We start from the raw sequence: 72089 nt of genomic DNA on the forward strand, positions 1-72089 counted from the left end.
TCCTTGGAAGCGTATGAACAAAGAAGAAGAAAGACGAAGGAAGACTACTTTGGCCAAGCACTCCAAGCAAAGACAAATTTCTAGGAGAAAAAGGCGTTTTATACTCAGAAAACTCAAAGCAGAGGAAGAGGTAGGGGAGGTAGAGGAAACGGTCGCAGTGGCCGAGGTCGAGGCAGATAGGAAGTAGAGAGAGAACATACCAACAACCAAAATTGGCGCGGAAGAGGAAGCGGTTCGTGGAGAGGAGGTCGGGTGAGCAACTCAAACGTTGAGTGCTACAAATGTGGCAAGTACGGTCACTATGCAAAGGATTGTAACTCGGATAGATGTTACAATTATGGTAAAGTTGGGCACTTTGCAAAAGAGTGTCGATCTGAAAGTAAGAAGAAAGTGATGATCAATTTTCTCACAGAAGATGTTGAAGAGAAATGAAGGGTTGTTGATGATGTTAATAGCCGAGGATATTCAATTGAACAACTCGACAGGACAACAAAGCAGTTCAACCAACTCGGTGCGGTACCTTGTGTAAGATCCGCATAATTTAATTAATTAAATAAATAAATAATTAATAAATGCGGGTAAGTAGTGTATTTATGGCATTAAATCCTGATGGGTATGACGTGGAAAAGTACTAGCTCAAGTGATTGAGAGTACTTTAATTGTGTGAGAGGACTTGGGTTCATGTTCTATGTATGTCGTTTGTGTGTTATTTAAATTATTATTGTTTTAATAATATGATGGAGCATGTTTCGTATGATACCATACTTGAATTGTGTGAGTTAGCAAGAAACATGAGTTGGCCTGATGGTTTAGCATTAAATTAGCTTTGGCATGGTCATGGGTTCAAACCTTGGTGGCGAAAATTTAATTCTCTTTTTGCTAAAAAATTGGTATGGCATGAATATGAAAAGGTGGAGAGAACCCTAGCAGAATGGGGGAACCTAGGAAGGTTGAAAACAAATACTAAAGGCCTTAAATAACAATAAAACTTACCATTAAAACTTAATTTTCGTTTTAGGCATTAAACCCCTTTAAGGCACCTTTAAAAGGCAATTTTTGAGAGAGAAGAGGGGTTTGGAGAAGCTGTTTTCTGAGGGCTTTGCAAGGGTACGAAAATTGAGAGGGTTTTGGCAAATTGAGAGCATAGTGAAGGGAGGGTGTTAGGCTGCCTTGTGATCAAGGAGGGATTTCCAACATTCTGCATTTTTCTAAGCAAGGGAAAATTCCAGGTTAGGGGAGCCGAACCTGAAATTGTATATTTGGTCATATTGCATGATTGTGATACTGTTTTGCCATGAATTTCGTGTTCTACATGAAGGGAATTTGGGGTTTGCGTAATTGAGCACTGTTCTATTGGTATTCTTAGCTAAATGTGTGATTATGATGGGATAATATACTGAGTATGCGGCTTTTGTGCACATGTGGGTGTTGGGGGTCTGAAATGTATCTAAATTGGGTTTATGGTTGATGAAATTGATGTAAACTGTTTTGGTGTGATTTGAGGTGTTGAATGGGTCATTGATTCTGGTGTGCGTGCGTAAACAGATTTGGGGTCTGCATTTCTCGCTCAGGCGAGCCAGGCTCGCCTAGGCAAGATTAACAAAGACGCAAACCTTGTGGTTACACAAGCAACTCGCTCAGGTGAGTGAGCCTCGCTCAGGCGAGAATTCGAGTATGTTGCAGAGTGTCTTTGGAGGCATCTCGCTCAAGCGAGAGTCCTTCGCCTAAGCGAGGTAAAGAGGAATGATTGCGTTGTTTTGGAGAACTCGTCGCCTGGACGAGGTAATTTTTATCCTAGACGAGCGAGGGTCTCGCCCAAGCGAGAATGAGCTCGCTTAAGCGAGATTACGTAGGCTGCAAAGATTCTGGAGGCTCGCTTAAGCTAGACACTAGCTTAAGCGAGATAAGCTGGAGTGGTTGAATAGAGGCTCTTAGTTTAAGCGAGCGAGGGTGAAGTTGTGCGTTTCAAGGCATGTTTTTCTGTTGTATTAAAGAGATGAGATGGAACTTGCAAGGCGTGGTCTACATGGCTTTTAGAATATCTCATTGGTGGGCTTGCTGGTGTTCCATGGGTTGTGGCCCAGAACGTATCCTTGAGTTGTGGCTCGGGATAGGGGTTAAGCACGTGGCATTCTATGGGTTGTGGCCCGGAATGACTTCCCTTGAATTGTGGCTCGGGATAGCGGATGAACACGAGGAACCTTTGAGTTGTGGCTCAGGTTGGTGAGTGTTGCCGGTGTGAGTGTGCTGGTTGTGGCCAGTACGGATGGGTCCAGATGGATTGCCCTCCTTAGTGATTTGCTGACAAGTTTGGTAGTCTTGGGACGTTACGGACTATGTTCGTATTTGGGAACTCCACCTGGCGTTACAGTGTGTGATCCGTAGCATGGTTCCCGCACGTGCTCTATCGGTTGTGGCTGATAGGTGTGGCAGCAAGGCACCTTAAGATACTTAATAGAAGATGTAGAACACTGCTAACATGGTTGTGGCCGTGTGGAAGAGTTGGAACGAGTTTCCATGATGTACATTAATATACGTGGTTGTGGCCATGTGGAAGGAAGGTAACGAGTCTTCCGCGAGGTGCATCGATATACATGGTTGTGGCTATGTGATAAAAATGGAGTAAGTTTTGTGGGAAATGAAAGGATATCATATATGGTTGTGGCCATGCAGAATAAGGGAAGAGTTTTGTATTATCGATGTATTTTTATCGTTTATATATATATATATATATATATATATATATATATATATATATATATATATATATATATATATATATATGTGTGTGTGTGTGTGTGTGTGTGTGTGTGTGTGTGTGTGTGTGTGTGTGTGTTTGGTATACATTTATGCTTTATCTTTTAGCTCACCCTATTTGCTTGTATTTGGCGATGATCGTGTATGCGGTACACGTAAGCAGATGATGTTGCAAGTGGAGCTGGTGAGGCTTAGCTGCGGAGAGGGGATTATCATGGGATCTTTATGTTTATGCTTTCTTTATTCTATTTAAAATAGGTTGTAAAGGCTCATGGCCTATTTTGACTAAACTCGCAGTTTTGTATTTATGGATGTTTTAGTAAATTAGTAAAGTTTTAATTTCCCGTGTTTTTGGGAAATGAGGTATTATTAAATGCAGTGTAATTAATTACTTTTCTTTATTTTATTAAAATTCGTAATATCTTGACGGGATGTTACATCTTGACACAGGTGCAAACAACCACATGTGCGGAGATGAGCACTTCTTCAAAGACTTAACAACAGTAGAAGCAGGAGATGTGTCTTTTGGAGATGATTCAAAGGTTGAGGTAAAAGGTCAAGGAACGATCTGGTACTTGCAGAAGGATGGTCGAGTTGGGGAAATTCGTGACGTGTACTATGTACCTGATCTCAAAAGTAACATTTTGAGCTTGGGATAGTTGATGGAAAAGGGTTACTCGATTTTAATGAAGGATCGAGTACTAGACTTGAAGGACAAACTTGGACGTTTGATTGCTCGCGTAGAGATGAAGAAAAACCGGATGTATAAGTTGGAATTAAAGATCATACAAGAGAAGTGTTTGAAACTTGATGTTCAAGATGAGACAATGATGTGGCACTTTCGGTTTGGTCACTTACATTTTGATGGGCTGATGGAACTGGTGAAAGGTATGGTGCATGGATTGCCAAGCATGGAGTTCAAAAGTAAATTGTGTGAAGAATATATACTCGACAAACAGTCGAGGACTTCGTTTTCGAAAAATTCCAAGTACCAAGCAAAGGAACAACTGGGCCTAATTCATACCGACGTGTGTGGACCAATTACCCCTGAATCTTTTAGTGGTAAGAGATACTTTATTTCTTTTGTAGATGATTTTTCACGAAAGACATAGGTATACTTCTTGAAGGAAAAGTCTGAGGTGTTCAAGAATTTTAGAGTGATGGTGGAAAAGGAGACAAACAAACACATTAAGGTTGTTCGATCTGATAGGGGAGGCGATTTCACATCAACAAAGTTCATGAAGTACTGTGAGTAGCACGGCATAAGCAAATTTTTGACAGCCTCATACTCACCACAACAGAACGGTGTAGCTGAGAGGAAAAACGGAACCATTCTTGATATGGTTCTGTCCATGATGAAGAGTAAGAATATGCCAAAGGAGTTTGGGCAGAAGTCGTACAGTGTGCCATTTATATACAAAATAGGTGTCCACATGCAAGGTTGAATGAAAAGACACCATAAGAAGTATGGAGTGGACAAAAACTGAGTGTGTCTCATCTCAAGGTGTTTGACAGTGTAGCATATGCCCACGTACCAAGTCAGCAAAGAACGAAACTCAAAGATAGGTGTAAGAAGTATGTGTTTATTGGGTATGATGAGATGATAAAAGCCTACAAATTGTTAGACCCAATAAACCAAAAAGTGATAGTAAGTCGTGATGTCCGAGTAGATGAAGCCAATGAGTGGAGTTGGAACAACTCAGTTGAAGAGATGAGTGGAGATACTAGCTCGTGAATTGCTATACCACCGGCTACAGAAAATTTTGAAACCACTGACGATGAAGATGAACCCCGACGACCCAGAATACGAACCACACAAGAATTGTATGAGTCTACTAAACAGGTACATGTTGTTTGTCTTTTGGCAGGTTCTGAGAACATAACCTTTAAGGAGGCAGCGCAAGATGAGAATTGGAGACTTGCAATGGATGAGGAGATCGATGCATTTGAGCGCAATAACACGTGGGAGTTATCCAATCCCCCAACAGGAGCTCGGCCCATTGGTGTGAAATGGGTATACAAGAAGAAGATGAATGCCCAAGGTGAAATAGAGCGTTACAAAGCCTGACTTGTTTCTAAGGGCTATAAATAAAATGAGGGAATTGACTATGCTGAGGTGTTTGCGCTAGTCACTAGAATGGAGACAGTTCAACTGCTAATTTCAATGGCAGCTTAGCTTAAATGGTCAATCTATCAGATGGACGTGAAGTCAGCGTTTCTAAATGGAATCCTGGAGGAAGAAGTTTATGTTGAACAACCATTGGGATACATGAGAAGAGGAGAAGAGAAGAAAGTACTACGATTGAAGAAAGCGCTTTATGGGTTGAAGCAAGCTCCTCGGGCATGGAATTACCGCATTGACAAGTACTTCAAGAAGAAAGGATATGAGCAATGTCCATATGAACATGCTCTGTACATAAAGAAAAGTAAAGGTGATGTAATGTTTCTTGCTCTTTATGTAGATTACCTTATATTCATGGGGAACAATGTTGAGATGATTCAAGAATTCAAGGACATAATGACAAAGGAGTTTGAGATGACAAACGTGGGGTTGATGGAGTACTTCCTTGGCTTAGAAGTCAAACAAGGTGAGAAAGGCATTTTTGTGTCCCAAGAAAGGTATGCTGAGGAGATCTTGAACAAGTTCAAAAGATGACAAACTAAAACCCGGTTTCGACCCCAATGGAATCGGGTACAAAACTCTCGAAGTTTGATGGAGGAGACCAAGTTGATGCCAGCAAGTACCGAAGCTTGGTTGGAAGCCTTCGCTATCTGACGAGTACTAGGCCAGACTTACTTCTAAGTGTTGGAATAGTAAGTCGGTATATGGAGGAGCCGAGCTATAGTCATTGGAAGGTTTTGAAGCGAATACTAAGGTATATTCGAGGAACAATATCACTCGGACTATACTATACTAAGTTGAACAACTACGAACTAGTAGGGTACTCAGATAGTGATTGGTGCGGAGATGTAGACGACCGGAAAAGCACATCCGGGTATGTATTTTTCATGGGCCACACAGCGTTCACTTGACTTTCAAAGAAGCAACCCATAGTAACATTGTCAACGTGTGAAGTTGAGTATGTTGCAGCATCATGGTGTGTATGTCATGCGGTATGACTTAGAAATCTTCTAAGCAAACTAGAGATGAAAGAAGAAGAAGGTACTGTCATACGAGTGGACAACAAGTCAGCCATTGAGTTGGCAAAGAATCCGGTCAACCATGAAAGGAGCAAGCGCATTGATGTGCGTTTTCATTTTATCCGAGAACAAGTAAAGGAAGGCAATGTGGAGCTGGTGCACGTGGGAAGCCGAGATCAAGTTGCAGATTTGTTTACAAAACCACTACCCATTGTGTTTTTCAATAATTGCAAGAAATTGATCGGGATGGAGGATAAAAGAAACATTTAAGTTTACGGGGGAGTTTTGTTGGGTGTTTTTAATAAACATAAATGTATTAGCCGTTGGCCGCTTAATGTGCTAGCCGTTGGGTGATTAATGTATTAGCCGTTGGGTAATTAATGTACTAGTCGTTTATAGTCGTTAGGAGTACAACGACGAAAATTGTAAGCCTATAAATTGTATTGCTGATGGCATGAATAAACAATGCAAAGTGAATAAGTTTTCCATTCTAGAGCTTCTTTCTCGTAACAGTTTATAAATCCCACAAAAAAGGATGTGTCCCTTCTCTAATAAAAACATTTTCTTTAGCAAAAGGTGCCTGAAGATGAAAACTTTTCCATTTGAAAACTTATTTTTAAAGTAAAAGGCACCTAATTTGACGATCCAACTCGAATTACATGCCTCGAGTGATGAAGAAAATTCAAGGAACATGTGAGATTTGAGTTCTTCCAAGGTAGTCCACTATTCTATTAGAGATACAGTATGCAGTTGATTGGATTGTGATCATGGGATTGACTCCAACTGCAGTTGGAAGCACACTAGCATCACAAACAAACAACCCTTCAGCCTCCCATGTCTCTCCATTCTCATCAATTGCACCTTCTTTTTCATTGACCCCCATTCTGCAGCTCCCCATTTGATGTGCAGAAGTATATATGTTCCATTTCTCACCTGGTGAAAGTGCTCCTTCCATTGGACACACACTGTCCAAGAACTCTTGCATCTCATTTTCACTAATGCCACTACACCTGAGTCTCTGGCCATCACTTCTGTGCGTGCCTACCTCAACTGCTCCTGCAGCTATTAGAATCCTCAGTGCTTGTTGCAAGCCAGCCCTCATGTTTTCTCTGTCAAATTCATTCAACTTGTAGCTGATCCTTCCTTCTGATGTCACCTTTCCACTAGCCATGTCTCTAATAATTGTGATTAAATGTGCAGTTCTTGGGTAATTCAACATTCTTTCTTTGAAGTCTAGTCCTGACTCCCAAGGAAACAGTGCAGCAAATGATGCTGGTCCTAGTGAAGGGGTTTCAATTATGGCTCTTGAATCAGATTTGGAGTCTGTTGATGGCACTTTATGGATTGATGTGATTATACCTCCCTCATAGGATTTCCCCATAAATTCTGAATTATCTGATTCTGGGAAGTATCCCCATGCCATTAGGACAGGGTGGAGATGGAGGTTCCTTCCAATGTTTTTGTTTTTCAGTCCGCTAGAGATTAATAAAGGTGGTGTCAAAAGTGCCCCACCAGAGGAAATTGTAACTTTAGCCTCAATTTGTAGCTTCATCCTGACTCGGTTGTTCAATGCTTTTGCCAGCACTCCCAAGCATTTCTTCTTTCTTCCATTTCCACTCCTGTTGCTTTCCAACAAGAACCTCTCAGCTTTGCATCCTGTTATTATTACTGCACCTTTGTCAACTGCATCTACAAGCCAAGTAGCTTGAGTCCCTTGTTTCTCTCCTTTTGCACAGCCATAACCACATGAGCCACAGTAATGATTCCCTGAAGAGTTTCTCGGCACATAGTTAACTTTGAGGCCAAGATTCTGACACCCTTTTCTCAGCACTTGATTTTGGAATCCCTCTTGTGTGCAGTTTTCTGTGACTCCAATCCTTTCACATACAGATTCCATTGCAGAGAGATATTCTTGGCTTGAAAAGAAGGGAAGTTTGTGGTCCTCAGACCACTCTTTCAGCACCTTGTGTGGTGTTTTAATGCAGGCTGACCAATTAACAGCAGAGCCACCTCCCACTGTTGATCCTGCCAAAACCAGTATTCTGGAGTCTGCGGAAGCAAGAATCCCACCAGTTTCATATTGTTGCTTAATGGAGGGACCTTCTAGTGATGAATAATCCTGAGGAACAAAATAGTTTCCTTTCTCAAGAACAACCACCTTGTGACCAGCTTTCGAAAGAACAGCAGCTGCAACACCTCCGCCACAACCAGACCCAACAACTACTGCATCACATTTGACTTTGAGGATGTTGCTTTTGAAGTCCAGTTCAACATTGAGGCCTTTCTTGGCAAGAGATTGTTGAAGAGTTGAGTCAGATTCATGCATGATTTCTTTAGTCCCCTTTTCAAGGGGCCTATTGTTGGAGACACTGTTCAGTTTCTCATCCTTTGATACCTCGTATCCAATGGCTTTCCATGCTGGGTTATCACCATTTTCATCAACCTGCAAAAATTTGAAGAAATTTTCTATAACTTTGATCTCTTTTAAGAAACTTTCAGGCTACAACATACTTCTTTACACATCATCTTATTTTTCTTTTCTTATTTTAATCCCACAAGCTTAAAATGTTTAACTTTAGTCCATAAGTGTTCTATTCATCTTCTATTAGTTTTTATACTAATTTGGTCAGAGTAAGGTAACTTGAAAAGCTCCGAAACATATCAATCAAAGTAAGTACTTTCAATCAAAAAAATATTGGTGAACTTAGTTTAAAAAACACTAACAAGTCTAAAGAAAACTTACTAAATTTAGGACACCAAATAAGACAAATGAGGCACTAAGTACTTATTAGCGAAATTTTAGTGTGTTATATAATGTTATTAGAAATCATTATGTGCAGATGACTATAGTCACAATTACTAAGAGAACTTTGGGCAGAAGACTGAACAATACCCAAGAGAAAAATGCAAAAAGGCACAAGACTTTGACATAAACAAATGCCAGTCTAATAGGTGTGAGGAACCTATGCTTCATCCACTGCTGCATAACCTTTTCTCTCTTCTCCAAAGACATGTTTGGAAAGTTGTTGATATAGGGCCATTTCTCACCAAGACAGAGGAAACCACAAAGCAGCAAGGTTCCCAACCTTGTAGCCAGCAACCATAAAACCACTCTTACAAGTATTTTTGCTTCTATTAAGCTCCTCTTTGTGAGTAACTCAGCAACCTGTTACCATTGAAAATATGATATGATTATGAGAGATATGAAGAATGTTGACTAAAGATTACTCAAATAATCTAACAAACATTACTTTGCTACTCAATTTAAAGAGTTCTTAAAAACAATATTTTCCCTACCATATACTATAACTGTTTGGTCAACATCAATTTACAAATATCTTCACAATATATAAATATATAATTTCTCATCATATTATGTTTTAAGAGAAAATGACATTACACAAACGATTTCTACCAATCTGGTGGGAGAAAAATCACAATCTAATTTTTCTGAGTTCCACTTACAATAAATTGTAATAAATGGATTTAATAAAATTTCAGAAGTATAGGGCCGAACCTAAACTAAATATTAAATACCCTGGTCCCAGTATCACTATGAGACTCTAAACTTCTGATGCATCATTATGAATTAATTATGACAGCAAGTGGTTTTGAATAATAAAAATAGCGTTAATTGACAGTATACCGAACCAAACGAATCCGTGGATATGGTTCAATCCGTACTGCGATGACATACTAAAACAGGGAATTTATGATCTGTGCACCAGAAAAAGGTGTGGGGAAATATTTCAGCTTCTGTTTCTAAGATGAAATGAGTTATTAAAATTAGAGCAGAAGATAGACCAAATGTTCATCCTTAAATTATAATAGATTATTATTGGAATATATCAAATTGAATCAAAGGGTATGCACCAGTAATCACGATACAAACTCATCCTAACTTTTTTTCTGCTATATTGCACAAAAATGTGAATGCCACATGAAGAAAGTAAAAGTGATGGAAAACAGTGTTCTTTCGAGTGCATGACAGGGACAGACAGAGACAGTAATTAGTAGCTGCCAAGCTACAATAATAGACAATCTCAGTTATTATGAGTTACTTTTTTAAGGTATAAGGTCAAATGATATCCCCAACTCATTTAATGATTTGCATATCCAGTTACATGTATCAATCCTTACACTTCTTCCATCTCATAACAGAGGTGAATTTCAATCTGCATTTTGAAATTACTTTCTTTTCATTGTTATGAGTTCATGTTGGTAGGTACACACCCATTAAGAGCATGCAAAACTGCAACATTTGTGAAATGAACATATGGTAATCATGTGGGTCCCACTTATACACTCAGCTGTTTCTTGTAAGAGCAATTTCTTGCAAATTAGTGAAGGAAAAAAAAGCTTTTTTTTTTTCTTTTCATCACAAATGTTAATTGTTAGTATTTTATTAGTAGAAAATCAAACTCACAACTTCTTTCATCCTCTCTTCTAAATCCATCAAACTAACCTTATAACCGTTAAGTGTCATAGGAGGAATTGAACCCAGAACATCTTTTATCCTCCCTTCCAATTTTACCACTAACTCACCTTATGACTCCGGAAAAGGAAAACAAGTGATGAAAAAACATAGTTCAACACTATACATGCATACGATACCTAAACTCTTTAAACACACACCAAGAGTTCTGTTATTATCAAAAACTGAACAACCAAAATCATCTTTTCATGAAGTTTTGACAGAAAATTACGACAGCAAAAGCATATTTTATCCAGTATATATGTACCTCATGAGGGATAGGATAGCGAGAACCAGAAATGTCACAAAAGGACTGCAGAAACTTGTCATCATCACCAGCTTGGTCTTGTTTTCTGCTCTTCAGAGCATTCACAGGCAAAGGAGGCAACACAACATCACATATACTTGCCAGTGACTCCATTTCAGCTGCAGAAAATCCATGATTATACTTGCTACCTCCTCTTCCTCCTCTTAACAGTGGATGACACTCTCTTCTCATATTTCTCGTTTTTCTCTCAGTGATTACAATCTTAGTATGCCTCAGCACCTTATGCAGGTTCAGTGAACATGCAGACGCACATATGTATACATAAACTCAGAATTAGAAAATATAAGAGAATAGAAACTGTTGTGGGAAGAAAATTCAAAAAAAGGTACATAATATGCAATTGGTCATAAAGTTTTCTTTTTCTTTTTTTTTTTTTTGTTAAGTTACTATCGTTGTGTTAAGTTTCGGGTTGTGGGGCAGGAGGGACATTAACTTCCAAAGTTGTGTGTATCACAACTTCCATCTGTGGAAATGACTAATCTGCACGATTTGATAATTTGGGTGCCATGGAACTAAGTTGGTTACATACCCAACCATTAGATATAGACATTTATTAACTAATGAATTATTTTCATTTACACTTATCATTAAATGCACATGTTGTTGCTATTTAAAGAATTTGTTTTGTATCTTTTCAAGAATAGACATTTATTCTTGAATTAATTAACTAATTAAAGAATGCTTTTATATCTATTAGTAGTTATTAGTTAGTAACTCAAAAGAGGTTCTCAGAAAATGGTAATATTTTTATATTTTGTATATAATATTTTCGCTAATTAAAATTCTAGTCCTTTAATTCTTAATTTCTAACTCTGATCATTAAAATAAAATCTCGTGGTTTTAGTTTCTAAGTTTTAAAATATCTCTTAAATTTTGGTGCATACACTTTTTATTTTTTATATTTAACTAATTAAATTGTTTTTATGAAAATCTAATCTGAATGAAATACAAAAGAGATACTAAACTATAATTTTTTTTGTCGCCATTTGTTAATTAAAAAAATTATCTTTCACCAAATTACAATAACTTTTATTATTTGATAAAATATCTAGTTGCGTATATAGTCTTTCTTTCTGCAAGTAAATAAATAATTCCTAAATTTAAAGGTAATTATATAAGCTCTCAACTTTTATTTTTCCAAAAATATTTTGTTTATAATTTAAATTATGACATTTTTATACCATAGAAATGTGGAGAGAGTGGAACATGTGCTCTTGTTTATTGTAAATAAAATGTTAAGAATGGGATTTATTAAACCAAAATTGAGTTTTTTTTTTTTTTTTTACTTCTCGCTCACACATACTAAGATTTATTAACTAACAATAGATTTAAAGCTAATACTACTTAAAGATAAAATTAATATTAAAGATACGGCAAATACTGTTAAAATTAGAAAAGTCATACTGTTTATATTTGACTCTCTCGTATTAAAGAAATTTATATTATTTTAATATATGAAATTATTAATTATAGATACGTAAAGCTAATAATATATTTATTGAAAAAGTATTTTTATTTGCTTTTTAGTAAAGATTCTAAAAATTTTAAAATGATTATTTTATATCATAAATTATTGTTTAGAAATTTTAATGATATTTTCGTTTTCATAAAATTTGTTATTTTATATTATTTTAATTAATAAAATTATTTATTTAAATTTTCAATATAAAAATTATAAAATGAATACAAATTAATTATTTTTTAATCGATGTCTAATCATTGATTATCACTCTCCTTTTTAACTTCATCTATACCAAGATAATCTGTAACAAGTGGATTGTATTTGATTTTTCAATGGCCTAAAATTGAGGCTAATAAATGAAGTCATAAATTAATTACTGTTTTTAAAACGTGCGTTTTTGGTTTCGCAACTGACACGAATTTGACTTTTCTAATTCAAACAGTATTTAATCATAATTGTTAAAAGAAAAAATTAATCATTAGTATTTTAATATGTTAATAAATTCACTGTTATTTATGTAACTAACCTAATTAGTGTTGTAAAATTTATGACAAATTCTATTCAAATACAAGAGAAGAAATAAAGATTTATAAAAAAATAAATATTGTTTCAAATATATTATTTTTCACTTATAATAAGATTAAGATAACTATTATACCAATTAGAGATAAGTCACACATACTAAGATTTATTAACTAACAATAGATTTAAAGCTAATAATACTTAAAGATAAAATTAATACTAATTTATTTATAATAACAATTTTTTGAAGTAATAATAGATCAAGTTAATATCTCCAAGATTGAGAATGAGTATCATTCATGTCTAACTTGAAACTAAGCAAAGTCTACGACGAGACATAAAAAAGTTCTTTCATAGTTTCCTCAAGCTTAACTTCCAACATTTAACCATCATAATTACTAAAATCACTCTTTTTCTAAAAGTCCATTATATTCCAAAACTAGTTTTATTCAAAGTACTACACCTAATGAAAATTAATTCGCTGCAAGTACCACCCAAAATTTAATCACGGACCAAATCTTAATAATCAAAACTCACAAGCCATCCCATTATCATTTTATACATAAAAATAAGTAAAACACCACAGCAAAATGCCACCTCTAAGCCTCCATTACTTTTAAAATATATATATATATATATATATATATATATATATATATATATATATATATATATATATATATATATATATATATATATATATATATATATATATATATATATAAGCTATAGAATAGAAACAATTCACCCGTAAAACATTTACTAACTTTTCATACTATAATAATAATAAAATAATACTGATACAAAACAAAATAAAACAGTAAAAACATCTGCACCTCCAAACCATAATTTTACTAAAAGAACAATGTTAAAACTATTTATAAATATATAAAGTCCCATAGGAAAATAACCAATTCCCTTTTAACGTTGATACATATCATATATACTTTTATATATAGAATAACAGCAATGCCTAATAACCAAAACCCAAACCCGAAAATTTTCCGTAATTATGTTTGAAAAAAAGTACGAAACTGCAACTTCCACACTAAACTCCACCAATGACAACTCACCTCTGCATTACTAAAGAAAAAGGTAGAACGTAACACTTGTACTGCATTAATTATTCACCTTAACCTAAAATTTATTATAATAAAAATAAGATTACTTTAATATTATATCATCTTTAATGTGACATTCCAGAAAATAGTACCTAAAATTATAAAAACTGATACCATAAGCACACACCTAACTAGGATGTTAACGGGGCGGGTAGGTACGGGTAGTAGCTCCCCCGTATTCTACCCGATGGATAAATATTCATCTCGTACTTGTACCTATATCTTTTGGGTATCCGTTATGCGGGTACCTGTCTATTGTTTTCATATCCGCGAGTATACATAGGTACCCGCGGGTATTTACAAAAATATTTTAAAAAATAAATATTTAACCATAATTAGTGCTTAAATCAACAAGTCCCCTTTCTCCGATTGATTATTGAAAAACAAACAAATAAAAAATCACTATCAATTTATATTGTAGTTTATTTTTGAATAAAATATTAAAAAAATTACTAACTTCATCAATGTCTACCTCTTGCAACATTTTTCATGGTTGTCCAATTTTAATCTAGAAGAGCCTTAAAACATAAGAAGTTCAGTAAAAATTTCTAACAATCACTTAATTAAAATATGTAAGTAAAAGTGTTAATTTCTTTACCTTCCATGTTGGTCCATAACCAGTCTTAGAGACACATCAATGCCTCCACAGTATATGGAAGTAATTTACTCATTTGTGGGATAAGAATCTGACCACCATTATTAAATGAAGACAATCTATATATATATATATATATATATGTATATATATATATATATATATATATATATATATACATATATATACATATATACATATATACATATATACATATATATATATATATATACATATATACATATATATGTATATATATATATATATACATATATATATACATATATATATGTATATATATATATATATATATGTATATATATATATATATATATATATATATGTATATATATATATATATATATATAAATAAGGGTAAAGTTTAGCGGGCACGGGTATCCACGGGTACGGATACTATGATACCCGTACCCGTCCCGTTAACATGCGGGTATCAAAAATACCCATACCCGCGGGTAGCGGGTATCCATTTTTAATATCTATTTCCTACCCGTTGCGGGTTTTATCCGCGAATACCCGCGGGTACGGATTTTTTTGACATCCCTACACCTAACTAAACCTTAAACCCTATACTTAATCCTATTATTCGTTTTCTGCATACTTAAAATCAAGTATAATATGATATAATATAAACCTAGCATAAATTAATCTAAACAAATACTACGCAAAAATATCTATCATAAAAAAAAAAAAATTACAACAGGTTAGATCCGTTACCTTTGTCGATAATTAATTCTTCTTTCTCACTTGGTTCCAATCACCACTTCTCTTTACTTTATTATCCACGTTTCTAAGCTTGGTTCAAAACAAAATTATATTCTTATTGAGTGTCTAAAACCCAATACCATAATACAAAATGTTTTTTGATCGGTGGAGACACTTACCCAAATCATGAAGAGTACTCCTTTTCCCTATCACTACTGCACTTCAATTTTCGCTTCGGAGAAAAATAAGTTGCACTTCTCAAAACACCCCAGGTCAGCCTTAACTATCTTTTATCCCCTCAGAAAAGTGTCTCCTTTCTCTTAATAAGCTAAACTACTAAACCCTAAAAAATAATGTCCAGATTCATCTCTTAATCAAAATAATTACCCATCAATTCCGAATAAAATCAGAATAAACCCAATTGAATTCTGGTGGATCCAAATTTATTTTTCATAATGAGCTCATTATTCCTTGTCTGTTGTCCATATATATACACTAAATACTAATAACTATGCACAATATTTGACCGGGTTGCTTTCCTTTAGGTCAGCCTACAATTCACGTTCAAATTTCTAGCTCTTTCAAAAATCCATTTAATTGCAAAAATAATATAAATGCACTAAGCAAAAGTTGGACCCATGAATTCCCCTCCAAAACATGCACTCTGATCATTTGAGTTATAAAACCACTTGATCATAAGTCTATCTTAATAATACTTTTACTCATATTGCATGCTAACTCATCAAAAAATAAAAAATAAAAAATCTAAGTGTGCTAGGTGAAAGTTGAACTCAAGATTTCCCTTGCTAATAAGCTGTAGCCAATCTACCACATCATTTTGTCTTATCACCAACAAAATAATTTAAATATAATCATTCATCCTATTTAATTTACTTTACCACTTAAAAAAATATTTCTTTTTTTTTTTGGATATTACATACTCTCCGACATACAAAATTTTCATCCTAAAAAACTGCGTCCTAAGTCTTTTCATCCCATAGCACTTTTATTGTACAAATGCTCTTCGCAGTTGTTTGGACCGATAATCCAATACTTGTACAATTTAGTGTTTAAAGATAGATCTTCTTTGACTCGAACTTTGTCCAACTAAACGATGATTAGGATCTCGTATATGCTTCCACAATTGTCGACTGCGGAGGTAATGCTCTCTTACACTATTGAATTGATCCTCATGAGAATTTGATATGATATAAGGAACTCCGAACACAACTTCTTCCATTTGATAACTCTTACAATACTAGTCCACAAAAAGGATTTCTTGTGTTAAGATAACTTTTATGTCCCTCCTCTATAATCATGTCTCAACTTTTTCTTTGTCATCTACTCTTAAAATGAAGAATACCATTAGCTCTGTCATAAAGTCCTTGGCTTGTCGTCTTCAATAAGATTAGCAATTTTATTCAAACCAACTTCTCTCCTTTTACCTTCAAGAAGTCATTACTTATAATCAGTAACTATAACTAATGTGGTCCGAGTCCCGAACCATACACAAATTCATATCCTTGAGTTTCTCAATCAACTATAACTTTTTCACCATTATAGAAGACATCTGCACTATCTTTTTTCATAGGACATCTAATACCATTTGACCTTTTCAAGTTGATAGTGTAACTCAAAATCATAATCTTTGAGAAAGTACATCCACCTTTTCTATATGATGATAACCTAAGAATTCTTCTATACCATTGGTATTCCCACGATCAACTCTTCAACGTGTTGCTTCTTCTCTTGAGTCATAATCGGGTAGCATACTGCTTCTTCTTTCATATCTTTCATAGTTGTTTGTGCTGAAACAACTTTATTTCATCAAAGTTTTGGAATACAATCTTTTGTTGATCGCAACCAACAAGGATGTTATCGATAGTTAGCCAATCTAACCCTTGAAGAGGCAATTAAAACAAAAACAAGTTGAACTTGCATCATGCAACTACAATCAGACATCAACACAAACCAAATTGGTTGAAACCTATCCAAAAGTTGGTGTTCAAACTACCGGTTCATGACTACAATTCACTGACTTACTAGCTATGATACACATATCTAGTTAAATCCAAAACAATGACATACACTAATGTTAATTATGCAACTTTAGTTGTTTATAAAAGATCGACTACTTGTTATTGCACCTTCCTTGTTGGAAACTTGGTAACTTGGAAGAGTAAAAAGTAAAGTGTGGTAGCCAGATCCAATGTTGATTTTTTAGTAATGGCTTAAAGGATATGTGAGCTATTATGGCTAAAAAAATATACTAAAAGATTTGAAGATAAAATAGGATGGAGCTAAGAAGCTATATTGTGATAATAAATATGCAATTACCGTAGCCTATAATCTAGTATATGATAGAACCAAACATGTTCAAGTGGACATACATTTTATTAAAGAAAAGCTTGATAATGACATGATATGCACATCATACGTTTCATCTCAAGCAGTGGCGGATCTTGATCAACATTGTTGGGGGAGCCCAAATAATACATCCAAAATTTATACATTTCGTTATTGTCACTAACATAATAAAAATGAATACATAACTTAGTATAACGATAACTAAAAAAGAAATCACAAATAATGCTTCAGAATTATCTATAATTTTTTGAACCTTAAAAGGGGCTCCTCTCATTGAACAATTGGAACATTAGTATCATGCTTCAAAATATCTGGAGGAGTTGAATTTGTCCTGTTTTCATCTTCACGGGTAGCTTTCCTTTTATCACTTTTAAAAAATGAATCTATTCTTTTATTCTTCATCAATATACCTATTTAAAAGAAATACTAAAAAATGGTTTATCATAATCTAATAAAAAATTGAGAGACATAAATACCAAAAGAAAATTCGATGATAATCAAACCACACTTAAAATTCAATTATAAAAAACACACAGTACAATCATTTTTTTCTTCTATGTTGATAAAGTAAAAAATTAATATAAAAGAGGCTCATTAAATAAATTATTAAACTAATATTTCACTATCAAGTGAGACAAAAGATAATTACTTTCTTCTTTATTTCTTCGAGGATGGAAGAGAATAGTTGAGAGATGAAAGCAAAAATAATTGATCTTTTTCTCTTCAGAAACAAAAGAAAATAGGTAAGAATGAAAGATGAGAATAATTTGTAAGAAATTCAAGGCATAGACATACAAAAGAGGCTCATTAAATAAATTATTGAATTATTATTTCACTATCAAGTGAGACGAAAGAATTACCTTCTTCGTTTCTTCCTCGAGGATGGAAGAGAATAAAGGAGAAATAAGATAAAAAATAATAGATCTTTTTCTTTTCAGAACAAAAGAAAACATATGAGAATGAGATATGAGAACAATTTATGAAAAACACAATCTATAATGAAAACAAATAATAAAAAATATTTTGATAAATCTTTTTAATCTTTATTCTTTATTATATTTGATTTTATATTTTATTAGTATTAATTATTATGTTTATAAAAGAAATAAAATATTTGATTTAATATTTATAACAAAATAAAATAAAAAATACCTAATATCTATAATAAAAAAAATCAAAATATTTATTGTAAAAAAAATTTCAAAATTTGGGGGCACTCATAATACTCCCGCCACCACTCTCAAGGACAATTTGCATATATACTTACCAAAGGGGTGAACGTCAATATTTTTTAAAGTATTATATCCCAGATAGAAATGGAAAACATTTATTCACTGGTTTAAGAGGGGAGTGTTGAGATTTTTTAAGAAATTTCTAACACTATTTTTATTGATTATTTACATTCAATGTGTACAATGAGAAAAAATAGGTGAGAATCATTTTATTCTTTTTCATTTTTTGAGAATTTTATAGAATTTCTATATTTGATACCTTAAAATATTTTTATTAGCATTCGTTATCATAAGTCATATGCATTCATTACAAGAAAATGTCTCATTAGCAATTAATTTTAGTGACCAAAAGTTGTTTGTCATACCAATTTAGATACCAATTTATAAAATAAAAAATTATTGATTACTAAAATAATCACTATTATAAATAAAAAATTATAATTTGTCTCTAAATTAATTTCTTAATTGGTTTCTAAAATTTAGCTACCAAAGAAAATTTGTCACTAAACATTAGCTACCAAAGTTTTTTCTACCAAAGAAATTGATTTCAAAATTAGTCTTTAATTAATTAGGAAATAATTTAACGACCAATTATAATTTTTTATTTATAATAGTGACTATTTTAATAATCAATAAATTTTTATTTTATAAACTAGGATCTAAATTGATCACTACAATAACTAACAACTTCATTAATTACAATAAAATCAGTTATTAATGAAATATTTTTTTATAGTGATTTATTTGGTTTTAATTATGTATATTTTATTCATTTTTTCAAAATTGTCCGAAAGGATTTATGGATTTATATATAATGTGTATAATGAGAAGAAGTAGGTAAAAATCATTTTATTCTCTTTTATTCACAAAAAAATTATAGAATTTTATTTATTTGCTACCTGAAAATAATTTAAAATATTTTTATTAACATTCATTCTTATAAGTCATACAACATTACCCATACAGACACCTTAAGACAAACATCAAAGAATCCAACATTTTACATCAGGGTCATCACCTCTCCTGTCAATACTATGAACGTTTCATCTCATGATTAGAGAGATAAATGGAAACCACCATGACTAGTGTCCATCTACTAAAGAAAGGATGGAATTTCCTTCAACGCCAACATGAGTGTTGATGTGTTCTTTCCTCCTTTTTGTTGGGTTTAGGTTATCCAGATCCTTCTCAAACCCCCATTGATATCCGCAACTGATCACCTCCATGTGCAAACCTTGAGAATCACCGGCGGTGGTATGCATTTCGATGCCGTTAACATAAAGCGTTCCTTCTATTTGAAAATAAGAAAAAAATTCTTCCCTGGTCAAGAAGAGTAGCCACAAGTGATGCATTCCGACGGTGACCAAATCTGTAAGAAGTACTGGCATTTCGATAGAGGAAAAAAAGGGTTTCGTGTGAAAACCAATGCCTACATAGGATCCTAAATCGAGATCCAAATTAGACTGGTTTTCATATGCCATAAACACCAAGCTGAACGCAATGCCAATCCAGTTATTGTCATGCATAATGGGAGATGGGTCTAAGCTAATTGAAGTACCAAGACTCTGATTGAACCATCTCGGAATCTGATTACCAGGAAGAACAATATCAATCAAATTAATAGGGGTACGCGATTCTTTGCTCAACTGTTACAAGAAACGTATATGCCTCAGTTGGTTATTACTACGCAAATTGAAAAGAGAAAGATAGGGATGCAAGAAAGAACAGATCAGAGAGTACCCGAAGGATTTGTAACAACCATGCAAAAGTCATTCTCTGACAACCTTCAATATCAACTATTTTAGGACAGTTGAAAATAAGTAATCCCCTTTCATAACGACCAAAACTGTAGGTTTCTCTTGTGACAGGCAAAGCAGTAGGTGATGGCATCTCAGGGAAAAATCTTAATTGCTTGCAATGCTCCAAGTTTAAATGTACGAGTTTGGAAAGCTTGTTGATGCTCGAAGGAAGGGTAACAAAGTGGTTTCCCCCCAAATTTAAGGTTTCTAGGGAATGCATGGATCCAATAGCATCAGGGATTTGTGCTAGATTGCAGAAACTTATATTAAGGTCATGCATACAGAAGAAGTTATGCAAGGAATGCAACAAACAGCCACGTGAATTTCTAAACCCTCTGTAGTACGAGAAATTGAAAGGAACAATGAGTTTCTTTATGATGGAAGAGGATGTAGATTGGGATTGCATGGAATTTTCCCTGATATCAAGAATCTTTGAATGGTCATGTATGGCTTTATCTAAAAGGTGGTTACTAAATACTCTTGAACAGCCAGAGATATTCAGATATTCAAGAGATTTCAGACCCAATATATTGCTTGGTAGACTCACTAAATTTATGCAGTTTTGCAAACTCAAGAGAGCAAGCTTTCTTAGAAGTCCAACTGATGGATGGATGCAGACAAGTTTTGTGCATCTGTCAAGAATTATCCACTCAAGATTTGGAAGCCCTGTAAAGTCTGGAATCTTAATAAGATTCTTGCAGTCTCTGAGATCCAAAGCTCTTAGATTTGGCAGATACTGTAAAACATCAGCATAGACAGTCACTTCATCATAACTTTGTTTAATGTATCCTTAACATATGTGGAACAGGCTAAGGTAATAACAGTTTTTCTTTTTTTTATTTTAGATTTAGGATTAAATATGTTTTTAGTCTCTTAAATTTAAGTGAAAATTGTAATTAGTTTTTTTTCCGAAACTTTAGTCTTTAGTCAATTTAGTCACCAAACTTTAGAAATGCATGAATTTATTCATGTTAACCAGATTTTATTGAGTTTATTTGATGTTTCAAACGCATTTCATAATAGCATTTGAGTTGTTTACACTGTTTGATATATTTCCGCTTCAATGTTAACTGAGACACGCATTTGAAACGTCAAATAAATTTAACAAAATTTGGTTAAAAAGACTAAATCTACATATTTCTAAAGATGGTGAACTAAATTGGATCAAAATTTTGAAGAAAGACTAATTCTAATTTTCACCGAAAGTTTAAGGACTAAAAACATATTTAACCCTTTATTTTATACTTGAAAGTAAAATTAAGAAGATTAAAGAATACCTTTGTGCCTTTCCATAATTGTTTGATGTTGCCATGTGGCAAGATCAATTCAACAAGTGAATTCGGTTGAAAACTTGATGGTAAATAGGAGAAAGGATAGTGAGACCACTCAAGAAACTGCAGTTTATTGGACAGAAAACTTAGGTTTCCCATAAACTTCACATCATGGAGTATAAGCAACCTAAGGTTACTCATTTTGGACAACTCTTCAGCATCAGTCGCCAATACTTCTATCTCTCTTAACATGTCCAAAACAATCGCTTCAGTGTTCGCTGTTTCCTATAAAGCATTGCAAAATTATTTATAACTAGGTGTGTCCAAAACTTATAATAAAAGTTTGTATTTACAGTTACTAGTTTATTATTAACAATCATCAAGTTGCCATTTTCTTTCATGATTTGAAATATCACAATTTCCACAACAAAATAAACTTATATAATCAGAATATCTAGATACCTTTGCCTTGGACATACTAAACAAATGTTCATATAACCACAACCTGCTCCACTTTGCTGGCTCCTTGGGTGAATTGCCTTGAACAATTTTCCTGCCCAAAGCTTTCAACAAATCATGCATTTTAATGAATCCATGGAAATTGTTTACGAGTGACTTGTCAAGGAGGACTCTGATTCCAATTTCAGGATGAAATCCACGACAATCAAGAACTTTCTTCACATACAACTCCTCATACCCACTGAAGAAACAAGCAATGTCCAGAAATATTTGCTTTTCCAAGTCATCTAGTCCATCGTAACTGATTTGAAGCACATCCAAAATATCTTTGTTGGGATTCTCTTTCAATCTAACCAAGGCACTTCTCCACTCTGACACACTTCGACCAAACAAAAATGAGCCTAGTACTTTAATTGCTAGTGGTAGGCTCTTAGCATATTGTAACACAGCATGTGTCAAGACTTTGTAACCTCCTACAATTTCATCACTGTTGAAAGCCTTTTTACAAAACAACTTCAGAGAATTAGCATCATTCAAGAGTTGAACATCGTACACTGTTGTCACTCCAAACTCTTTTAAGATATGCTTGTCTCTGGAAATTATGATGACTCTACTTCCTTCTCCTAACCATTCCCGATTCACCACTAATTTCTCTCGTTCTTTAACTTCATCAACATGGTCAAGAACTATAAGAGTCTTTACACAGCGAAACCTTTTTCGCATCAAATTTGCTGCATTATAAAGATTGTGTATCTGAAGGTTTTCTTCATTTAGAGTTTGATGAAGGAGCTGCTTTACTACACCAATTGTTCCACAATCTCTATAAATCGTGTTTACATCATCAATAAAACAACGAGCATTATATTGATGAGAGATTATACCATATAGAACAGTAGCAAGTGTAGTCTTTCCTATTCCACCCATTCCACAAATTCCTACAATGCGTACATCATCAACTGGGTCGCCAAGTAAAAGTTGTTGTAGTTCTTCGAGAGGAGATTCCACCCCAACTAGATCATTTGGAATACTTGAAAAATTGGGACACAATATACTCAATATCTCCTGAACAATTTTTTCAATCACGATATGTTGTGACCTGAAAGTTTAAGGAATACCACCAATTTATGACCTATGAAAACCAAACAAAAAGTACACAAGCATGAGTATGTGGAGTCTCAAAAGTTTATTGAGCCTAACCGATTTATTTGCTCCATGTTTTATAAAAATTCATGTAATTGTAAACTTAATTAATCAATCTGAAAAATAATCTAGTGCAGCCGGTGAACGTAAATTATTTTGACTGAACTGTGTAAATCCTTTGTGTTCTAGTTATTTACTTTTGTCTGTAACTGTTCGTGTACGTGTGTCTCTGTGATCTCCTTATGACATATTCTTTCATATAAAGTCCGAGTAAGAGTTGTCTTTGCTATCCTTCTCATGCCACTGATTCCAACAACTGGAACATCGTTAACTAATCCAAAACGTATAACATTTGTTAATTGTTAATTCTTGAACCTAAACTCTATCCTAACTAGTTCATCCCTGGAAGATTCGAAATTTTCGGTCCCAAAATATTTATTTTATGTTTTGAACAATTTCATCGATCTGTTCATATTGTGGCCTGAACATGTACATGAAATAAAGGCGAAACATCATGCAACAAAACAAAAAAAGAGTGTATACATTTTTTAGGACAAAATAATAACGTAAAAATTTTAACTTTCAAACTATTATTTTAATTAAACTAGCGTACATTTGGACTCAATTTGCATGTTTCCTCCTCAACCTCTGTTTTTAGATAATGGCATGAGATGAAACATGATTACCATAATACATGATGCCGAATACAGTTATATAGGCCCCTGCAGTTGAGTTTTTTGTGAAGCACTTTCAAATATCAATAAAGCTAGATTTGTCATCAAATCAATTGACCTTCTATCATCTCCATATTACAAATATCAAAAATGATTTTTTGACAAATAAATTTTTGATAAAATTGACAAAATTACTAAATAGAGGATGTTGTTGGTCAAAATTTGTGAAATAAAACTTTATCAAAGAATCATTTTCCTACTAATATTTCTGAAGGATACATTACCTTCTATAAGCCATATTTACATTGCTAAATCTCTCTCCCAAACTCATACCAATAACATACAACAGCCACTCCTTCCTACTTTTCCTAAATTCCTAACATCTCTGAACCCTAGTTTAGAAATGATAATAAATTTCAGAAAACAAAAGAACTCAAATAAATTCAGAGGTACATAACTAACTGCATAATAAATATATAATTGTGGTCAATCTTGAAATGAGAGAGGATTACTCACTTATTTCGGACATCCCAACCAGAGAGATTGGCCACTTCTGTGAGAGCTTCTCTCCATTTCTGGGCTTCCTCCATCTTCACTTTATCTCCTCTGAATCTCTTCTCGTGTTCTGCAAATGCTTTGTCATAACATCCACTCTGTTTGCGCACCACCGAAGGATCAACATCATAAAAGATAGGAATAACACGTCTTACTGAAGTTTCAACGCAGTTAAGTATCTCTGCCAGTTCACGTAAGCACCATGTGGAGGAAGCATAGTTCTTTGAGAAGACAACAAGGAAAACTCAAGAGCGTTGAATGGATTGCAGAAGCTTGGGTGCTATGGATTCACCTTTTTTGAGATCTTCGTCATCTTTGAAGGCATCAATGCCTTTTCTATGGAGAGCTTGAAAGAGAAAACCAATGAAGTTGTTTTTCTCAAGAGAAGCTCACAAATACGTCATTTCTGCTAATTGCATGAGATGAAGAAGAGGTGTGGTGGATGATGGCGTTAGAAGGCATCACTGAAAGCAGCACTGTTATTGGAATTGCTGTGAAAGTGGAAAGCAAACACTCAAGAAATATAGATCCACCCAAGTGTTGGGGGAGCCCTGCGTGTGGTGATGGAATTCTAAAGTAAACGCCACTTCTATTTTATATATTATTTTTGGAGTCAATATATAAATTTATTATGACGTTGATGGCGTTTCATTTTTGCAGCCTCTTTGTACGACTGTCATATAAACTTTTAAAATGTTCCCATATATTTTGCGTTTTTTCGTTGAAGCTTCTCACACAGATATTTTCTAAGAATTGTGACTATAATAATAATGTTACGACTTCTTATTTATTTCAGAAATCATAATAATAAGGGTGATTCATTCATTTTGATAAAACCTTTACCTTAAGCATGTTAATTTTCAGACCAAATTAATTGAAACAGGGGTAATGTATGATTTTAGTGTTTGTCGCAAAATTCAAATTTATTTTTATCTGAAACTTTGATACATGATGGTTCCAGACTGGACTAAAAGAACTATATTAATTTATTTTTAAAGTTTGGGGATCGAAATATATTAAAGTTTCGATAACACAAACACACAATGAAACTTTGATACATAATGGTTTCAGATTGGACTAAAAGAACTATATTAATTCATTTTTAAAGTTTGGAGATCAAAATATATTGAAGTTTCAATAAAACACACACACATATATGAATTTGAAAGTGACCAATGGGTGAAGAGATAAAAGTTTCACAAAATTGTAAGTTCTCTTGAATGAAATGCTTCTTGATGGAAATACTCTACCCACTCGAAATTATGACGCTTAGAAAATTCTTTGTCCGATGGGTATAAAATATAAAACGATACATGCATGTCCTAATGATTGCATATTATACAGGAAAAAATTTCAAGATTTGAAAAAAATGTCCAGAGTGTGGGTTACCACAGTACCAATAGAAAAAAAAAATAGTGTAGATATTGGTCAAATAGAAAATGAGGGATCCACTTTAAAAGTAGTGTAGTACTTTCCAATCGTGCCCGAACTTAAGCATTTGTTTGCAAATCCAAACGACATTGAAAACCTTAGATGACATGCAACTAATAGAAGATGTGACAAATTGCTTCATTTTCGTCATCTAGTTGATTCAATGCAATGAAAAAATAATTATCAGGAATTTCCCAAGTTTGGTCAAGAATGTAGAAATGTTCAATTTGGCTTAGTTGCCGATGGAATGAATCCATTTTGTAAGTTAAGTACCAACCATATTCGTTGGCCCGTTATATTATTCATTTACAACTTATCTCCTGAACTGTGCATTAAGAGAAAATACATGATGTTGTCTATGATGATATCTGGTCCAAGGTAGCCTGGAAATGACATAGATTACCTTAGTCCACTAGTTGAAGACTTGAAGTTGTTGTGGGTTAATGGGGTTGAAGTATTTGATGTTGTTGCTTCTAACACTTTCATGATGCATGCAATATTATTTTACACCATTAATGACTTTCTAGCTTACGATAATTTGTCGGGGTACAATGTCAAGGGTCATAAAGCATGTCCTATATGTGAAGAAAACACTGTATCTCATCAATTGAAAATCGGAAGCAAGACTGTATATCAGCGCCATCGAAGGTTTTTACAAGCTAATTATCCTTATCGAAGGTTAAAGAAAACATTCAATGGACAACAAGAGAATTACGAAGCAATAATTCCATTATCTGGCCTTCAAATTCATGAAAAAATGAATAAAATACATCATGTATTTGAGAAGGCATCCAAGAAGTCACTTATATAGAGCCATTACAAGAAAAAATCAATATTCTTTGATCTCCCATAGGGGTCGAAGTTGCAAGTTAGGCATTGCATAGATGTCATGCATGTAAAGAAGAATGTGTGTGATAGTTTGATTGGGACACTACTTAACATTCAGGGAAAGACAAAAGATGGAGTAAATGTTCATTTGGATTTGGTTGAAATGAATATCCGAGAAACCTTGGCACCTAGGCAGGTTAGTAAGCGTACTTATTTGCCTCGTGTGTGTTACATTATATCTATACAAGAGAAGATAAGTGTTTGCTTTTGTTTAAAGAGTATCAAGGTACCTCAAGGATACCTTTCAAATATTCAGAGTATAGCGTACAATCAAGACTTGAAGTTTGTTGCCCTAAAGTCTCACGATTGTCATATTTTAATGCACAATTGTTACCTGTAGCTATTCATGGAATTTTAACCAAAATGTTAGTCAAACTATAACTCGTTTATGTACATTTTTCTCTTCAATTTGTAGCAAAGTCATTAATCCTATAAAGTTAGATGAACTTCAAGGCGAGATTGTTATCATCTTATGTCAACTGGAGATGTTTTTCCCTCCATCATTTTTTGAAATCATGGTACATTTACTTGTTCATTTGGTAAGAGTAATCAAGTTTTGTGGACTAGTATACTTAAGATGGATGTATCCCATTGAACGTTATATGAAGATTTTAAAAGGGTACGTGAAAAATCAATATTTTTTCAAAAGCTTCAATGATTGAAAGATATATTGCTGAAGAAAGTATCGAGTTTTGTTCAAATTACATGACAAAAGAAAAATCGATAGGAGTTCCTCATAGATTATGGCTGAACAAGTGTTTTATAATAAAGATCGTGAACAACATCCAAGGTGTGAATTGTAACATCCCGTCTAGATATTACGAATTTAATTAATAAAATAGGATATTAATATTAAAACCTCATTTATTAAGCTCCATTTTCCAAAACATGGGAAATATAAAAGCTATTTCATAACAAAAACCAGCTCAGAACCAATTATTATAAAATTCAATATATTATCAAAAATCGTCTCATAATAAAACCAATTTCTATAATTCAATTGATTACAAGAGAAACCTTAAAATTCATAAAATAAACTCTATGTAGAAATGTCCCCATGATAGCCCACACTCTGGCTCTATGCCTCACCAGATCCACCTACAACATCATCTGCTCCCGTGTACCGCGTACACGATCATCGCCAAAACACACGCAGATAAGGTGAGCTAACAGTTGAAACCATACACATAATATGAAACAATTATAGCAACACGAACACACCAAAGGAATTTCCATCCTTTGATTCCATAACACATGGCCACTACCATGTTACCCATGTTCTACGTCTTCTAATGAATACCTCAAAATGTCTTGTTGTCACACCTACCAGCCACAACTGGTAGAACACTTGCGGGAAACCATGCTACGGACCACACTCTGTAATGCCAGGTGGATTTCCCAATATGAATATCATTCGTAACGTCCCAAGACTACCAAACTCGTTGGTCTCATACCAAGGAGGACAATCTATCTAAACCCGTCGTACGAGCCATAACTCGCACACTCACACCGGTAACACTTGCCAACCTGAGCCACAACTCAAGATTTTCTCGTGTTCATCCGTCATCTTGAGCCACAACTCGAGGGATGTCATTCCGAGCCACAACTCAAGGAATCCCACGTGCTTAACCCCTATCTCAAGCCACAAATCAAGGGATACGTCACTAACACAAAAAGTGCCTATAACATCTGTTGTTTTTAGCTTTTGACGTTTGTAAAAATACCGACGTCATATATGGTGACATTAAAATTAACGTCTAAAATAAAATTGACGTTAGCTAACGTCTGAAATAGTGTGCCAAACGTCCCTTTACGTCTGTTTAATCAGCACCTAACGTTCAACTAGTGCTAACAGGAAGGAAAAAAAGGCTGAAATTGACGTCTGCCGTGCAAGGACAGACGTCAATTTCAGTAATTTTTTTTTTATTTTGATTGTATTGACATATTCTCACACTTGTAAAACAAAAAATTTCTAGAACAAAGTTGATATAATATTCCATCAACGTGGTAAAGTTGTCTAAACTTTTACAATTACCACAAAACTAAAACTTTCATCAATAGATTGTTCTACAAAGTTTTTAAAATAAAATTCTAATGTTCTAGGTCCTAACTCCATTGTTCCAATAAATATGCTGCCCACTCTTGTCGTAGTGTCATGATAGTGTCTTCCGATAGAGGTGATGAATTTTTGAAGTGCTGAAAAGATAATACAAATTCATTAGGCATGCATATCATTGTTTAAAGTTTGATATGATTTATAATGTCTTAAAGATATATATACATATATTATTACCTCTATCCATTCATCTTTAACTGTAGCTCGAATGATTGTTCTTATCCAAGACATGACATAATACCCACACTCCCATGAATCTTCTTGCTTGTTACAGTAAAGATGATAAAGAAAATAATCACATATCAAGTTCATAAGTTCACATGCGAAAATAATAACTTGGTAAATGAATAAGTTACAACCTTTGGGTATAATACTTTAATCTGTTGTGCTCTGGGCTTACCCACAACTCTAATGAAATTTTGGAAACATGAAATATAGGTTAGTTTTAATAAGTAAATACATATGATATGAAAAAGAAGTAACACTTACTCTTGTAACATGTTTTTCAAAGCATTTTTAATCTTCCAATGCATTGAACAAAATCATACAACCGTGCATTGATTTGGAATAATGACCAATAGTTGCCAATGAGACCTATCATCAATCACAAGTACTTAGTTGAATAATCAACAATAATTCATATAATATTACAAGCAATAACACATACCCATCAATGTACGGCGCAATGTAAATCTCTCTGTTTTACTCAACCATCCATGTTTGCAAATAACTTTTCACGTGATCAGGTGAGTTTCCAGAAGCTTGAATGGTTTGAGGTTCAATGAATCCATACATGGAAGCTCGGCCTTGTTCCACAATTACTTTGTCCATGTACCTACAATAAAATAGTTAGGTATAAATTAAAAAGTACCAATTCCAAGTTCTAAATGTGGAATACAATAAAAAAATTTACATGCACCATAGTTGTAAAATAAAAATATTTAACATCTTGTCTCCCGCAACGATCTCTAGTGCATCATTCAGATTGATGTACAATGGAACATGACAATGTAGGCCAAATACTCTTAACTCCCACTCTAGCACTACCAGTCCTCTCTTCAATTTGTGTAATTTTGTGAGCAGCTCCCCTAGAGGTTCATCTTCTACTTCTACCATGTCATCATCTTCACGTATAACACATTGACGCCTAACATGCTGCTTTTCGGGACGGGTGGACTGAAATAAAGATTTTTGAAAGTATAAGATCAAAAAGTTTTTAAATTGTAAAATTGAACTACTAAGAATATGATGCCATGATACCTTTTGTGGGCCAAAGTATGGTATCATCAATGCTTTAGGCCAAGCTATAAATGTGCCTAAAGCTTCCCCAACGAATTGGATTTCTGAAGTTGGCAAAGGCACTTGAGTATGGGGATCTAGAATTTCATCAATTGTCATACGCGTATATTGAGCAGTAGAGGAACACCATGGATAGTCTCCCCCCTTGAAGTTGTGGTCATATGGCCACTACGCGCAGAGGATCTCCATCAACCAATAGCTCATACTGACTTGTGTAGTCAGTATGATCTGTAGCAGAGCATGAGCCTTTTGTGCTTACACGATGTCCTGTAGGAGCTTGAGTGGGGATCTCCATATTCTGCTACTGCATGGACAAAATCTTTTCTTCAAGTGCTATTTGTATTTGTTGTTGTTGTTGAAGTTGTTCCATGAAGCGTTGCTCCATAATTCCCATGCGTTGGTTCATTTTTTTTCCTCCATTTGTTGCTCCATCTTCCTCAAGGTTTTTTGACTCAGGGATTCGTTACTTCTTAGTGGAGGACCAAACTAATCTCAAAGACCAATGAAACCTCCAACACCACGAACACGTCCTGGGTGCTCTGGCTTTCTAATCGCTGTTCTCAGTATATCGTCCCGACCATGACCACAAACAAACCCTAAGTCTCTTGCTCAACTAACTCATCATGCACCACATAAGAAAATTTAATCATAAAGAGGAAGCATATGAACTATGGGTATCAAATACAGGATGTACTTATTATTCTTGCAGATATCATTTGAGTTGATTGTGATGTCATGATCCCATCGAACTTAGTCCGAGCAGCCTTCCACAGCTCGTACCTAGGAATGGCAAGTACTTCCTTAGGGGGCTCAAGTCCTAAGGCTTGTGCACGAGACTTTTTCATTTTTTTCTCTAATAATGCATAGCCACCTCTAGAGAGTACATGCGGTGTATCATTAAGCCTTTGTCTTTCTTGAGCTGTTTTTCTTTTTTCTTATCACACACATAACATTATTTACTAACTTTAATTCAAAAATGTATGACTAATGTCACTATAAACAAATTTCATAAACAAACCTGCCAATCCTCGAACTCTACATGCACGAAAATACATCCAATCCTCCTCAAAGATCGAGTACTTCACACAAGGAGTATCATGTTGTTTGTCTCCGAACACATATAGACGTGTGAGCCTTTCCTTGAAGTCCCTCCATTGGTGTCTATATGAGACAACACCTTCTTCCTAATTCGGTCGGTGTTCGGAGTAATCTCAAAATTTTATTGTTCAAATCAATAAAAAAGTTATGTGTTAACTAAGATAATAAACAATATAGTTGCTTTAAGTAAACATACCAGAGCATCTTACCATAGGAGGTTCTTGTCGACCTATGCGACGTCATCCCACGAAGCAATCACAATAGTGATTTTAGTTTTGGCCAACATCCCTATATAGCTATGGTAATCTTTTCCCCCTGGGCCACTTGGATCACCCGATTGAGGATCAATCTCGACCAGCAACCTTTGTTTACCAAGTTGTTAGTTTGTGACACTCGGCAACCGAGTCACAGATCTACCTGGTCCACTCTTTCGTGACCCAAAGGTCGTCATACCTGAAAAACACATCATTAGAAAATGTTAATAAGGAAAATATAATCAATTACCTTTACTATACATGAAAAATATAAAATTATAAATGTGAAGATACAAATAAAAACCTAATAAGGTATTATTTTCTCCCATATGTCTTCATTATGATCACTTCGAATAGCATGAATGTCAGCAGTTACATCATCAACCTTGTCTTGAATGGTTGTTGATGAGAAAGACGCCGTCTCAAGTAGATCAAGACAATCTTCATCATGATTTTCGTGCATGCTTATTCCTTCTAATAAAATTGACCATTTCTGATTGGTTGGATCAATGACATAAAAAATTTGTCTTGCTTGACTAGCCATAATAAATGGTTCATCCGTATAACTCATCTTGTTAAGATCCACCAAAGTGAAGCCGAGGTCATCTGTCCCCACACCGGAATTGCTATCAACCCATTTACACTTGAAAACTGGCACTCTAAAAGTTACATAGTCAACTTCCCATATTTCCTGTATTATTCTGAAGTAACTCATGGATGTCGTAATTGGAATTTTGTCTTTAGAATTGGCAAAATGTACAGCTTCAACTTGAAGCGTACCCCACTATTTTGAACTCTACTTTTGTCATCTTCCATCTTCGAATAGAAACAGTAATTGTTTATGTATTACCCACCATATGCGATCACATCAGTGTTCGGTACACAAGCTAGCATCAATAGAGATTGAGAAACATTTGGAATCGCGTAAATTTTTTTCTTAAACCATGATAAGAAAGTTTTGTTATGTTCATTAAGTGTCCATTTTTCACTCATACGTGGGTGTGCAAACTTCATTTCATCAATGTGTTGTGAAATGTAAGGAATCACTTCTATAGTGTTGTTTAAGATGTACAAATGGGCTTGATAAACTTCTTTTCTACTAACACTTTGAATCTTCACTCCTCGAACACCCTTGCCTTCATATTTACCTTCATGTTTACTCTTAGGAACTCCAACTGGTACACAACTTGGCATATAACTTGAACAGAATTCAATGGCGTCTTCTGCAATGTACCGCTTTATAATTGAAGCTTCTGGTCGATACTAATTCTTGACATCTCCCTTTAAGATTTTCATGTATCTCTCAACTAGGTACATCCATCTCAAGAAAACCACCCACATAATCGAATTTCCCTCACTAGATGAACTATCAAATTAACCATGATATCGAAAAATGAGGGTGGAAAATACATTTCCAATTGACACAATAGTCTAATGGCCTCATTTTCCAAATCATCTAACACTCGAGGGTCAATAACTTTCTTGCATATTGCGTTAAAGAACATACACAAACATGTTAGAATACCTCTAACAGAAGGAGGTAAGATGGCTCAAATAACTACTGGTAACAATTGTTGCATCAGCACATGACAATCATGGGACTTTAAGCCAACTAACTTTAAATCTTGCATAGAAACAAGGCTACTAATATTTGAAGAGTAACCTTGGGGAACCTTCACACTTTTTAAACACTAAACAAAAATTTTGCTCCTCTTTTCTAGAAAGAGTGTGACAGGCTGGGGGCAAGTAGGTACGTCTTCTAATTGATTGTGGATGTAACTCAGAACGGATACCCATGTCCACCAAATCTTGTCGTGCTTTTACTCCATCCTTGGTTTTTCCTTTTACATTTAGTAAAGTCCCGATAATGCTATCACATACATTTTTTTCAACGTGCATCACGTCTATACAATGTCGTACCTCAAGTTTACACCAATATGGAAGATTAAAGAGGACTGATCATTTCTTCTAAATGTTTTTCTCTGTGGTCTTCTTCTTTTGATGTTTACTGAACACAATATCAATGTTTTTAACCTGGTTGTATACTTCTTCACCACTGTGAGGTCTTGTCACAACTTCATCCTCAGGATTTCCATTAAATATTTTTTTCATTCTACGATAAGGATGATTTCGAGGAAAGATTTTCTATGTTTTGTATACACAGTTTTCTGACCATGTTTCAATTGAATATAACTCGTGTTTTCTTCACAAATGGGACATGCAAAATGACCTTTAACACTGTAACCGCTCAAGTTTCCATATGCTGGGAAATCATTTATGGTGCAAAACAACATTGCACGCAAACAGAAAGTTTCTTGACAATATGAATTGTACACATCAATGCCTTCTTCCCATAACAGTTTCAAATCATCGATCAACGGCTTTAGGTACACATCAATGTCATTTCCAGGTTGTCTAGGACCCGATATCATCATAGACAACATCATATATTTTCTCTTCATGCACAAACAACAATGGAGATAAATTGTAAATCATCAACAAAACAGGCCATGAACTATGTTTGCTACTTAAGTTCCCATAAGGATCCATACCATCTGTAGCAAGTCCATGTCTTAATTTTCTTGGCTCTACACCAAAGTCTGGAAATGTTTCATCAATCTTTTTCCATTGAGGATAATCAATTGGGTGTCAAAGAAGATTATCACACTTTCTTCCATCAACGTGCATTTTCAGACTCTTTGCATCTTCTTTAATGGAAAACAATCGTTTGAATCTTGGTATTATAGGCAGATATCATATCACTTTAGCAGGTGGACCATCTTTATCTTCATCACCACTTTCATCAATTTTGTTTTTAAACTGTGATAAACCACATGTTGGACACACCTTCAGTAAAGCAAACTCGTCTTTGTATAGAACACAATCATTGGGGCATGCATGTATCTTTTGGTATTCTAAACCAATTGGACATAAAATTTTCTTTGCCTCGTAATTACGGATAGGTAACGTGTTATTTTCTGGAAGCATCTCCTTTAGCAACTCCAACAATTATGTGAAACTTTTATCGGTCCATTCTTTCCTTGCTTTTAAACTGAACAATTTCAAAGTTGCCGACAATCGTGTAAAGTTAGCGCATCCAGGGTACAACTCTTCCTCTGAATCAGACTTAAGAGAATTAAATAAATGAGCTTTTTCAAAATTTTCTTCCCTAACATCATGTACCATTTCTTCTAAATGATCATTCATCCATAGGTCTACATAATTTGTTCCTCGTGATGTCGTAGGCTTGTCTAATACTTCTCCATGTCAAGTCCAAAGTGTATAACTTCTCATTATACCGAAGATGAAAAGATGATCACGTATTGTGCCCAAGTCGTGACGTATTTGATTAAGACAACGAACACAAGGAAAAAAAATATGTCTCACTAACAGAGATTGCGTGTTCTTGAGCATATTGCAAAAAGTCAGAAACCCTTTTTTTCATACTCTTCACTGATGCGACGTTCATTCATCTAGCTTTGATCCATACTATTTTCGTAAAAAACTTCATCAATCTCAAATTTTTAATTCTCACACAGTAAGGACCTACCCATTCGAAAAAATTATTTTTCATAATTTTCTTACACGTATATGAAGAAGTCAAACATCATAAATTTGACAAAATTTCGATAGGATTTCGCATTGGTCTCTGAAGTACACGAAATGAAAGAGATCAATCATGATAACAATCAAGTATGCATCCAGAGAGCAACACAAATTGCCTCAATCGAAATTTTATCATATTTATGCATAAACCTCAATATACAAGTTATAGGCAATTATGAAAAATAACTTTTTCAAAATGTCCGATCGGACAATTCAAGATCTAATACAAACGATTAAAAATTTAATCATTTGTACTAGATCTCAAACGGGAACTAAGGTTCGCTCAAAATTGTGAACTAAAATTATAATAAATTTTCACATATAAAATAACAATGCAATAATAATATTAAAAAATAAAAACAAAATTAAAATTATTTTAACATGCAACAAATCTAATAATAAATAAAAATTTTATTCCAAATTTATCAACTATCATAAAATCAATAAAATACATTAAAATCATTTTAACATGCAACCATCTTATAATAAATGAAAATTTTATTTCAAACATTTAAAAAAAATCATAATTTTCGTAATAAAAAAAGCACAAAAAAAATATACAAAATAAGAGGAAAATTAAAAACTAACCTTTTCTAGCAAGTTCAAGGATGTAGATGAAGGAGGAGGAAGGTGGGCTGCTGGCAAAATTCACAGTGCAAATGGGAAGAAAACCCTACATTAATGTGAAAGGGAGACTAAAACAAAATCCAATCGGTTTAAAATGTCTAAATCAGTGCACAAATCAAAACCCAATAAGATTTCTGGCGAAAAACTCACCGCGGAGGTCATGAGGAAGAGAAACAATGTCGTTTCGCAGCGCTGTTGTGCCCTATAAAAGGGGGGACGTCGGGTCTGTAGATACCTGACGTCGAATGATGTTAGATTAGTGGGATACCCGATGTTGCGTGACGTCGGGTGCGTATTCAACAGACGTCAAGTTCGCGTGACGTTGTGCGTGTGGATAACTGACGTTAAGGGACGTCGGGGCTTATGTGGACAAATGTCAAAATTGACGTTTTATTTACAAAAATGCCACCGGACATTTTCGACGTCTGTGTTCCTTTTAGCAAAAATTAACTGGGTGACGTTATAGGCAGTTTTTGTGTTAGTGCGTTCTGAACCACAACTCAAGGAACACCAACAAGTCGACCTATAAGGTATCATTGAAGCATTGTAGACCACACACATTCATATACACAAGCAATTACTTTGACCATGGACCCATGATATACGATGCTCCCACAAACATGTCCGCTCGTGGTCCAACTCTACGGACCTCACTACCCATAGTCCAACACACGTGATCCACCAACTACAAACCTCCCTGCTCGCAGCCTCTCTCAAGTGTGAGCACGAAACTTACGAACCTCCCCGCTCGTATCCTCACACAAGAGTATCAAGATATGAACCTCCCCGCCCATATCATCATGTGTTCACCACCAGCCATGAACCTCCCCGCTCATGACCCAAGCATCTCCTGGTCTAAGTCCCATAATACATCATACAAACACAATCCACATGAACACATTACGCTTTGTGCTCTCGCTTGGCATTGCCTAAGCGCCGCTAGGCGCAAACCGCCTGGCGGAGCCTTCTCGCCGTCAGGCATAGACCGCCTAGCGGAGCCTTCTTGCCGCCAGGCACCAAACATAAGTAGAGCCTCTAACAAAAGGCTATCGCCTGGCGGGTCACTCCTCATCACCTGGTGATTCACTCCTCATCGCCAGGCGCCACGCGTTCTAGGGACTTCCCTAGTACTCCTATCGCCTGACGGTCATACCTATACCGCCAGGCACTATACCAGTAACGTGCTAGCTACTGGTTTAGCACTCTACCACGGGGTTTTAGCACCCCCCAACAGTTCAAGCATGCATACAAGTTATAAATTTAACTATATATAAGTTACCTATACTTGCACAACTATAATTTCAGCCAACATAACACTTCACTTATTCAACAATCATATCACTCATTCAATCATAATCCTTATAAATGAATAACAGTGCCCATATCCATTTACCAACATTTCATACTTAACATATGCATTTTTACCATACACTTAATCTTTTCCAACATGCAAGTTACTACCACTGTGTTTCTACACGCATCACTAATACCAATAACCACAATAACTAAAACAGTCGCATCATCACATGCCAATCAAATAAACCTTTACTTTTTCATGCAATTGATACCAATCATCATACCTGCACATATATAATTAGAGGTCTTACTTATACACACTCCGTTCATACTACATTTGTCATTTTCCTAGTTTACGCATATCATCACCTGATGACCCCAAATAACGCAAATTCCCAGAATTAGCTCAAAACACCCACAATCTTGATGTGTCGCTTGGAAGCAGTTCATGCGCCACCAGGCGGTGCATACAGAATTTGGAGTCTTGCCCAGATTTCTGCACCTGCACGAACCCCAACCATGCAATTCCTTCATTTTTTTCAGATTATTAACACATTTATATAATTACATGCCATTAGGAGAGTTCATGTTGGTTCCAGTACCATTAATATAATGAAAATAACACATAAAATTATAAAATCTCATATTATGTTCATTCATCCCCCAATCCCAAAATGAACCCTAATTTCCCAATCATAAAAGATTCATAGAATTATAACGAAGACATTACTGGCAGACATTTTCAACATAGGAATAACGCATGCTTAAATCAAATATAAAGCAACAACCCTCTAACAACTTAAGTACATGATTCTATGCACCAATGCAAATTAATATAGCACTTCACACCTCCTATGCAATAATTTAATTTATATTGATACACATGCATTCACCAATAAAACAATTCTCAACATGTGACTAACCCAAAGGAACATTCAAATTCATAGAGACTTATAACATAACCCAATCATGCTTGCAACCCATGCCACATTAGTAGTTACTTGAAATTATAAAGAGTTTATTCATGCATTTTAAAGACTTCCAAACCAGCAATCATGAGTAAAATATATCTCTAGCTACTGACCCCCAAATCAAATCTCCACTGTTCAAAGTGAAGCATTACATGTTATGGACCCACTGTCCAAATTTCACCTAAATCAAACGGTTAACGAACTAGGAAATGCTGTTTTATGAAAACTGTGCAAACTAGAAAACGGTGGCGCCTAACGCCCAAAAATAAAAAACCTGGCACCTGGCGGTACAAAACCAACGCCTGGCGATACTTGCTCCGCGAAAAATACGAAAAATTGCATTTTTCGTGAATAGAACACCACGCGAATCGCTTGGCAGTAGCTCTTCACCGCAAAGCGATTATTAACAAAAAACCCAAAAGACTAGAGCATGCGTCGCCTGACGGGTCTTCAACGCCGCCAGGCGGTTTTTGAAAAATTTCATAAACACGAACAATTTATTATATATTTGGTAGAACTCAAGGTTCACATGCATTCATTCAGTCCATCAACAATACAATTAAAATAAACACGTAGTACAGTTCCCCTAACCTGAATTTCTCGCTTCAAAAGTGCTTTTAGAGTCCTTCCCTGTGATCTACTCATTTCAAGCTTCTAACACTCTCCTCAGTGTTGTTTTTGGGTTTTCCAACTCCCTTTTGGTAGCGACATGAAAATGCCTTCACCAGGACCTTACTCTCACCCCTCTCCTCCATCATTAGTCTCAAGAAAACTTAATTCATATCTACCAAGGTTCGAACCCACAACCATGTCAAAGCCAAGTCAATGCACCACCATCAAGCTAATTTATGTTTCTTGACATTTCATGCGCACCATGCCTTATAATATTTTATCCCACAACCATGCTTGTATGCAAAATAATTAAATAATAAAAATAACCCACAAATGGCATTCACAAGACTCGAACCCAAGTCCTCCTCACACCCTCAACATGCTCTACCACTTGAGCTACCATTGTTCATTGTCTTCTCTCTCCACATTAAATAACTTAGGGATTCTCGATGTCGCATTTATTAAATAAATACTTATTTATTTATTTAATTTTCCCGAGTCTTACATGAATATGGTTAACAAAGATCGCGAAGAGTTATTGCAAGCACACCTATACATATTGAACAACACAAATGAGGTGATCCTTCACTTATCTGCACACAAAGTCATTGTGAAAGAGAACAATCCAAGTCAATCTAAGAAATGACAATTGATAAAGCATAAATGAACATTCATGACTTGGTTTAAATTTAAGGTTTTGAAAGATTCACAATCTTCTGAGACTTTTATGTTGTTAGCGAATGGATTGCAATTTGATGTCATCTATTGTACAAGTTATGAAATTAATAATTGCACATCTAAAGATCAAAATTCTGCATTTGGATCAATGGCATATTATGGTATAATATAAGAGATATAGGAGGTTGATTATACATGTTTTCTATTCCATTGTTCTAATGTAAGTGGGTTGACAATATGAGTGATGTCAAAAAGGATGAATTAGGAATGACTCTAGTTGATTTTCGAAAGGTGGGTTATTGAGACAAGTCATTTATGATGACACAACAAGCATCTCAAGCTTTCTATGTTAAAGATCTTGCGTCTAAACATTGGTTTGTCGCTCTTCATGAAATAAACAAATTGATGTTAATGAAGAGAATCTGAGTAATCTTAATATTGTTGATACCCACTCATTTAAAAGAACGATAAATTTTGATAAAGTCCCTCTAGTTGATGATGTACACGCAATTTGAGAAGATCACGATGAGGGAATATACCTATGACTAATCCATAACTTTATGTATGAATTTCACATTCTTGTAAAAATTTACGTGTTTTGTTAAATAATATTTTACATGTGATTTTATATGTTGGTTATTAATGTTTTATGATGTTTTCTTTTTAGAGATATATTGTTGAACATCATAATCCATCAAAGGATGAAGGACCCACTAAGAGACTTACGAGAGGAGCCACTAGATTGAGACAACTCTTAATTAGAAGAGCTAATTGTGAGAGAACACCTATCGATATTGACGTTGACACTAGAAGAGCTACAGGTCCTTATGCAGACGTCTTCAAAAGTTATTTCAGAATATTAACACAAGACAAAATATCATGTTGACGAAAAGAAGAAGATTGATATCTTCCTTCAATAAGGAGTTTTGATGATGATGATGATGATGACTTATGAAGAAGTATGCAAGACTTAATGATGATGCATGGAAAAATGTTGAAGACTTAAAAGAATGCTTGGATTCAAGAGATACATTGAAAACTTATGGGTTTAGTTGTTTAGGTCTTGTAATTTGTGTATGTTATTTAAAATAGTTAAATTAGTGATAATCGATCATTCTTTGTGATAATCGATTATCTTAGTTAAAACTGATTTTTGAGAAAAACCTTTGTGATAATCGATTATCACTGCTGATAATCAATTATCACTTGATGATAATAGATTATCCTGGCTGATAATAGATTATCACAATGAGAAAAATGTTTTTATAAAAGTTTCTATGATAATGGATTATTTATGATAATCCATTATCTGTGGTAGTTATGACTTAACTTTTTATATTGTTAACCTAATTTCGTAATAGGCTTCTATAAATAATGTGGCAGGCTTTCATTATCAAATACAGAAGTTAGAGAAGTTTGAGTACTTGAGAACTCTTTGTGGAAGGCTTTGAAAAACCTAGTGTGGGTAGAGCGATAACTTTCATTAAGTGGGATCTTGAGTGATTGAGTGTTGATGTTGTTGCTAGGAGAAGCCGCTTTATGTGATTCAAAGAGGTTTTCATTCCTTGTGTGATTAAAGGAAGGTGTTTCTTCATCTCTTGTGTGATTCAAGTGAGGTGTTTATCCCTTGTTGATTTCAAGGGAGGTGTTTTTGAAACCTTAATCTTTCTTATCATTGATTGTAAGTTTGGTTTATTTTAGTGATTGAATTAATCTCGTTTTAAGAGATTAACAACTGGACATAGGGTCTTTTGATCTGAACCAGTATAAATACTTTGTGCAATTTTATCTTCCCTACTTTCTTTATTTTATTGTGTTTATTAAAATAAAGGAAAGAATTTTAATTGAACTTCGATACTAAAAGGGAAAATTTTAAAAGCACAATTTTTATTAAGAACCTAATTCATTGTCCCTCTTGCTTTTTTGTCAATACGCTAATCATTCTGCTGCTTAATTTCAACATATCAATCCTTACTCCATCTTTTGATCATGTGGCTGAAGTTGATGGGAGCATGATATGGCAAGATTTATTGGTAAATAATATTAATGTTATTAAATTTATAGTTTGATTTTACTTGATAATCATTTAAATATTATTGATGTCATTTTCTATATTGTAGATAGCATTTGATATTCCAAATCTGGCGACGCTTAAACATAAATGTTTGTCATCGGTGGTTGAGAAATTTTGTGGATTTAAGACCAAGTTGACATCTAGGTATGTCTTTGGAGCTAAAAAGAATGAAACTTCTTGTGTCAAATACACATCAATTGAGGAAGAGACCTAGCGTCATCGATGTCAACTATATATTTGGGATGGTACAATAAAGACACTAGTGGCTCGTGGAACAACATTTGAGGCAACCACAATTTTTCAAGGTATGGAGTAATCAGAGGATGAGGTTAAGGTCACGGTAGAGGAGGTTCTCGTGTCGTTTGCTTTAGTTATTGTGCCAACAGATGATGTATATACTGTAGCAGAAGCATTCCAATGTTTCCTCGCTTGACCTAGAGATTTGGTTAATTCTAACCCCCCGATATAAACTCTAAAACCCACTATATACTAAATTTTTAAGTTTACATGTTAATTATATTAAACCTTAAATTATATTTCATTTAAAGTCAGTTGCATCGACAAGAAAATCCTCAACCAAAAAGATTTCTCTCTCTTTGGACGATCATCTTAGTACATTACACCAACTTGCTAAAATCATAATTGTTAAGCCGATGCAGGTTCCTTAGGATTCATATATGTTTTGGAGAGACCTTGAGATCCCATTATACTTACATAAATAAGATGTCTTGGAGCTTGCATCGGGACAAGAGGAATTGAATTACCATTACTCAATTATGGATGATGTAAGCTTTCAATTATTACCATTATATGATTTATTTATCTATTTACTTATATCAAATCAATTTTGTGTTTATGTATATGTGTTGTGTCACTAGAAATACGGCTGAATGATGTATATGGGTTTATAGACCCTCAACTCACTCATGAAGGCAACAAGTTTGATGACACCCAAACATGTGAACAAATGCTTTCAACGAGGAAAATAAATTTATTGTATCCCTTATATTGCTGGATAAGTCACCTTTGTTAACTTGTGAATATAATATATCATTTAAACGTATAATAATGAATTTATTTTCTTCTCAGACATCATTGGCAACTAGTTGTGGTTTCCTTGAGGAAGAACCTTGTTGTGTGGCTTTGCAACTTGCACCGCCCTCCCCTCAACCATCTTAGTCAAGTAATAGATTGGTAAAACTCAATGTTAATCTTATGACTATTCTTTGTTATATAAAAGTATCCTAACACATTCCCTTTATCATAGTTCAATTGTTGAACATAACATGTTGTTAGGGAGATCAACGACTAAGGCAAAAAGTCTTGCATGGTTGTCCCTCCAAGTTTTGTATTTTTATCCATATATTTATAGTTGTTTGATTTGGTTTTCTTCCTTAATTATTGGTAATGGTGTTGATCTATTGTAGTGTAATAGACAAACTGACTCTTATGAGTGTGGTTACTGTGTAATGTAAGTTTCGAAATGGTTGAAATGCCAAGAAGGGGGTTTGAATTGGCTAGTTAAAAAGTAGGATGTCTTTTGAAGGTTTAAAACAGTTTTTAATTAAATCAATTCGATCACCAAGTTTAGATACAAACACCTCTAGACAGTACACTTTCAACCGATCAAAAATAGAGTTAGTCGATTGATTTTACTAAACAAAAGTTGTACTAGTATAAACAATCGATTGAATCAGAAAAATAATCGATTGAAATACCGGGAAAAATATAGAAATGCATATTTCTGATTTAAAGCAAGAACAATGTAAATAGAGAAATGCATATCAATCAACACAGGTTCCAATGAGTTATACAAACATTCTAAATGTTGCAGATGTCGTCAAAACACTCAAGAATATAAAAAAGATGGTTTAAATCCAAGTTCTTTAATCTTTAAATGATAATGCCAGAGAGAAGAGTTAGAGAAAAGATTGATGCATAAGATATTTATACTGGTTCACTCAAACTTGAGCTACATCTAGTTTGTCAAGGCAACCTAAGCCTAACATTGCACTATTTCAAAAGATTTACAAAGTTTACACTCTTACACTTTCAAAATAAGCAAAAACACAGACAAAAGACTCTTGAATCACACAAGAATCACAACAGCACAACAAGACACCTCTTGCAGACCTGGAAAACCACCAGGCATACATACAAAGCTTGAGAAAGATCAAACCTCAGTGGTAGCACAACCCTGCCTACCACAAACACCTTCTCCAAGCTTCAAACACAAACAAAATGCTCCAAGAATTGATCCAAGATCAATCTTCACCAGCTGCAAACTGAATGATCACGAAAGAGAAAGAATTTCAAGGTTTCAAGAATGGTTTCGCGCTAAAAAATTGTCTTGCTGTCCTCTTTCGAAAATCACAACACTTATAGTCAAACTGTTACGAAATTCAACAGGTTGATTTTCAAATCAATCGATTGATTTCACTTAACTTAAGTGAAATCAGTCGATTAAAAAATAAATCAACTGATTGAATAAGTCACAATTTAAGACTACTATAGCTAACCTTTTAATCTGTTGATAATTCATTCAACAGATTAAAAGACACATTTTAACCTGTTGAAAAATATTTAAACGGATTAAAAGACATAATAAAGACCAATTACATCACATTAATGCTACAAGGTCTACAATGTGAATTACAAGCATCAAGCATTCTTTTCTAATGATTGATCCATGTGGAGGGCATGCGTTTAAGGCTTGTTCAACATGAATAACACCAAATCTCCATAACTTCATCAATGTAGGCATGAATCCAAAGTAATGGCTTCAAGTTAGTTCAACAAAACTTCATCAAATCTTCATGAAACACAACATCCAGGCTTCACATGTCAACATGGAATGCAATGGATGACAACCATTGTGCATACTTGTATTATAACTAGTTGTGAAATGGTAATATATATTTGAATGGAAACAAATACTTTGCAACATTGCCTTCTATACTAATTAAAGTTAATGTCTTATTTTGCAGACATTCAAGAGTATTGCATCAATTCCCGCAAAGTCCAAAAAGTTTGGTAAGATAGTTTGTGCCAAATTTATAATTCGAATGTACATAATATTAATTAGGATATTCACTTGTTGTAACTAAAAACTTTTAAATGTATTTGGACTGTATATGATGTTGGGTTTCATAAAATGTATTGTCATTTATCTGTTATGTTCTGTTTGAAAAAATGCAGATTAAAAAATGTGGGAATACACAAAAACAAATTTAAAAAAAAAACAAAACAATACATATGACCTCAGTTGCTACACCAACCAAAGCAGAAACTCACCTATGGTCTCGGTTCTAACCATAATCGAGGCCAAAAAGTGTGGCATATGGCTTGATTATACATGAACCGAAGCCAAAAGTCAATCATATTTAGAATTAAATGTTTAATTCTGTACTATATGGCTTTGATTCTTTGACGAATCGAGGCAAAATGTTGAGTTTATACTTCGGTTGCTTCCCGAGGTCAAAAGCTGTCCCTTTTTTGTCTCGTCCTAATATGTTTTGGTTCTAGAATTGGAATAGAATTGCAAAAATAATCGTTGCCAAAAGTCTTTTTTGCATCGGTGCTTATTGAATATATAACGTTAGCTTTTATTATTATTATTATTATTATTATTATTATTATTATTATTATTATTATTATTATTATTATTATTATTATTAGGTTTAATCATGCCTTTGGTCCCCATTTTCGTAGTAAAATCTCAATTTGGTCCCTTTATTTTTTTTTCATCTAAATTTGGTCGCTTCCGTTAGTGGTCCAATAAAATCGTTAAAGGGGTGCCATGTGTCATTTCTTGGATTTTTTTTTTACTTTTTTAATATTTTTTTAAAAAAATAAAAAAATTTGTCACATGTCAAGTTGTCATCGTGCCACGTGGCAATGACAGAGTGATGTGGCAGTGATAATGACACATGTCACCTATATGTCAAGTGTCATTTTCACTTTCTCAATTTGGTCCCTTTATTTTAATTTTGGTCTCAATTTAGTCCCAACTTTTGTAAAAATTGAGCAATTTTGTCTCTCTCCAAATTGAAATCAAATTTAATTTTTATATAAATGTACACAAATATTTCTATTAAAATTGATATTTCAAGTAAATATTTTTAACAAATTGAGATTATTTAATTAATATTTTATTTAAAATTTTTTTAAAGTTGTTAATAGAAAACAATTCATAAATTATATTGATATTTTATTACATCGTACTTTAATATTGTTTTTTATTTGAATTTATATTTCAAATAATTATATATTTTTAAATTGTGTAAAATTCAATAATTTGTACACAAATGTTTGAATTGGTGTAAAAATAACAATTATAAAAATTTTAAAAATAATTTTAACTAGTTTATTTAACAATAAAAAACATATAAATTTAAAATTTGAAAACAATTTTAAGTAAAGTTGAATGTGAAAGACAAACTTAAATAAACTTAAATATATAATAAAAATATCAATTTGAATAAAAATATCAAATTTAATAAAAATATTTGTATAATATTTATATAAAAATTAATTTTTGTTTCAATTTGGAGATGGACGAAATTACACTATCTATTACATATTAAGAAAAGAAGATACCACCAAAATTACTACATTATCCATCTTCTTTTATTGACAAGTGCCATAAAATTTAGTGTTTTTGTCATTTTAAAACTGTGTAACAAAAGGATCCGGGTTCAAATCCTACAAAAACCACTTTGTTTTTATTTTTTCATTTATTTATGATCTCAACTATAAATAATATTATTATTTTTAACATTTTTATAAGTATTATTATTTGTAATTATTAATAATATTATTATTATAAATATTATTTGTAGCGATAGTAATAAAATTATAACCAATATTAATATAATAATAATTATTATTATTATATGTTACTATTATATATTATTATTATTATTATTAATATTATTATTATTATTAATAATAAAAAAAGTAATTAGAAATATTATTAACTATAATATACGAAAATTAATACTTAAATTAGTAGTGAAATTATTAATATTACTATTAGTATTATTACTATTATATTTTGTTATTAGTAGTAATAGTAAAATTATTTTTGTTATTATTATTATTATCAACAATATTAACATATAATATATTAATATTATGATTATATATGATTATTAGAGAATATAATTGTAAAAACAAAATAGGAGACCATGTATCTCTATATATGTAGTTGTGTATTATTATTATTTTTATCAATACAGGATATTATTATTTTAGTTAGACACTCATTTTATTTATATTTACTACATAATCATGTTCCAACTACTTGCACTTTTTTATTCCTTTTGTTTTTTATTTATCATTACATCGGATTAATTAATTCAAAAAAAAATAGTTATTACTATTATTATATATTATTATTTTTATTATTATGAGTAAAGAAGTAATTAGAAAAATTATTAACTATAATATACGAAAATTAATACTTAAATTAGTAGTGAAATTATTAGTATTAGTACCATTATTATTATTTACGGTTATTAGTACTATACTTATCATAAATAATATTAGTACTATTAATATTACTTCAGTTTTGACACAAGATTATATTTTAATTATTTGGATCGTTGTATTTAGATACACATCTTATTTTATATACTACGATATTATATTTTAATTACTTGCATTGTTATTTGCTTTGTTGTTGGTTTGTTTTACATTTGAATAATTAGTTGAATCCAAAAAAGTAGTTACTAAAATTAGTAAAATAATAAAACTAAAATGTAGTTTTTTTATTATAAATAATCATTTAAATTTAAAAAATAATAATTAGCATTAGTATTAATATTAATATAATTATTATTATTTTTTTTTTTAAATAATATTAGTGTTATTATTATCATATTAATATCAATCTTAGTGTTATTATTTGAATTGTAGTATTTAGATACACATTTTACTTTTATCTATTACAGATTATATATTAATTACTTGCATTTTTATTTGTTTTGTTGTTGATTTATCTTTACATCCGAGTAGGGGTGGGCAAAAAATCTAATTTTCTTGATCCAATCCACTTTTGCTCCAATCCAATCCATTTATAATCCATTTTATTAAAAATCCAATCCATTTAATGGATCTGGATTTCAATCTAATCTACATTTTATATATTTTATGGATTGGATATCCATTTTATAAATCAAGATTTTTAAATGTGGATAATCCAAAAAATCCAACCCAAATTTTCAATTTAAATTTTTAGTTGGGTTAGATTAAAGGTTGAGATGGACTATGCTAAATTCAGACTTGGATGAGCCTTGCTCGACGACCTATACGAATCGGGCGGGCCCAACGATCATAAGAGGTTCGACGAGCCTAAAGATATGAACGGGCTAGGCGGGCCCAATGACCTGATGAGCCAGGTGGGCCCGAAGACCTGAACGGGCCAGGCAGGTTCGAAGATCCAAACGGGCCAAGCGGGCTCGAAGACCCGAACAGGCCAAGCAGGCCCGATGACCTGAATGGGTCAAGCGGGCTTGAAGAACCGAACGGGTCAAGCACGCCCAAAGACCCAAACGGGTCAGGCGGACCCAAAGACCCGAAAGGGTCACGCAGACCTGAACGGACCAGGCAAGACCAATGACGAAAACAGGTCAGGCAGCCCAAAGACCCAAACGGGTCAAGCAGGCCCAGAGACCCTGACGGACCCGACGACCCGAACGGGCCTGACGAACCGAATGGGCCCGACGAACCGAATGGGCCCAAAGACTCGAATGGGGCGGACGACCTAGATGGGCCCGGCGACCCGGACGGGCCCGACGATCCGGACGGGTGTTACGACCTACACGGGCCTTACGACTTGGATGGGCACGACGATAGTAACGGGCCGGACGACTCGGATGGGCTCAACGATCCGGACGGACCTGATGACTCAGATGACCCAGACGGGCCCGATGACCCGGACGGCCTGACGACCCTGACGACCCGGATGAGCCTGACGACCTACATGGGCCTTACGACCCGGATGGCACGACGAAACGAACGGGCTCGTCGACCCAGACGAGCATTACGACCCAGACGGGCCCGACGACCTGAACGGGCCTGTCTTGGTCGTTTAGCCTGTCCGGGTGGTCGGGCCCATCCGGGTCATCTGGGCCTTAATGACACAAGTTTTAAAAAATTCAATTTAAATTTCTTTTATAAAAAATGGATTCTGGATTTTGAACTTGATCCAAATATTTGGATTGGATTTAAATATTGATCCAAATATTTGGATCTGGATTTGACCAAACTACTTTTTCTAAAAATATGGATTTGGGTCAAAAATCTAATCCAATTATTTGGATCTAAAATAGATGTGGATTGGATCATTAAAAATCTAATCCATGCCCACCCCTACATCCGAGTAATTAGCCGAATTAAAAAAAGTAGTTACTAAAATTAGTAAAATAATAGAACTAAAGACTAATTTTTTTTATTATTAATAATAATTTAAATTTAAAAAATAATAATTAAGAGAATATAATTGTAAAAACAAAATAGGAGACCATGTATCTTCATATATGTAGTTGTGTATTATTATTATTATTATTTTTATTTTTATCAATACGGGATATTATTATTATAGTTAGACACCCATTTTATTGATATTTACTACATGATCATGTTCCAATTACTTGAATTTTTTTTATTCCTTTTGTTGTTAATTTATCATTACATCGGAGTAATTAATTAAAAAAAATAATAATAATTATTATTATTATTATTATGAGTAAAGAAGTAATTAGAAAAATTATTAACTATAATATACGAAAATTAATACTTAAATTAGGAGTAAAATTATTAATATTACCATTAATATTATTACTATTATATTTTGTTATTATGAAAATTATTAACATTAGTAGTAATAGTAAAATTATTACTATATTATTATTGTTATTATTATTAGTATTATTAATATATAATATATTAATATTATGATTATATATGATTGTTGTTATTATTAAATTTATTGATAATATTAGTAGTAAAAATATTAGTATAATAATACTTTTAAATATTTTTTTAATCAAAATTGATAATATTTATTTTTATTTTATTTAAATATTTCTATTACAATAACCATAAACTATAAATATTATTATTAAATTTATAAAACTATAATATCATATTTTTACGAGATAATTTTATATTATATTTAAATAAAAAAGGTATGTATAGGTTACTATTAAAAAATGTATATTTTTTATTTCTTTTTTTTTTTAAATTTTTATTTAAAAATTAATTACACATTTTCTATAAATAATAAATATAATATCAATTATATTATTAAAAAAAACAAAAAAAACTCGTGTATATGCACGGGTCAAAGACTAGTTTTTAATAAAAATGGACACAAAAATTAGAATATAATGACCAAATTGAGAATGAGAAAATGACATATTGCATAACATTAGCAGGTGGCATGATCATTGCCACATCACTCTATCACTGCCACGTGGCACGACGATAACTTGATATATGCCAATTTTTTTATTTTTTAAAAAAAATCAAAAAAATAAATAAAAAATAAAAAATTCAAAACATTCAAGAATTGACACGTGACACCTCATTTAACATTGTTACTGTACTACTAACGGAAATGACTAAATTGACATCAAATTTTCCAAAACAGATACCAGATTGAGATAAAAAAATAGAGGGATCAAGTTAAAATTTTACATACCAAAAACATGGATATAACTTATTATTAATATCCCCATCTTAATACAAATTACTATAATGAGCTTTAAACCAAAATATGCTATCCTCTTTTCTTCTTTCGTCAGTACTTTTACTCTGAAGATTTATTTTATCTAAGTTTCACCTTTAATAATGGATAAAATCAAAGTAAAGCAAATTCTTAAAATATATTTTTTTCTGTGTATGATGGTCTTGACTCAATTGGTTCAAATATTCATATAAGAATTGGACCTTCGGCCCATTTCTCACACTAGGCTTTCTGTACTTTTTTTCTTGGTTGAGTTGCTTTGTCTCTTTAAGAGCATTACTTTAATGACAGATCCTTCCTGCAGCTATTTATGTGTTTAGTTTTCTATTTTATCCTTTATTTATTGTGTTAGATAATTTCTGAATTACATGGAAGTTATCTCTTATTTATTATATAATCTAAAAGTAAAAATAACTTTTAGAAAAATAATTTCTAAATTAAAATTATTAATTTTTGAATTACACCGTGTGAAAATCATTTTTAATTCTTAAATTATACAATTTAAATTATTTTTTTAAAAACAACTTTCAAACGGTATAATTTGAAAATTATTTTTAACTTTTCAATTACATAATATATAATAGAAAATATAATTTTGATTCAAAATTCTACAATCCACAAATCATTATCCAAAAAAGTATAGAAGGGAAGTTTTATTTACGGGGATGAAGGAAAAATATATAGAGGTACAGGAAAAAAAATACCTACTTTAATATACCTACGAATTTCAATTAGTAAATTTATTAAAACTCAACTATAAACTTTACGGAAAAAGTTGGGTATGATGGATGATGAGCTGATAGCAAGTAAATTAATGTACATAACTAAAGTATAAGTTACTAATTATATAACGGGTAATTAAATATTAAAAAAAATAGAATATTCAGTATTTTCTTATGTTTCATAGTTATTTACTTGTCACATGTTTAGAGGTGTCAATTTGACCTCTAGTCCATGGGTCAGTCCTGGCCCACTCTTCATAAAACTCCATTTTAGGGGGCTCCAAATGATGGGGTCAAAAAAAGCCTCGGCCCCCAAAGCCCCCTCTCTAATGAGTTAGGGTTAGGGCTAAGGTGGGTTCTTCATTGGGCCCGTTCGGGTCGTTGGGCTTGTTTGGATCATCGGGCCTGTTCGAGTCATCGTTCTTGTCGAGGTTGTCGGGCAGGTCCAGGTTGTTCGACCTATTCGGGTCGTCGTGCGTGTCCGGTTCTTTGGGCCTGTCCCACAAATAGTAATATGTTTTAGAAAATAATATATTTTTCATGTGGAAGATGAAAGCCCATGGGTTGGTCCTAGCCCACAGGGCTTTTATAAGATTTTTTGCCCTGTAGACTTTTTTGTTGGGGGCTTTTTTTCAATGTGGACTTTTTTGGTCCTAGCCCACATGGGCCAGAGCCAAACCCTGTGGGCTGGGTCAAATTGACACCTCTACATATGCTATAAATTGTAAATTAGAAACCATTTTCCATCAAATAAAATTATGTCATTTTTAATATTGATGGCGGCCAGGAGACTTTTTAAAAAAATAATTTTGTTGCAATTTAAAAAATTGTAAATTTGAAACCAGTTTCTGTCAAATAAAATTGTGTCATTTTAAATATTGATGGAGGCAAGGAGACTTTTTTAAAAGATAACTCAGTTAAAAAAGTATGGAATAAATTAACATATCTTAGCACATTCTATTTATATTTTTTTAAGCTTGACTATATATCATAAAATATTAACATCGAGAACATTAAAATTTAAGTTTTACTGAAATTTGTTATTAGTTTAGATTAAAATATTTAAGTTATTTTTTGTTGGTTTATTTAAAGAAAAATATTATTTTGAAATTGATTTGAAAATAAAGTATTTTTCCAGTGTTAAAGTTTCTTTATGAGTTACTTTTATATTACAGAGTATAAATCAAATAAAAATTAGAAATGCTAAGGTAAAAATAACTACAATATTATGTGTGTATATTTTTCTATTATATTAGCATAAAAAATGTTGGGATAGTTTTGGGTTTGTTTAATAAGATTTGGAGGCGTGTAAATGAATAAAACACGTCGAACTATGAAGGAGAAGTACTGGAGATTAAATTGTTTGGAAGGTCTATTTAAATACACAGTTAAACATTCAATATATTATGAGAAGAGTTTTCAATTACAATCTAAAAAATAGATTTTTCATTTGGCGTCTCGTACAAAAAATTATCGGAGATATAATAGGGATATAGAGTGATTCTTCTTCTTTTTGAGTCTCTAGTTGCTTTAAAATGGGAAATTTAAACTCATTGTTTGTTTCATAGATTGTGTTTTTTTATAATCATGTGACAAATTGAAAAAAAAAATCGTAAAATTTTCATTGTTGATTGTGTTGGTCATATTATTGGACATCTTCTTGAAAATTTGTTTCACAAGAAAAGAAAGAAGAAGATTAATCTTGACAAGGGATCAATCCTAAAAGTGCAAAATAAATTAGATTTAAAACTTCGATACTACATATCATGTTGAAAATTTGTATTAAGAAGTTCATATAAATTTAATACAAATCGTACGAGAAAAGATTAAACACATGATGTTAAAGTCACATTTAATTGTTATATTTTTAAGTAAAAAAAAAATTTGTATTTTAACTAGCAACTATTTAATCTGGAAATAAGTACTCAGATCTAAGAATTGGTATCATAGTATTGAGATAATGTATCAAGTTTGCATCAAAGCGCTCAAAATTACAACTCCAAAATTTTGGAGAGTGGTTTATGGAGAAAATTTGAGTATCGTTACTACATATATTCATGGCTTTAATATATATTTGGTCCTTATTTTTGTTGTTTTTGTAAATTTAATCTCTATTTTTGTTTCGTGTTTAATTAGGTTCTCATTTTCATCAAATTGTGGTTAATTTGGTTCTTTTCACTAACGGTGTTTAAATAATTAACGTTTTTTAACAATACATGTCATGTGTCAGCTCCTGGTTTTTTTAATTTTTTTTAACTTTTTTTTAAAAAATTTTAAAATTTTTTTAATTTCAAAAAATATGTCCACGTGTCAATTTGTGGTTGTATGATTTCTTTTTATTCAATTTAGTTTCGATATTTATTATTTTTTTGCCATTCAGTCCCTATATTCGTTATTTTTGCTTAATTTAGTCCCAAATTTTATTAAAATAAAACCATTTAATTTTTAAAATTGACATTACTATTAGTTATTTTTTAAATTCAGTTATAAATTATAATATTTAATTATAAATTGAATATAATTCTTAGATTCAATTGTTAAATAAAATATAATTATTTAAATATTATTAAAATATAATTATTAAAAATTTAAAAATATATATTAACATTTGTAAAATTTACATTTAAATTTAAAATATTTAATATTTTTATTTCATTTTAGATATTAAAATCTAAAATATTTTATATTTAAATGTTAATTTTACAAATATTAGTTTACTTTTCTAAAATATTTTGAATATTTTAAATATTTTTATATATCAATTTTAAAAGTATTTTAGAATATAAATATTAGAGAAAACATTTAATAACTATATTCTTATAATATTTTAAATAATTATATTCTATTTAGCAATTAAATATAAGTATTTTATTCGATTTATAATTAAATTTAATATTTATAATTGAATTTAAAAAATAATAAATTCAAATGTCAATTTTGAAAAATATTAATATAATTTGTATAAAAGATATTAATTTAGTATCAATTTAAAAGGGACAAAATTGATTTATTTTAATAAAAATTGGGACTAAATTGAACAAAAATAAGGAATATAGGGACTAAATTGAACAAAAATAATAATACTACTACAAACTAATATGTGGACAAAATTTTTGAAATAAAAAAATTAAAAAAAATTAAAAAAATTAAAAAAATTAAAAACAAAACAAAAAAAAACCATGAACTTACACGTGGATGTACTGTTCAAAAACATTAACTATTTAAACACCATTAGTAAAAATGACCAAATTGACCATAATTTAACGAAAATGAAAATCTAATTAAACACAAAACGAAAATAGAGACGAAATTGAGTAAAAACAAAAAAGATAAGGACCAAATATATATTTACATTAAGCAAATGAAACATTCTTTTTTCCAATGAAGATATTTTAAAACTGAATTTAAAGGAGGTTAAATTACCTTCTTACCTAGTTAATTCCTAAACAACAATTTGGAGCGGTACATTCCACAAAAACCTCATTGTGTTTGGAATGATCTTTAACTAAATCTATAAATCAACAAATATTAACCAAATCCTTATTGGATATAATTATCGATTGTGTTTTTTTTTTTCTCAATCTTATTTCTAATTCAACCTGTTTGTCCATATATAATAGTTATTTGTCCATGGCTTATTTCCATATTATTCAGTATATAACTAATATCTTTTTTAGGGGTGGATAAAGTTAATTGAACTTTACTACATATTAAAAACGGTAGTAAACTAAAAATCAGTTTACTTTAACTGAACTCCAAATTAGTTTTAAACAAATCGAAATGAATTACTTTTATCTACCAAATTGCACCGATCTGAATTGTACTAAATTATTTTTTATTGTACCAATTTTTTTATCAATTTTCCTTTTTCAATTACTTTATATGAAGCACTAGGCGTTGTATAGCTAAAATTATTATAATAAATTCTTTAATGAAAATATTATTACTGTAAAAGTTTTTTACAAAAGCACGTCTACCTACCGATCAATCTAAAATCTACAAAGAAACTGGATTCTACTAATCAATCTAAAATCTAAAAAAACTGGATTCATGATTTAACTTATCTAAGATAGGACGTGATCGAAGAGAAAGGGAAAAATAAAAGTTATAGATGAATTCAACTGAACAGATAACTAATAAAAGTTTAGTTTTTTAAAATTGAACTATAAAATATAGTTCAATTTTTTTAATATAATATAATACAATTAGCTAGTAAAGAGCAATTAGATTAATTTTGCCTATCCATTTTTTTCAATATCTAGTTGTTTCATTAACTAATTGATGCAAACAATGTTATCTTTTTTAGTAATACAACTTATAAAGAAAAGCAATACACTGTATCTGACTGTATCTGAATCCTTTGAATAAACTAGATAATTTTTGTAACACCCCATTTATTTAATAAAGCTAAATAAAGGATAGGTCACACAGTTTAATATAAGAAACGAGAATAAAAGAGTATGACGTCACTTCTACAGATATCTCAAACTTAAAGGACGAATAAAAGTGGCACACCACGATGCCAGGTACCAAGTAAAGTAAGAGAGTGATAACGACTTAAACAAATCTCCAGAGAAAACAATACATGGGCCTTAGCCCTAAATGAAGAGCCCAAAGGCAGAAGTCAATTCAAAGGCTAAGTAGTGGAACCATCACCTCCCTGTTGACCACGGGTGTTCCTCGCATCTGCTCACATCAACAACTTGATGATCATCGTAAAAGAGAGTACCACACAACAGAACACACAACAATAACAGAAGGGTAAGTTAGAGCCAAAAGAGGTTTTACCATACAATCAGATATACTTTCATAGTCAATTATGCATACATCACCCAAGCATGTTATGACCTTCCAAAACAATACATTAAGACTCGACTCGACTCGACTCATCCGGATACATATAACCTGGTCGGATTCAGCAGATGCTTGCACTTGTGATGGATACCTCTGCTCACCCCCGAGCTGCTCACCCCCGAGCTATGTGTTACAAGTGTTACAATGAATCAATTCCCTCACACACAAGGTTAGCCCTTAATGAGTTTCAGGCCTCCTGCTACTCTCACCACAGGAGTAAGTCCGCTCTAAATGAGCCTAACTAACTCCTTAGAGTGTCAGGATGCGATCCTTACCTTGAATCCTTACCAAGTTATATAGATGGGGCACCACCATAGACACCCACTAAAAGGGGCCATGGAATTACGTCCCGACCACTGAAGCACGACCCTAAAACCCCACCTAGAGATTTCAAGGAATTACGCACTGACCATGAACCAATCATAAACAAACAAATAATATTTAACATGCATATATAAATATCTCATGCCGAACTTTACCATCCATCCTCATTTGTATTTAAAGATGGCAAATAAACCTGTCCCCGGGGGTATTGCCCGAACCCGTCCCCGTTTTGACGGGGAATCCCCGCATTGACTGGGTATGGGTATGGGTATGGGGAATCTTCGATTTTTTCAATTGGGTATAGGAATGGTTATGGGGATGTACATATCCCCGTCATAATACCTGTCCCTGCCATATCTCCGTAATCATTTAAATTATTAAAATATTCACAATTAATTAAGTAACACTATATATATATATATATTCAATTTTTTATTTCTTCTAATTATTTGGTTTGTCATGAAACCCATTCGTATCTCCAATATATTTTTCATCTTATCATAACATTTATGTAATTATGTTAAAATGATGTATGTCAATTAAAATTTTTTTATGTCTCATATTTGAATATTTCTACTATTTTTTAATATTTTTATTTATTGTATATTTTTCTTTCACATGAGTATGTTTAATACTCTCTCAATTAAAGTGTTTAATAGCATAAACCTTTCATTTACTAGGTAATATAAAAAAAATACTTCTTTTTATTAATTTTTCTTTCATTTGAAGGCCTCTTTTGTTTCACTAAAACAATTATTTCTCAACCATTGAGTATATATGTTGATATTTGAAAAGTGTTCTTAGATGTTTAAGGTATTTTTCATCTTATCATACCCTTAATTATACATTCGTTTTCCTTTGTGCGTTTTCTTTCAATAGTTTCTAAGACATACATTTGTTAATTTTTTAATATTTTTATTTGTTGTTTATTTTCATCATGTAGAATACTATTTCAGTATATTTTATCTAATTATTTTTTATTTTCTAACTCATTATATCAATCATATTGTAATTTTACATTATAATTGTATAAATAACTTTTATTTACTACAATATCAAAATTTAATGTAATTGTAATGAATTTTTTTTTATCATCATGCAACATATATTAGAGTTCAAAAGATACAGTATCCATGTTAAGTTTTTTTATTATGTTTATTATTTATTTGCGTCATTTTGATTAAGTGATGTATTATCATTTTTATTAGTGTATAAAAAAAGAGATTTATTAGAATTTAAAAAATTGAAGTAAACAAACATTTAAAATATATTTTAATTTGAATATTTGTTTTCCTTTACATTTTTTTAAAAATATTTTTAAATTTTATCAACTAGGTTTCATTAATGTTTGCAGTTTACAAATTTAATAAATGTTTTAGTTCTGATGAAATTTTCTTTAGTATTCCAATCTAAAATGTAAACAATTATAATTTATTTCAAAGTATTTGATATCGAAGAAACAATCATCCTCCTAATATTTAATATTTGATAATATTATGTTTCATTTACCATAATTTTTTATTATTTTATAAAAATTAATTAAAATTTATATTGAAGTAGTAAGAAAACGGGTACGGGTATGGGTACGAGATTATACCCGTTACCCGGTGGGGATGGGGATGGGATAAAATGTTGATACCCGTTGGGTTTGGGTATGGGGATGTGGATGGATTTTTTTTACGGGGATGGGTATGGGATAGTGAAACCCGTCCCCGTCCCGCCCTGTTGCAATCCCTATTTGTATTCCATGTTGAATCCATTTCATTCATCCTTCCCAAAGCACGAAGGTATACGTGGATTTCATACCAACACCATGCCATATCCCTAAACCAACTCATCATTTTAATGTCATGAATCATCACATACGAACATTATACTCACATCATGTTAAAACTCATGAATCTCAAACATTACCATCTCATGCATACAAAGTCACTCAATTCGTAACCCATGAACCACATCACTCATGCATAAACAATCAGAACATACTTTAACACAATAATCCAGCCATACATGTGACATTCATCCAATAACACAGAAGAAATAAGAACAGGGTGCATCCTCGCCCAACTCTCGCTCAGGCTGAGGATGCTCGCTCAGGCGAGTGGTTTCCCTCGCTCAGGCGGACTCCCCTCGCTTAGGCGAGAAGTCGAGGAGTGAGAACAGTGACTTCCTGCGAGATCTCGCTTAGACGAGCCCTCCTCGCCCAAGCGAGAATGCATCTCGCTCAAAACGAGGACTCTTCGCTTAAGCGGCCTCTCGCGTAGAAATCCTAGACAAACCCCTGTTAGTCTCGCCTAGGCGAGACAAGCTCGCTTGGGCGAGATCATCAGACCTCGCCATTGTTCGTAGCTGTATCAGTTGTATTCACGCATGAATGATAGTACCAACCCTCCCACGCATCCATAGTAGCATACTAGTTCAAGAATCATGAAACACAAGCCAGACAAACGACAAGCACATGAAACAGAAAAGGGGTTCTAGCTTCCCTTACTTGGAAAAGCTAGCAGAAACTTTGATACGCAACCGTGAGCACCACAGTTCTACGAACAGACCCAAAACTGGAAACACGATGGAACAAAACCAGAGCAAGATTACTACGAAACCCTAACTAGAATAATAGAAATGTAGCTGGAGCAAGATCAGCATTAGCTAAAGGAATAACTTACGTGGAGTACGGAAACAAAGTTGAGCTTTGTTTGATAGAGATAGCGTAAACCCTAGCAGAGCTCTTTTGGGGTAGTAGAGGGAGACGGCTACGTTTCTATGAATGACTGAAAGTGAGGGAGTTTAAGACAGATTAGGTCAGAATTCGCTTTTGGCCAACCCTTTGGCCTGTAAAATTTGGGACAGCCCTTTACAAATTAAGGTATAATAATACAAATTATTTGTGGGCCTTACAATTTTCAATCAATGTTTTTCTCCATTTGGTATTATTCTTTTTCTAATTATCTTTCGGATGTTGTATATCGTTAAATCAAAATGAACTATTTTCAACTTTTAAATCTCTAAAATTTTCATCAATATTTTTGCACTGACTCTAATCATAAATATTTTTTGAAACTTCATTTGATGTCTTATTACCCTCTTGTTCATTATTAGAATTATTAGAATTAGCACTATCAATATTTTTAAGATTTTCTACCTCTTTAATGTTTTTTATCAGTAGTATTTCATTCTAACATATTAATATTATTTTGAATTTCCAATGGAGAATTTTCTATAATATTTGCATAAGTTGTAGCTTCTTTTTATGAATATTAGAAACTTTATGAAAAACACCTTGTTGCGATTGATTTGGCTTTTAGATTCTTTTTTTCAACTTTTCAAAACCAAATATTTTATTATTTTCTAAAATATCTAATCGACCAAAATATAAATAACAATTAACAAAGAAATTATTTTTGAAAAATTAAAAAGATAATAATGAAAAGAAATATGTTCAAAAATGGTTTAGCTGCTTGCGGCCATGCATCTTGACTCCCTATTGTCACCAAAGTCACTTTGGCACAATGATAATGACAACAACTTTGTTTGGCACCAATAATAATAATAATAATTAATCAATAAATAAATAAAAATGATAATTAAAAACAATTGCGGATATAAATGTTCAATTTTATACATGGAAAATGACTCAAACCTAAGCAAACAAAGGTGAGAGAACGAGGCAGCAAACAATTGTCACAGATATATGGTCTTGAATTAATACACCATTTGTCACGTCGCATACGCATGGTGTTGAAAACTCTTATACTAAATTATCATTTGTCAATTAAAATGAATGTAAAGAGAACAAGGGAAAAGATAAGTTGGCAAAAGTCTTGATTATTTTTTTAAACAATTAACTAATCTAAAAATACGAAAAAGATATAAAGGTGTAAAATAGGAGTATAATAAAATGTTGGGCATTTCTTTAAAAGAAATATATTTCTCTAATAACTAGTATTTGTTATAAAATAAAGTATAATAGTGAAGAGAGAGAAGAATATACAATAGAAGGAAGAATAGAGAATGAGAAGATGGGGAACAATTCTGTGTGTCTTATTATTGATAGGAAGAGTCCTATTTATAGATAGAACATGGTAACCCATAAAAAATACAAATCCAAATAATTAATACAAATATTTATATAAAAAGTAATGAATCATATGAGTATCAATCATATGAGTAATTGTATCAAATCAATGGACGACCATTAATTCATAACACTCCCCTTTGGGTGTCCATTGATAAGAGGATGTGCTTCGTTAAAACCTTACCAGGAAAAACCTTTGGGATAAAAACCTAGTGAAGGAAAAAGAGTACATCATTCTATATAATAATTTCTTTACATCTTCTATTTCTCCCCCTCATGTAAACTTACATCATTAAGATGACGGAGTCCAATCTTGTGGACCAATTGCTCAAAAGTTCTTATTGGCAAAGACTTTATAAATAAACCTACCAGATTTTCACATGAATGAATCTTTTGGATATTTATATCATCCTTTCAATACACTATTGTCTTTATATATGGTCATCTTTGTTAGGGATAACCACAAGTTTCTTGCACATGTTGAATAATAGACCTTAACCAAACATATTCACAACTTTCCTCATAATTCTGTATGATTAAACGATATTGTTACTATGGTTTGTTTCATATACCATCATGAAACCATTGTCCTGTTACATGTGAACAAACATCTTGTTTGTGATCAACCATTGTGAGAATATGTAAAATAACATGCATATACATAACTCATTAGGTCTGATTCTGAATCATTTGGATGAAATAATCTCATATTCGTAGTACCCTTAAGGTAACGAAACATATGTTTTACTCCAAATCATTTTCTTCTTGTAGTTGAACTATATCTTGTTTAACAAATTTACAACAAATGCAATATCAGGTCGAGTATAATTAGCAAGATACATTAGTGTTTCTATGACACTAAGATATGGTGCTTCTGGACCAAGAAGATCTTCATCATTTTATTGAGGTCTAAGAAGAACATTTATGAACATCTAACGACCTCACCACTATTGGAGTGCATAATGGACTTGTCCTGTCCATTTAGAACATTTTAAGCACCTTAATCATATAAGCCTCTTGATGTATAAAAACACTTTTATTTAAATACTCAATTTCTAATTTCAAACAAGACTTTGCCCTTCAAAGATCATTCATCTCAAATTCTTTCTTTGAGCAATCAATTGCCTTATGAGCTCATAAAGAGTTCCAACGATGTTTATGTCATCTACATAAACAATAATTATGACAAATTGATTTTCTAATATTTTCATATAAATACAAGGACAAAAAGGATAATTTCTAAATCCTTCTGTTAACAAGTACTCAATAAGACAGTTATACAACACACGTCCTGATTGTTTTAATCAATAAAAGGTCCTGTTCAATTTTATTGAATACCCTCTTTAGAATTTTCCTTGTTGGGTAAATAAAATCCTTTAGGGATTTTCATATAAATATCATTCTCAAGAGAACCGTACAAATACGCTGTAACATCATCCATTAGATGTAAATGCAAACCTTATTGTGCAACTAGGATAATCAAATATTGCAATGTTGTTGCATCCAATACTAGTGAATATGTCTTTTCACAAATTAATATCAGGTTTTGCGAAAAACCTTGAGCAACCAATTGTGCTTTGTATCTAATAATGTTATCATTCCTTATTTGATTTTTGCGCAAAAATCCATATGTACCCAATGGGTTTCACACCTTCAGGTGTGCGAACTATAGGTCCAAAAACCTTTCGTTTAGCAAGCAAATATAATTATGCTTCTTTGCATATTTTCATTTTGGCCAATCATTTCTTTATCGACAATCTCCAATGATCATTGGTTATTGATCCTCATTGTCATTCATAGCATTTATCGCATATTATATGTAAAATTTTCGTCAATGTTGACTTCATTTTGGTTCCATATTATATGATTCATGACATAATTTATCGAGATCTCATCATTTTGAACAATTTCAGGTACTTGAGGTTCTTATAGAACAAAAACATTAATTATGTCAAATGAATCTTTTGAGATTTCCACCTTTTCGTTTAGGTCATCTTGCCTTTTAGCTCATTTTCTCATTCATGAGTTTTTATTTTTGGAACCAATAGACCTACCACGCTTCAAGCATATCTTTGGAACTAACAGACCTACCACGTTTCAGGCGTATTATGAATCAATATCAATTATCCTTTGAATTTCTAATTCACATTCTTTTATACGAGGATCAAGATGAGATAATGATAATTCATTCCAACCAATACCTTTTTCCAATTGTTTTCTTTCTTCCCCTAATGTTGGAAAAACTTATTCATCAAAGTGACAGTCGAAAAGTCGAATTGTAAATAAGTTTCATGTTGGTAGTTCAAGATATTTCATTATTGAGGGAGAATCATATCAAACATATATTTTCAATTGTCTTATAGTCCTTTTTGGTGGGAAAAACATATACACCACAACCAAATATTCTTATATGAGAATATTAGATCATTAGCCAAAAACTAACTGCATAATAGAGTATTTGTGATAACTTGTTGGTTTGATGTGAATCAATAATGAAACATGCAAAATTGCATATCCCCAAGTAGTCATTGGAAGATTAGCTCTCATAAGTAATGATCTTGCAACCAATTTTAGATGTTTTAGTAATGATTCTGCCAGCATATTTTGAGTATGAATATATGCTACTAGACACTCAACTTCAATTCCAATTGATATACAATATCATGAAAGACATGAGATTTAATTTCACTAGTATTATCAAAACAGATTTTCTTAATCGGATAATCTGGGAAGTGAGCTTTTAATTGTACTAATAACTTTGCAAATACGTAATTGCGAGTTGATAATAAACAAATATCCGACCATGTAGTCAATACATTAACCAAAACCATGAACTATATAAATGATCCACATGGTGGGTGTATTGGACCACAAATATCACATTGTATTCGTTCTGAAAATGAGATTGACTCATTTCTAATTTTTCTGGTGGTCTTATTATCAACTTCTGTGAACGTATAGTACATGATAACTCATTGGTCTGAAAAAGTTTCTTGACTCTTAAGTGGGTGTCCACATGAGTTTTTCAAACCCTTTTTCTTTCGCATCATAATAGATCTTGGATGACCCAACTAATCATACCAAATAAGAAATTCTTTTTGATTCGTAAACTTTTGGTTTACCATGACATGCATTTTAATTGTACTAATATATGCGTAGTACAAATCATCCAACTGATCATGCCAAACAAGACATTCATTTTGATTCGTAAACTTCTAGTTTATCATGACATGCATTTCAATTGTACTAATATACGTGTAGTACAAACCATAAAAGAATGTTGATAATTTCTCCAATACATTTTTTTCAACTCAATCGTATAGATATAAAGATATTTCATATCTTTTTCATTGTTTGTCTCAATATAATATCTATTTAGACAAATATCCTTGAAACTTAATAAGTTTCTATTCAACTTATTGGTAGAAGTATAATATCTCTTCCAGAGCCTTCAAATATATTTGTAGTACTATAAATAATTTAACATTAGTGTCTCGCATTATCAAACAAGAGAAAAATTTATTACTCGTAAGAATTGTATAAGTTGTTGCACTATCACTACAAAAAATCATGTATATAACAATGTTTTTAATACGACGGTTAATTAAAACTGTCACTTTTCGCAGTATAATACGTCAGTTTGATAACTGCCATAATGTACATGTATAATATGGCATTTCTAACCACCAACTTTTACATTGTCATATTATTATTTAAAATTGTATCATTTTGAAATGCCACTTTATATAAAACATTATTTTTATAATTTTATGAAATTATTTCCTGTCCCACTTTTATCTCGGTACCCTCTTTTTTTTTTTAAAAAACTTTGTTCCCTCTCTTTTCTATTTCATTTTCCCACTCAAGAGTTTAATATTTTCTTAACTAAGATTACCTTTCCAAAGTAACTGACACCCAAATTACTCAAACCCCAAATCACTTCACTCTCACAACGTTTACTCACCTTTTCGTTTCACCTCTTTCTCCTTTCTCCTTTCTCCTTCATTTCACCTCTTCGTTTCACCTCTTTCTCCTTTCTCCTTCCTTCTCGATCTGTGTTTGCACCTCCATTTGCGCCTCAATCCACGATTGCCTCTGTTTGCATACACATTAGCGCCTGCATTTGCTCGATTGGGTTCTTCAACTTCTGAAGGAGAAAGGTTCGATTGGGTCCTGTAACTACTCCTTTTCTGTTTCTGGTATGACATTCATCAAATTATTGTTGCCTTTCTGAATTTACTCTCGCCTATTTTTGATTTGAGTGGCCAATTGTACGATTAGGGTTTCCTCTTTGATTCCTTCATGCGGTGGACAACGCTAGTTCGACATCGAAGGGCGAGGAACTCGCACCCGTTAGCTCCCCCACAATGAAGCTCAAAATTGATACGCAGGTTTACAGGTCTGGTGTTAAATCGATTTACTTGTAATTTATTTCCCCTGCCCATTGTAATGACCATACTTCATGGCTAAGTTTTTTTTGCCTCTTTACTGTGCATTATATAGTTCAATTCCTCATATTTACAACATTGATGTATTTATTAAAATTTTGACAGGATCCACAATCAGGGAGCTTTCTCAAAGACATGTTTTTAAACGTGATAAGAAACTGAAATTGAAGGTATGAGACTTGGGGTTCTTATCCTGGCTTTTCTTGCTTAATTGTGTATAAGTAATTTTGGGACTGATTACGAATTATTTTATTGGGAGAACTCTGGTTCCTTAGATCTTGTTGTGGGTTATCTTTCATGTTTTGCTTTCATTTGTTTTCCGTGAGTTTCAGATTTCCTATTTGTACACTTCCATCTAGTTAAAATACGTCTAAGCTTTCTACCTACCTAATCTAATTTTTAACAAGCTTCTCAGAGGAGAGTAAAAATTGGAATTTTTAAATGCTTCAGACCTAAGATTCATGTGCACATGGTTTTGACAACTTGTTTATCTTGAGTGCAGTATATCATGGTTCCTGTATGTCATGTTGAAACTTGAATGTTGGCAAAATGGAGATTGTAATTGCATTTATTCTATACTACATACTTATTAGATCGTTGATATGTTTTATACCAATTAACCATGTTAATTTATATATGTGATAATGCTTGAGCTAAGGTAAATGTCAACATGGGTAGGTAGAGGGGATTAAGAAGTGTATGGTATTGTGATTCTTCTATTTTTATTTAATTTTTTTCGTTTTGTTTGTAAACAATTCGTATGGAAGTAGCAGCAGTTGGTAACCCATTTTTGTTCAATTTAATGATTATGGTGCATTTAATTATGTTTGTGTTGTGTTTACTGAATAATTCTTCTTGTGTGAACACTTAATTTGGAGGATAGATGATCATCCATAAGAAAAACAGGTTACAAGGCTGTGTATTTTCGCATGTCTCTGCTAAGAAAAGCCGTATGAAAGGTCTTGTGTTGTACACCAAATAGGCCCCTATCATCAAATATAGTCGCTAATTTATTATTGAGTGAAAGAAAAGTCCCTAAAATCTTGTGATTAAATTGACACATATACAAATGTAGCTTATATATTATTGCAACTCCAGATTTCTTTATTCGATGAATTTGTTATTTAATCTACTTTCAGAAGTATCACATCTTTTCTTTTGAAAACTTCAGCTGAAATTAGAGAACGTGACTGGTGCAATGTGATTACTTGTCATATGGATACTGCCAAGGCATATGTTTGGAGACTTCAAAACTTTGTTCTTGGTGAGCACATATTGAATCCATGTCCTGAAAATCGAACACCTGTAAAGGTTAGAAATCCCATTTTATTCAATATTTTCTGTTTCTTGAAACCTTTGCTTTCAAAGAAGATATACACAAATATTAAGATTGTGTATCATCGTTATAACGGTAAATATAATATTTTATATTACTTTTCGTATTCCATTTTCCATGTTTGTTTTTTCATAATTCTTATGTCTGGTTAAAAAATAAAATGTAAAATGTATGGGAAAAGAAATTCCTACTGTATAGGGTCATGAAGTGATTATAGAGTTTTATTGAAATTAGATGTAAAGAAATGGAAACAACTTCTCCAAATCAAATATTCCCTTTTCCTTGAATTTCATTTATTCCAATATCACTTACTCATATATACTATATTATTTCTTCATTGCAGGCACCAGATATTGGAAGTGGTGTGCCATCTCTGCATGAAATACTAGGATCAAGTGGTGAAAGCAAAACACCTTAGACTTAAGACTTTTTATGTTGTCTTTTTTTCTTAGATGTTTGAATACTTTGGTACTCTTAATGTTGTCTTCTTTTTTTTCCAAATGCTTGAATTGGTACTTTGGTGTAGTTATGTTATATTGACAATGAAACAATTTAGTTTATCAATTTCTATTTGATAGTGCTATAATTTTTTATATATTTTAAATTATCATGAAAAATTAATTTTATCGAATTATGAAAGTATAAGAAATATTAAAAAAGAATAAATAATTAAATATTTAAATTACGTCACTTGATACACTTAATAATGATGTAATTAATCTCATAATTAACTATAATTAATTAAATTGGTGACATTTAAAAATGTCATAATATAATGATAATAGTGTCAGTTTAAAGCGTCGTTTTTCACATTATATTTGTCATCCAATAAAAATATTACGTTAGTTTTAACTGACGCTTTTTGCCTCTTTAAACCACCACTTTATACGTTGTATAAAATGACGGTTGTTGCGGCGGTTAATTTATAATCGTCATATTATACTTTGTGACGGTAAGAATTATGACATTTCAGGAAACCGTCATCAAGTAAATAACGACAGTTAAAAATGACGTAAATTACAAAAATAAACGTTAGTATTTACATGTTTTTTTGTAGTGTATCAATAAGACACATAGCCTTTAGTACTAGTGCTAACATTCGTTCTTCATATAAATGTAAATATCAATATGAATTTTTTTTAACACTCTCATAACCAATGAGGTAATCAATGCTTCCATTTGATTTAGCAAAGAAAATAATAATATCAAGATGAGTAGCATCCATATGGTCATAATCAGAATCACCATCTTCATAAGCAAAATGTGTGTTTCTATGTTCTTCTCATTATTTGTAAGATGCTTTGGTGTACAATAAGTACAACTCAAATGGCCTTTACCACCGTAATGATAATATATACTTTCATCTTTTTTTGTCAATATTTTCACATTTTCCTTTTCCATTTTTCACATTATTGTGCCACTTCTGGTGATAAAATGTGTCTTTGAAATTTCCTTTATAACCATGTCCATAATCAATATCACGATCACGATCATGAAAATATAAATCAAATGTTGTTGCATTCACTTCTAAGAATGGAGCAGAACCAATTGGACAGGCTTCATGATTTTCTATCAAAAGTTCATTACTTTGTTCAGCCATGCAAAGGCATGAAGTAAATTCATAATATTTATTGCTGCATTCACTTCTGGGAATGAAGCAGATTAGACATATCTCATGATTTTTCATCAAAAGCTTTATTGCTTTGTCCAGCCATACAAAGGTATGAAAAAAATTCATAATATTTGTAAAATCTCTATTCAAAATATTGTTCTCGAAGAAACAAATTAGTTGCTCAGATACTTTATTTCTTTCTTTAATGGTATCATCAAGACCCATTACATCTAAATGTATTTCAACATTTAACATTTAATATCCAATATAAGTAATTCTTCTTTGTAATATCAAGTATCAAAAATTCAAATTTTGCAACATTTGGCATATTTAGAACTAGCACATAAATTAACCTGTAATAGTAATAATTACCATCATAATAAAAATAAAAATAATAAAATGGAGATGAAAATTGATAAAGTCAAATAATTCTTATCACAAAAAGAATATAAGGCAAAATTGTAAATGGAGAAAGGATTAGAAAGAGTCTGGATCGAGACACGCAAAGCGCTGTCGTTATAGAGAAAAAAACTTCCACTAGTCCTTAATTGGTTGGAACATCGTGAATTAATAGAGAAAAGAGAGAGAAGAATATACAATAGAAGGAAGAGTAGAGAATGAGAGGATAGGGAACAATTATGTGTGTCTTATTATTGATAGGAATAGTCCTATATATAGATACAACATGGTAACCCATAAAGAATACAAATTCAAATAATTAATACAAATATTTACATAAAAAGTAATGAATCATATGAATATTAATCATATGAGTAATTATATCAAATCAGTGGACGACCATTGATTCATAATAGTATTAATAAAAAAAAATTTAAATATTAGGCATTGTAAATTTGTTGGGCCTTGAACTATTGCTCTTTTCTTTTTCTAATTGAATGTACGCCCTTGACTAGTTATTATAGTTTTCATTTAACATTTGGGAATCATACGTAAATAGAGAGATCATTTAAAATAGAAGGCCTATATTATAGGTTGATTGTTGCCACCATTGATGTAGAAAGTGCATTATAATATGTCAAATTTAATTACACTTTCCACGTCCCTTGAAAACGAACGACATAGAGATATGTGACGTTCAAGGATGCCGTTTACAATTTGGATTCTAGAATTAATGTAAAATTTCTTCCAAAACTGACGTTTAATATTGATATCATAGTTTCTCCACAAACTTTGTATATGTCTATTTTGAAGCTTATTATATCTAACAAGAATTGTAATTTGGTAGTTATATTTAGTTGGTACTTATACTTGGCGCGATATATATATATATATATATATATATATATATATATATATATATATATATATATATATATATATATTTAAATACTTTTTAAAATTAGTTAATGACATACATTCAAAATATTAAACTCAAATTTTTTTCTCACTAAAGGAATTCCAAGACCTTTTGCTTTCACACTTCAGATCAATTATTCACAAAAAGACAAAGTAATACCACACCTGTCTCTCTCTTTCTTTCTGGCAACAAAGACACGATTCACATTATTATTGAGAATGCTATATTCATATTATTAAGAATGCCAACACTTTCACATTTGTTAAATAATGGAAATTTCACAATCAATTATATGTTATTTAATTAAATTTAAATAGTATATTATAAAAATGTTGCTGTTGATAAAAAAGTGAATTGTCAAATTCTAATGCAATTTTAACACAATCTCAATACGATATCGTCGAAATATCTTTTGTGTACTCCATGAGTTATGTACTACATCATTGTCACTAGGGATGGCAACGGGGCGGGGCGGGGACGGGTTTCGCTATCCCATACCCATCCCCGCATAAAAAATTCATCCCCATCCCCATACCCAAACCCAACGGGTATCAAACTTTTTTCCCATCCCCATCCCCACGGGTATAATCTCGTACCCATACCCGTACCCGTGTTCTAACTACTTCAATATTAATTTTTATAAAAGAAAAAAAATTACGGTAAAGAAAACATAATATTATGAAATATTCAATATTAGGAGGATTTTCTTCGATGCCAAATACCTTAAAATAAATTATAATTGTTTACATTTTATATTAGAATACCAAATAAAATTTCATGTGAACCAAAACATTTGTTAAATTTGCAAACTACAACATTGATGAACTTAGTTGATAAAATTAAAAAATATTTCAAAAAAATATAAAAGGAAAACAAATATTTAAATTAAAATATATTTTAAATGTTTGTTTACTTCAATTTTTTAAATTCTAATGAATATCTTTTTTATACACTAATAAAAGTTATAATATATCACTTGATCAAAATGACACAAAGAATAAATAATAAACATAATAATAAAAGGAAAACAAATATTCAAATTAAAATATATTTTAAATGTTTGTTTACTTCAATTTTTTAAATTATAATGAATCTCTTTTTTATACACTAATAAAAGTTATAATACATCACTTGATCAAAATGACACAAAGAACAAATAATAAACATAATAATAAAATTTTGACATAGATTTTGTATCTTTTGAACTTCAATATATGTTGGATAGTGACAAAAAAATATTCATAGCAATTACATTAAATTTTTATATTGTAGTAAATAAAAGTTATTTATACAATTAAAGTGGAAAAAATTACAGTATGATTAATAGTGAGTTATAAAATAACAAATAATTAGATAGAATATATCGAAATATTATTCTACATGATGAAAATAAACAATAAATAAAAATATTAAAAGACTAACAAATGTGTGTTTTAGAAATAATTTGAGAGACTATCGAAAGAAATCGCACAAAGGAAATCAAATGTATAATTAAGGTATGATAAAATGAAAAATACCTTACAGAACTAATTATTAAATTATGTTTGAAGTGGTTAAAATTAAATAGAAATATCATTAGTGACCAAAAAATTTGTCATTAAATTACATATAAATTAGTAATTAAATTGGTCACTAAATCAAGTACAGATTCGATCATTGAATCGGTCACTAATTTAGTCATTGATTCAGACAATAAATCAACTACTACCACCAATGACGAAAAATAGTGACTGATATGGGTTACTGACTAAATCAGTCACCATTTCATGTTTTTCTTGTAGTGAATTATCATATACTATTCCTAAATATCATTATATATATATATATATATATATATATATATATATATATAAAATTTTAACCACTTCAAACAGAATTTAAAGTGAAAAAATTACATTATAATTAATAATGAGTTATAAAATAAAAAATAATTAGATAGAATATATCGAAATATTATTCTACATGATGAAAATAAAAAAAATAAATAAAAATATTAAAAAACTAACAAATGTGTGTTTTAGAAATAATTTGAGAGACTATCGAAAAAAATCACACAAAGGAAATCAAATGTATAACTAAGGTATGATAAGACGAAAAATATCTTAGAGAATTAAGAAAACTTTTCAAATATTAACATATAATTAATGGTTGAAAAATAACGAAAATTATTTTAATGAAACAAAAGAGTTCTTCAAATTAAACAAAAATTAATAATAATAATAAGTAAAGAATTTTTTTTATATTATCTTAAATTGAGAGTATAAACATTCTCATGTGAAAGAAAAATTTATAATAAATAAAAATATTAAAAAATAATATAAATATTCAAATGTGAGGCATAATTTTTTTTTATTAACATACATCATTTTAACATAATTACATAAAGGTTATGATAAGATAAAAAATATATTGGAGATGAGAATGAGTTTCATGACAAATGAAATAATTAAAAGAAATAAAAAATAGAAAAAAAAAATATATATATTTAGGTGTTACTTGATTAATTGTGAATATTTTAATAATTTAAACGGGAATGGAGATATGACGGGGACGGATATTATGGCGGGTATATGTACATCCCCATACCCATCCCCATACCCAACTGAAAAAGTCGGGGATTTCCTATACCCATACCAATACCCAATCAATGCGGGGATTCCCCGTCAAAACGGGGACGGGTTCGGGCAATACCACGGGTTTATTTGCCATCTCTAATTGCCACTTTAGGACAATAAATGCTCACTAGAAAAAACATGGTAACTTTCTAGCACTCAACCTCTCACCTTTTACACTCACAAAGACAAACTCATTGTTTTGTTTTTCTCACATTTTCCCACACATTGACAGCACCCAGACAAGTATCATGTGCCTGCAGCCTTATTGCATGCTACCTTTTCATTTTCTGTGTAGTTGCTTAATTAGTGTTACTTGTTAAGTTGGGTGGATTTATACTGAGACTGTGTTTGAAATTTAGTTGTTCCCTGAATTTTTGCGTTGTGGTTGTGTATATGTTATTGTTATCGTTTTGCTTAGATATGTTTTGAACTTGAGGTGTTTTTCCCTTTGTCTCTAACA

The 72089-nt window shown here is 32.1% G+C and overlaps 2 protein-coding genes, 1 long non-coding RNA gene and 2 pseudogenes across 5 annotated transcripts; 1 reads left to right on the plus strand and 4 right to left on the minus strand.

Moving 5' to 3' along the window:
- Positions 1-6353: 6353 nt before the first annotated feature.
- LOC114169083 (long-chain-alcohol oxidase FAO1-like) lies at positions 6354-11002 on the minus strand. The gene is made up of 3 exons (XM_028054103.2): positions 10641-11002; positions 8792-9064; positions 6354-8341 (listed from the first exon to the last, which is right to left on the minus strand). The coding sequence occupies exons 1-3, from the start codon at positions 10869-10871 to the stop codon at positions 6581-6583; spliced, it is 2265 nt and encodes a 754-aa protein (XP_027909904.2). The 5' UTR covers positions 10872-11002; the 3' UTR covers positions 6354-6580.
- An 8626-nt stretch (positions 11003-19628) lies between these two features.
- Positions 19629-25197, minus strand: LOC114169873 (TMV resistance protein N-like). Of its 2 annotated transcripts, none has more exons than XM_028055240.2 (5): positions 24582-25197; positions 22255-23347; positions 21799-22077; positions 20463-21257; positions 19629-20368 (listed from the first exon to the last, which is right to left on the minus strand). In XM_028055240.2, the coding sequence occupies exons 1-5, from the start codon at positions 24653-24655 to the stop codon at positions 19805-19807; spliced, it is 2805 nt and encodes a 934-aa protein (XP_027911041.2). In that variant the 5' UTR covers positions 24656-25197; the 3' UTR covers positions 19629-19804. The 2 variants fall into 2 exon arrangements, with proteins under 2 accessions (XP_027911041.2, XP_085525607.1); XM_085669481.1 differs by having other exon boundaries at positions 22255-23380; positions 24582-25196.
- A 4343-nt stretch (positions 25198-29540) lies between these two features.
- LOC146881760 (uncharacterized) lies at positions 29541-37769 on the minus strand (annotated as a pseudogene).
- LOC146881761 (uncharacterized) lies at positions 32011-34694 on the minus strand (annotated as a pseudogene).
- Positions 37770-64206: 26437 nt separating the features above from the next.
- Positions 64207-66648, plus strand: LOC146881762 (uncharacterized). 2 transcript variants are annotated; one of them, XR_014986453.1, is made up of 5 exons: positions 64207-64460; positions 64582-64699; positions 64854-64918; positions 65920-66059; positions 66428-66648. It is a non-coding gene; the product is annotated as an uncharacterized LOC146881762 (long non-coding RNA). The 2 variants fall into 2 exon arrangements; XR_014986452.1 differs by having other exon boundaries at positions 64209-64499.
- Positions 66649-72089: the final 5441 nt, after the last annotated feature.

The sequence above is a fragment of the Vigna unguiculata genome, chromosome 11, assembly GCF_037176805.1.
Source record: "Vigna unguiculata cultivar grain cowpea cultivar isolate G323 ecotype 2 chromosome 11, ASM3717680v1, whole genome shotgun sequence".
Taxonomy (NCBI): domain Eukaryota; kingdom Viridiplantae; phylum Streptophyta; class Magnoliopsida; order Fabales; family Fabaceae; genus Vigna; species Vigna unguiculata.

What these genes read in the sequence shown, in the direction of transcription:
- LOC114169083 (XM_028054103.2), bottom strand. Translation starts at nt 10,871, where the DNA reads ATGAGAAGAGAGTGTCATCCACTGTTAAGAGGAGGAAGAGGAGGTAGC. An exon ending in GCTATCCTATCCCTCATGAG is followed by an intron (nt 9,065 to 10,640) that starts GTACATATATAC and finishes CAATGGTAACAG; the next exon opens with GTTGCTGAGTTACTCACAAA. An exon ending in TTTTTGCATTTTTCTCTTGG is followed by an intron (nt 8,342 to 8,791) that starts GTATTGTTCAGT and finishes AAATTTTTGCAG; the next exon opens with GTTGATGAAAATGGTGATAA.
- LOC114169873 (XM_028055240.2), bottom strand. Translation starts at nt 24,655, where the DNA reads ATGGAGGAAGCCCAGAAATGGAGAGAAGCTCTCACAGAAGTGGCCAAT. An exon ending in GGTTGGGATGTCCGAAATAA is followed by an intron (nt 23,348 to 24,581) that starts GTGAGTAATCCT and finishes TTAAACTTTCAG; the next exon opens with GTCACAACATATCGTGATTG. An exon ending in AATTATGGAAAGGCACAAAG is followed by an intron (nt 21,258 to 21,798) that starts GTATTCTTTAAT and finishes GATGTTTTACAG; the next exon opens with TATCTGCCAAATCTAAGAGC.